The following is a 67,779-nucleotide window of genomic DNA, read 5'->3' as shown; positions in this document are numbered from 1 at the left end:
TCACCAGGTATTGCAGGCCTGTCAGATGGAAGGTACTTGGCTTGGCTTCTGGCCTGAAGAGGCTCCTAAAAGTTCAACCTGGAGATTCCTTATAAAAGGTCCCAGCAAAGCAAACTTAAAAAAAATCCTCATGAACAATCCTTATTCTTGCTGAACTTATGTAAATAATTAGGCCAGAATTGTTAAGACTGGACTTGTTCCACAAATCCATTAGTCTCGATTTGGCTATCTCTGGAAATGGAGGTTTTTTTAAGAGAGAAAAACTGTTTTAACAATGCACCACTAAATGTTAAATTCCAGTTCTGATTGTCTTTGAATATTTATTGTTTGCCTAAATTAGACTTGAGGTAACCTTCAAAAAATTTTTGTTATAGTATTTCATGTGTACACACTCTTCTGTGCTTGTTATTCTGTGGGGATAATATTTGAAGGATGGGTGGTCACCCCTTTTAAAAACTTAGAGGTGGACTACAACTAAACAAAGATTCAGCTCTTATCAAAGTTTCAGACATCATCCCGTGGGTCCGTTACCCCGAAGTTAAGTGGGCCAACTGAGAAGAACCCTCAACCTGGTGAAGTGATCCAGACCCAGTCAACTCACTTAAACTGACCCTCAAAAAAACACTGGCTCCTGAGATCTCCAGCCCTGCTCCAGCTACACCTTAAAAGCTGGCTGGTCTAAGCACTGCAGAAGCTTGAGGAATAACCCCTAAAACTCCCGTAGAGCCCAATCCTGTTATAAACCCTCTCCCTCACCCTGAAAAACTGCCCCCCAGGCCTCTAGCCTGGTCATAAGGTTATTCAAGGATTTGAATAACTAACAAACAGGAGTTGGAAAAGTAAGACCCTACCTCCTCGGGTCAAGCGGATCCTAAAGGAAAAATACCAACCATTGTTTCACTCTCCTACCCTCCTCCTGGTGGACAGTTAAGGATTGGGCAGTTGGGCTCTGGAAGTCCTAAAATGTAACCCATAAATTATAACTTAAAGGTTAACTTGTTTCTCAAGATACTGTTGCAAGATCCCACCCTTTAACTGCAAAGTTCTCGCTTCTGTTCACCTGCTTCACCTCCCCTTCGGACCTATGATTGATCACCTCAAATCTCTTCTGAGACAAAAAACTCTAAAATTGATAGGTTTCTGCCAGATCTTATGGTTGTGTGTCAGAATGTGATTGAATCCCGTAAACTATGATTGGTGACCTCAATGATGACCTTTCTCTGCTTTGCTATGACATATATAACCCCTGAGCTTCAGATTGGCGGCGCTCTCTCCTGAGGACTTGCCAACACTGGGAAGAGTTCCCATTCGGCTGAACTAAAATAAAACCCATTTACCATCTTCGGTCGTGTGTATGGGTTTCACTCTCAGTGACTCCCTTCAGGAGGGGAAGGTCTAACACCTAATTCTTTTCAGTCCCCCATATATTGTGTCATGATCCTCATTCAATCCATAAGCAGTCCGTACTTTGCTATGACTATACAAAATGCTGTTTATTGTTTAGGGCCTTCTCTTTTTTTTTAAATGATTGGCTATACCTAGAGTTTTTTGGAGGGTTAAACAGATTGAAAGGGATCTTAGTAGTCTGAACACATGCTTCTGTCTCCTAGAGAGCCAGTGGTCAGGCCACACGTATGATTTCTGCAGACCTGACCATTCTGATTCCACTTGGCCTTGCTGTCCATCACAGTAACAGTACGCCTCTGGGGCCAAGCATTACTGCTCAGCCTCTGCTGTATCTCGGGCTCCATCTCATCTTTCCTTCTGAAATCAGAAAGTCCATGTCAATCGTAGATTTTTTTTCTCCTGTCTCTGACGTACAGGGTATTTTTCAAAGATGCTGGTGCTGCCTTTACTGATGTGATTTCCAACATTCCCCACTCCTTGGTGATGGTGTGTTTCTCTGAACCTCTCTAGGGAGCATGCTTGGTTGGTGGATGAGCTGTTTGAATATTCTCCCTAAATCTTTGGAGTCCTTACTCCAGATGAAACAAGGAAGTTCTCGGCATTCAGCCTCCTTTATCCTGTAGCACCACTGAGTTCAGATTCAGCTAATCGACTGAGCAAACATTTAGAACCACTCCTAGATTGCCAGAGTTCCACCCCGGCCGGTCCAGGGGTGTCCCGAAGGAGAGGTGGCGTCGGCGCAAAGAATGGCCACAGACAGCTCAGGTGAACCGATCTGGACAGTTTATTGATCTTTCAGCAAGCTTCTGCATGCTTTCTACTCTCTGTATGTTTGTGTCAAGCTATTGTTTTTACTCTCAGAAACTTCTCAGGGAATTGATCCAGGAGAAAACCTTCTGGTTATTTCCCTGCATTACTACCTTTCTACTTTAAAAAATTAACCATTGATCTTACTATTTCTATGTCTGACAAGCTCCAGGGCCGGTTATTTTTTATATTATTATTCCAGTTGTTTGAGCCAAAACTGGTAAGGCAAACTGAAACTGGTAGAGCCTATTCTTGAGAGAAATTGGAGGGTGACTGTTTTCTGGTAACTGCCCCGTGTAACCTACTACAGGGGCATGCTTTCTTCAAAGTGCCCTTAATGATGAACTGATTGCTGAGTTACAGGGAAAGGCCCAGTAAGACAAATTTGAGCTGATTGAATAAGCTGATTGATTAGAAGGAGAGATATCAATAGCTTCGCTTCCAGAGAACCACTTTGCGGTGTTCCCTTGTCAGCCCCCTGGGGCTTTGCCATCAGGTGGGTGATGAAGGTCAGCTCCCAGCACTAGGTGTTTGAACTTCCACCTAGCTGGCAGAACACATGTAAGGGACCACAGATGGATTGGTCTGATCCACAATTATGTTCCTCTCTCCCGGGCGCGACATGCTCAGAGTCCATTCTCACACAGATTCTATAGGTTTTTGTTCATGTAAATGGGTTAAAGCCTTTAGATTATTTTGGCATGTCAGTTTCCCCTTAGGGTTTGACTTGGTAATTGGGGGACCCCTTGAAGAAGTAGGGCGATGGTGGGCATAGGGGTTGGCTTTTGCTTTCCAGCCTTGTACAAGTTTATAACAGAGATCTTTAATTTTAATTTGAGAGAGAGAGAGAACACAAGCAGGGGAAAGGGGGGAGAGAGAGAGAGAGAGAGAGAGAGAGAGAGAGGGTCCCAAGCAAGTTCCATACTTAGCATGGAGCCAGTCATGGGGCTCAATCTCAGGACCACGAAATCACAACCTGGGCTGACATCAAGAGTCAGACGCCTAACTGACTGAGCCACCCAGGTGCCCTGTAACAGGGATATTTAGACAGAAACAGCCTCCTCAGTCTGGGAGAAAAGTGTTCATTATGCTGACAAGGGAGGTTTGACATGTTCTGTCTGCTTGAGGTACTCAGAAATATCTAAATCTTCCCACACATCCTTATTGAAATTCTTAGGATGTGCTCTTTCCAAAACAATTCTTTAACTTTCAAATAAGGGACTATGGATATAAAATTTTTTATCTTAAGTGTATAGCTGAATAAATGAATATATATACTACATGTATATAGACACAGGATATATACAAATAGGGGTGCCTGGGTGGCTCAGTCGGTTGGGCGGTTTGGCTCAGGTCATGATCTCATGGTTTATGGGTTTAAGCCCCACGTCAGGCTCTGTGCTGACAGCTCAGAGCCTGGAACCTGTTTTCGGATTCTGTGTCTCCCTCTCTCTCTGACCCTCCCCTGCTCATGCTCTCTCTCTCTCTCTCAAAAATAAATAATAAAAAAACATCAAAAAAAGAACATATACAAAATATGTGTGTATGTATGTATGCATGAAGATACGTATGTAAAAAGATTAACATACAGGTGTGCTCCACTATCTGAAAGTAGAAAGCGAAGTGTTCCTATGAAAACTTTCGTAAGCCACATGGTGTAAGGCAAAGAAGCAATTACCATTCATTTATATGGGAAATCTTGTGAGCATTCCCAAACCCCCAAAACAACCTTTCTTAGACTTTTCTGATACCTGGGGACCCATCTTGCTAACAGATGCACAGATTAAATAGAAATAAAGCACAGATGCTCCCAGACACAGTTCAGAGCTCTGGCGTCTTGACGCCGAGATGCTGCGTGTGTTCCCAGGGAGGGAGCCTGGAGGGGCTGCTCTGAGTTCTGCCTCTTTAACTACAGCCCCTGCAAAGCAAACACTCACTGCCTTTTTCTGTAAAAGCAAAAATCCTCTTTGGATTTCTTTCGGTTAGCAAAAACAGGTTCTAATGCGGGTCTTTCGAAAAAGCAAAGTAGTGTCAGGTGGACTCTTGAAAAGCAGGTGCTATCTGTACATATGTGTGTGTATGTGTGTGTGTGTGTGTGTGTGTGTTCTGTACTACCATGGCCCAGAACAAGATCGAAGACTTCCAAGACTTTGCCAACACCCCAGAAGGCTCCCCCACACCCCCTGTCAGGCAATAATCCCCTACCAGAGGTAACGATTCTCCCAACTACCATCAGCATAGATTGATTTTGCTTGTTTTTGAGCTTCACGTAAATGGAGTATCATTATTTTGGGTCTCGCCTCTTCTGCTCGACATTACATCTGTGAGGTCCATTCGTTTTTTTGTGTTTCTTTTTGCATTTAGCATTAGTTTGCTTTTTCACTGTTGTGTAGTGTTCCACAGAATAGACATGAATTTATTTATCAGTGCTATGGTTGATGGACTTTGGGAATGTTCCTAGCTTGGACATTACTGTGAAAAAACTTTCTATGAACTGTACGTTTTTTTTTTTTTAAGTAAGCTCTGTGCCCAGTGTAAGGCTAGAACTTACGACCCCAAGATCAAGAGCCACATGCTCCACTGACTGAGCCAGCCAAGCACCCCCAACGTGTCTTTTGGTGGACATATTTCTGGTGGGTCTTTCTCATTTCTGTTGGATATATACTCAGAAGGGGAATTGCTGAGCCACAGGGCAGGTGTATGTTTAGCTTTAGTAAATAAATACTGGCACGGAGTTTCCCAGGTGATCTTACCAATTACACCCCTACCAGAAAGAACAGGAAGTCTCGCTGCTCATCCTCGAAAACACTCGGCCTGTCCGCCCCTTTAATTTTAGCCAGTCTAGGGAGGATTGATAGTATCTTGTGTGCTTTTTAATTTCCATTTCTTTTTTTTAAATGTTTTAAGTGTTTATTTATTTTTGAAAGAGAGAGAGAGAGAGTGACAAGCATGAGCAGGGGAGGAGCAGAGAGAGAGGGAGACACAGAATCTGAAGCAGGCTCTAGGCCCTGAGCTGTCAGCACAGAGCCCGATGTGGGGCTGGAACTCACTGACCGCGAGATCACGACCTGAGCTGAAGTCGGCCGTTCAACCGACAGAGCCACCCAGATGCCCTGGATTTTCATTTCTTTGATGACTAATGGTTTGGAGCGCTTTTCATATGCTTGTTGGTCACTTGGGTGCCTTTCGTGCACGTATGTGCATGTGCGCACACACGCAGGTGTGTGCTTGTGTGAAGCCTGTACGTTTAACCAGCATTGTATATGGCAATTTGCACTCTCAGACTTTTATTTTGATTATTGGCGCCTTCATCTCTTTGGCTCAAGAGAGGAGAGATTCTTTATAGCTCAGTCATAGAAGGCTCTGACTCTCCGGCCATGTCTTGGGCCACAAAAGACGATTCTGAGCTTTTGCCATCTTATTTCTCCAAGTGCTCTGCAGGGGACCAGCCCACTCACCAGAGTCTAAGGGTCTCTGAGTAGGGGGTTGGTGTCGGCGAAATATCTATAAGAAAGAACACAGACAACATGAATGGTGGAAGAGACCACACTTTACTGTGAAATTTGGTGCCTTATATACCATAGGTGATTACATCATTTTTCTAATGATTACATTGTTTGTTACATCCAGAAAAATTATTATTTCCATGGTAGCAAAAACAGAAAATCAAAACAGAAATGAGGCACAATACAGAAGATCAGAAAACATAATTCATCACTCAAAATACATCAGCAGGGGTTTGTTTTATGTACATAGTGATATTATTAACCGAAGCTTATGACAAAGCTATTTTTTCTTAAAGGTTTAAACAATAGTCTGTGAGTAAGTAAGGTGCCCCTAACTAGGGAGGAAGTTTCAATAAGAAAGTCTGCCCATTTACTGAAACCGCAATTACCAAGTGGCATGAATAATAGAAAAACTAACTCCAGTGTCTGATCCATTTAGGTCAAGCAGTCAAGCGCACACATTTTCAAGCAGGGGAAGCAGGGTCCCAAAGGCCATACAGCACTGCGCCCCAGTCTCCCAGGACCTTTGTTCTTTTGTCCGGATCCTCAAATGCGGGGAGGGCCAACCGTTATCCAGGGTAGCGCCTTCCTAGATGAGGCTAGGGACTTTGCGATTACATACGCTCCCCCCGGTGGCTTTGCCGTCACAGTGGAATCACCTATGCAGGCTTTTTGGCTGGAGGGGCCCCAACAGTGCTCTAGTCCCATTAAGAGTTACTCCACCTCCGGGACACCGGGGGGGGGCGGGGGGGGGGGGCGGGGGGGCGGGGCTCCATCAGTTAAGCGACCAACTTCGGCTCAGGTCATGATCTCACAGCTCCTGAGTTCAAGCCCCACATAGGGCTCTGTGCTGACAGCTCAGAGCCTGGAGCCTGCTTTAGATTCTGTGTCTTCCTCTCTGCCCCTCCCCTGTTCATGCTCTGTCTCTCTTAAAAATAAATAAACATTTAAAAAAAGTTACTCCACCTTTCATACTTGTATTCCTCATGCCTTTTGTGCCATTTCACAGCAGGAACTATCTGGTCCAGGCTCAGCAGCAAACGTTTGGTCCCAAGAGCCTGGCTTTCAATGGGAACTTCAAGCCAGTTGACAACAGGTATTAATTTGACTAACAGCTGTTTCACCACCGCACGCCATGGCCACTAGAGTCACTTTTATAAATCTACCTGGTCCCCAGATTGCCTTCAGATCAGCCTGATAGAGCCCGGGTCATACTCTCACATATCCTGGCTGCAAGGGAGTCTAGGAAAGTCCATTTCTTGCTTTCACGTGAGACAGGTGTCCAAAGATGTTGAGCATCCATCAGACATTGATAGACATCCACTACAGGGCCCAAAATTTAGTTTTTAAGACAAAAAAAATGCAAAATCCCTGGTTTAGATGACCTCTGAGACCCTTCTAATGCCAACATTATCATTACCATTAACTAGTTTAAGGCGTTCTTAACCAATGTCATGAAAGCACTAGGCTGTGGGCTGTCCATGCATTAGCTCATCACTCCCCACGGTCCCACTGAGTATATTCTGTTGTTCTGTTGTCTCTTTGTGCCTTGGTTTCATTGCCTGTAAAATGGGGATAATAACTCTAACTGCAACTGGAAAGCTTTGTGTGTATTCAATGGCTAGCTACCTGGCAAGGTAGTGAGTAAGCACTTGATAAATAATGACATGATCTTCACCACCACCACCATCATCGTCTCCATTTGGCACACTAACTCTATGTGTGTAGTCGCTGAGTTATGCTGCCTTATAACTCCTAGGAACAGAGGCTATGAAATCAAAACAGCGGGATTTAGGGGTGCCTGGGTTGCTCTGTCAATTAGGTGTCTGACTTTGGCTCAGGTCATGATCTTGTGGTTTGTGGGTTGTCTGTGCTGACAGCTCAAAGCCTGGAGCCTGCTTCAGATTCTGTGTCTCTCTCTTTCTGTGCACTTGCCCTGCTCACCCTCTATTTCTCTCTCTCTCAAAAAAAAACATTAAAAAACATTTTTTAATAAAATAAAAAGCGGGGTTCAAATTCCTACTTTCTGTATGTTGGTCATTATATGACCTTGGGTAAGTCTACTCGAGTCTCGTTGAATAACATGGGAATAGAAGTCTTCCTCCCCACTTTCTGGTTGCCTACATATCTATTTCTCTCACAACACTAGGGGTTACTTGAGGAAAGAGAGCCAGTTTTACCCATCTTTCTGCTTTTCCAGAGATCATTATAATTTTGGGGTATTGGTGAGTCATTCCAACCATGCCTCAGAGGGACTCAAGATGCAAGTGTTACTGGGTGAGCTGAAGAAGGTGGAGATCAACCTAGTTAAGTGTCCTTGGAGCCAGATGCTGTGTTTATCAAGATGCCTCTTTGATAAATGCTGTACCCATTCCTAGACTAGGAAGCAAGACACGGAACTTAGAGCCCCAGGGGAGACCCAGTAGGGATCCACATTTTGCTGTCTGTAATAGAAGATCTGGGTAGACTTGTATTGGGTCACCATGTGACCTCTAACTCACTGTGTTCCATGTGGTGAAACTCCATGGGCTTTTGTTTCTGCATTAGATAAACCACAGAGTTTAAAAAAAAAAAAAAAGGAAGTCAGAATGGAAATGTTTGACCCAGAAAAGGACAGACTCAAGAACATATTTTTTCAAGGACATATTGATACAAACTTCAGGTCTGAAGGGATTCTGTAGGGCCCGAAATGTAGGACCTATAAGTGGCAGCCAAGAAGAGACAGTTTAACTCTAAAGAAATACCTTGGCATCAGTCAGAGCTGACCAAAAGCAGAGGGGATGAGCCCCCATCCCAGGGGGTATGCAAAAAAAAAATGCAGTGGGATGTCTGTCCATTTTGGAAGTTGAAAAAGGGATTTTTGCCTTGGGAAATAAGGAGGTTGAACCACACATTCTTTCAGGTCTGAGATGCTTTGGTTCAAAGATTCTGGCAATCTAAGAGTCAGTATATTTACCTTGCATGTACTTATTACCATGCCCCCTTTAGGGGTGGGAATCCCAAGTCTTGGAGAAGATAAATCACTTTCTAGGTTTCTGGATTTTATTCATACACAGACTTGAAGGTTTCCAAGGTCTATCTGCTTTACTCAGGGCTGGATGGAAACACATAGACCCAACTCCATAGGCTAGTAATATTTTGCGTCTCTTTAAATGACTATTCTTATAAAGAACACATTTTGGAATATAATTCACCTGCCACACATTTCACCCACAGTATCGTCACTGAGCTGTGCAGCTGTCACCACAATCTAAGATCTGGATGTTTTTGTCATGTATAAAGGAATCCTATGCACACTGAGTCTCTGCCCATTGCATTTGGTGTCATATCTAAAAATCCTTACCTGATCCAAGGTCATGAATATACTTCCATCTTGTCTTCTCAGGGTTTTATAGTTTTTGCTCTTATATTAGGTCTTTGGTCCATTTTGAGCTAATTTTTACATATGGTGTGAGGTAGGGGTCCACCTAATTCTTTCACATGCAGATGTCGAGTCATCCCAGCATTAAATAAACCTTCCTCAAATATTTGCTTAATGTTCATTGGAGGGGGAGGGGATTTTTGTGGAGGGAGGGTAAGTATGGGCCTATTGATGACAGCACCCCCATCTCTCCTGTCCTAAGCCCAAATCTGCAGCCTTTCTTTAGCAAAGCCAAAGTCCACACTCCAGCAGACCCACCCTGTCCTGAAGCCAGGTTGAATTATAAGAAGTGATTCCATGATCATAACCTCACTCCAAGGGATCCACCAAAGTGTGGTTTCCAATCTCATACTGAGGTTTGGTAAGACTCAGTTTTCTTCTCTGGCTTTCTTTCTCTCATCTTGTTTTTTTTGGGGGGGGGGTATTTTGATGCCTTGAATCTGACCCCGATTGAATGATTCCTGTAAGCAGTAGGAAGCATGATTCAAACACCTTCCAGGATGATAGAAAATGTTCCCGACAAAGAAAACTCAGAAAGCAAACCAGTGCAGCTTTGGAGAAAGGGCAGGGCGGGGTATATAGCTGGAAGGACTGGAAATTGGGTAAGGAGCATCCTTCAGGATTGTGTCTGCAGTAGGGAAAGGGAGGCTGGCGAAGGGACGCAATGCCTTTCCATCTCCAAGCACCTGGCTTGGTCTAGATCGAGTCTGGATCAGATAATCTTCTTATTAGAGAGAGTCTCTGGATGCCACACTCTGCCCCTCCACTTTCACTTCTGTAAGACCTCGCTAATACTTGACATGTATCAGCTTCACAGCCTGGGAAATTCCCGTCTCTCTTCTTCTATTGGCTACATTCTTTTCTATCCCTCTGGGTGCCAGGCTGGTTCCCACCTTTGAGTCTTTGCGCTAACTGCCACCTGAGCCTGGAATATTCTCCCCTAGTGTTTAGCCTAGCTGGCACCTGCTTATCCTTGAGGGCTCAGTTAAATATCTCTATCTGTAAGAAGCCTCTGACCACCTGTGCCTATCCTGGGTGTCCTTGCCTCCAGATCTTTTTGTCTCTCCGCCTCTCTGGTTTGTCTCCCAGGGGGTTGGCTTCCAACAGAGGTCAGTCCCTGGGGGTGCTAGCAGGAGACTGGGAGTCCCTGGGACAGTCAGGGAATGAGTCCCCCTCCCCTCTGTCTCCACGGTTCCGGCTTCAAAGAAGTGACTTCATACTCTGGTTTGGGGAACATCCCCTTCGCCCTTCACCCCAACAGCCCAGGCATGGAAATGACTTCCTGCCAGGACCCAACTTGCTTCACTCTTTCCTGTCTGGCCCTCAGCATCCTTCATCAGCCGTGTAGACAATTCTGTGCATTTGATTTTCCTGGTTAGACCCTGACTGATGGCCCTCCCAAGCTAAATCGTACCCCAAATTCTGGTTGAGTTCAAGGGACACAGAGCCCTTCCTCTCAAGCTGCCACTCAGGTGGAAGGATTGGGAGTTCCCTCTTCCCAGGTTCTTTTCTGGTTCTGATGGATTCTGACTCAGTTAGGAGTCTGAGCTTCACCTGTGTGTCTTTCGTTGCAAGCCAGCCTGAGGAAGGTGAGTTACTCTGGCTGTGGGACATAGATGGGTGTCCTCACTGGGCTCCCCTGCTTCGTGGCGATCTGGGCTGCTCAGCTCTGCATAGAGCAAGATGGGGTCAGCCACGTGGACCTGCAGCCCCTAAGGGCAGGGCAAGGTTTCAGCTGTCCCTGCCACAGGCTGACTGTGTCACTATACGTTGAGCAGGTGACTCACTGGAGCCTCTTGTCCACCCTTAATCCAGGTACTGAGCTTGTCTTGGTGCTAAGGTTGCCATCCCTTGGGGATTTCCTGTCTGATGTAGATTTATGCTGCCCTACATGCTGGCTCTGGGTGGAAGCCGCCTCATGAGTTGCTAGAAGACCAAACTTCACATAATACCTGATACTTACTTAGGGCTTAGTAAGGCTTGTTGACCATCTTGGGATTGTCATCAGGATTTCTAGAATGTGCTGGTCCTTGGCTCAGCTCTTTGCAGGTGGCACCTCATGCATCTCATTTAATCCTCATGGCCACCCTGTGGTGCAGACGTGTCTATTACCCCCATGTTGCCGATGATGGAACAGGTTCCGAGGGGTAGGGAGGCCACCTGCCTGAAGTCTAATAGCATGTCAGAAGCTAAGCTGGAAGTCGGTTCTACCTGAATCAATCTGGGGCGGGAGTAGGTGGGAGTCTCTCTCGGACTTTACCATCTTGTTTGGAATTATACAGCAGAAGGCCTCGTCTAGCTCTTTCTCCCCCTCACCCACCATTTTACACGTGGAATTCCTGAGGCCTCTAGAAGTTACAAGATTAGCTCCGTGTCCTCAAATCCAGGCTTTTCCTGTTGCCTCTTCCTAGATTTTTTTAATGTTTATTTTTGAGAGAGAGAGAGACAGAACACGAGCAGGGAGGGACAGAGAGAGAGGGAGACACAGAATCCGAAGCAGGCTCCAGGCTCTGAGCTGACAGCACAGAGCTCGACATGGGGCCTGAACTCAAGGAACCGCGAGATTGTGACCTGAGCTGACATTGGACGCTTAACCAACTGAGCCACCCAGGCACTCCATGACCCTTCCTAGATTTTTAAGGCCCCAGAGCCTAGGGGAGATGAGATCAGGGTGGGGGCATTGGCTCCTGATGGGAGGGGAAAAAGGTGGGGAGGCCTTAAGCAAGAAGAATGTGGGGCAGGGCTGGCCAAGGCTTAGCAATAACTGGCTCCCTGCTGGTCTTCCTTCTTGAAACAGGAAGAGGAGGCTCTGGGTCACAGCACAGAGGTGGGTGTAAGCCTGCAGGAGGCAACAGCTGACATCCCAGAGGTGGGGCAGATCCAAAGTCATGGCTTCAGCCCAAGAGGGTCAGCAGGTGAACCTGCAAGAGCTGGGAAGACCACAGAGGGAGGGTAGGGAGAGGGTGGGGACAGGATGTGCCTGGACACCCGGTGAGAGTGACGTAGACAGCGAAACTTCCAGTGAGACATTTAAAGCTCTGATGGAGAGCAGAGACATGGCCCGAGAAGACATGAGCTCATGTTCTGAGACAGTGGAACCAGCTCGTAACTGAAGCCTGAGGTCCTGATTCTGCTCCTGCTTCACCTCCAGATTTGCTGAGTCATCTGGAGACCTTGGGACCCAAGATTCTCCATCTGTAAAGTAGAGACGGTGGGTGACAGGGTTGCTGGGGTCCCTCAACCCTGATCCTTGCTATGATGTCCACTTCTAACAGGGATCTGACTTCTTCCCCTGGGTCTGCTATGTGGGTGACCTAGGAGGGCTTGTTCTTGAGGCCCTGAGGTTTGGAGGGACAGCCCCTGAGCTCCAGGCTGAGCTCTGATGTTCCTGCAGGGATTTCCCAGAAGCTCAGGACACCGTAGACCCCAGCGCCCTGGGCTGTGCCTGAGGAAGCAGGTCGTGATGGACGCCAGGTGAGTCTGGGTGTGGAGTGGGAGCCGTGGGTACAGTCATAACTGCTGAGTCGGAAGGCTGCCCTCACTTCGGTCTCAGGGATGCGTGGCCAAGAGTGGGTCCTAGGGCTGCTCTAGGGCTCTCAGGTACCAGTCTTATCCCAGCCACCGGGTTCTTGGTGACCTTGGGCAAGTCTCCTCCTTTCTCTGAGCCTCTAGTCCCTGTGTGTACAATGGGGTTGCAGGATGAGATCACCTGTTGGGCCCCAGCTCTGAATCCCATAATCTGAAGATCTTGAACTCCTCGCTTATCCCTCCTGCGCCTCTGTCTTCTCACCTGTGAATGGGGACATGTGTGTGAAGGAGCCTGGGGGAGGATGCCAACCTTCTATTCTGTAGACACAATGTGTGCATCTTGCCTGGGCTTCCACCATGTCTCTGAAGAGACCAGGCCAGTGGCCCATCCTACAGATGGGAAAATCCACCAGGGTGCCCTGGGGCTCTCTATGCCTGAAAGGGAGGGCTGAGGACTGGCTGGCTTGGGAACTCTGGCCCCTGGAACTTGCAGGGAGCTGGGAGAAGGGAGGAGGCCAGGTCCTTAGAGCAAGACCTTTCCAGGATGCCGGGACTGTACCTGGTGGAGGGATCTGTTGGAGGGTCAGGCACGAACAGCCCCCTTGGGAACCCAAAGGAGAGTCAAGGACCTTCTGGAAGCCTGTGGCCAAAGGAGCTCATCATGCTGGAGCCTGGGGAATCTGCCTGGCAGGTCGTCCTAAAGAAGATTCAGGAGCTCTCTGATTCAGTAAGGAGGGAAAGGGAGGGAGGGAGGGTGAGGAGTGGAAGGGAGTGGGGAGCAGAGAGGGGAAGTCACAGTCCCTACTTTGGCGGCCAAGAAATAAGACGTTTGGTTTTGTGGTTTTATAGGTCAGTTTACTAGGATTTACTTCAAGCCCCAGTTCTACTGGGGCAGGGACTAATTTTCTCTGTCCCCTTCTCTCACCTCCCATCACCACGTGGAATTTTATCCAGTGCCAGGCTCCCTAGTTAAAGGTTGGAGCCATTTTGGCCCTGCTTTGATCTACAAAGATTATTGCCCTAATCCCTCCCTATTTAAATTTTTTAAATGTTTATTTAATTTTGAGAAACAGAGAGACAGAGTGTGAGTGGGAGAGGGGCAAAGAGAGAGAGAGAGAGAGAGAGAGAGAGAGACAGACTCTGAAGCAGACTCCAGGCTCTGAGCTGTCAGCACAGAGCCCAATGCGGGACTCGAACTCATGGACTACAAGATCATGACCTGAGCTAAAGTTGGACACTTAACTGACCGAGCCACCCAGGTGCCCACATGTCTCCCTGTTTAAAGTGTTAAAGATCTGGAGTCAGGGAGCGCCTGGGTGGCTCAGTCGGTTAAGTGCCCAACTCTTGGTTTCGGCTCAAGTCATGATCTCTTGGTTCGTGAGATCGGGCTTTGCGCTGACAGTGCAGAGCCTGATTGCGATCCTCTCTACCTCTCTCTCTCTGTTTCTCCCCCACTTCTCTCTCTCTTTCTCTCTCTCTCTCTCTCAAAATAAATAAACTTTAAAAAAAGATCTGGGGTCAATTCCTGTCTTGTACTTGCTGTACGACCTTGAACCAGTGACTTCGTGTTTCTGAGCCCATTTCCCTATCTCTAAAATGGTGATAAGAATAACACTTACCACATAGAGTTACTGTGAAAACGAAGTGAGGTTCGCACTACCCAGCCTCCCTTCCCCCTTTCCCTGCCCTGCCAGGACCAGCGAGACCCCTTCATGGTAGCCAACCTGGGTGTGCTGGCCAGCCGTCATCGCGCCTTCTGCCAGGCCCTGCCGCGGGTCTCGCCCTTCTACGCAGTCAAGTGCAACAACAGCATATGGGTGCTACGTGTCCTGGCCTCCCTGGGCACCGGCTTCGACTGTGCCAGCCAGGTGAGCCTGTGTTCACTGCTGCCGACACAGGCCTGACACCTCCTGGGGGAAAAGGCCAGCTGCTAGGGACGTTGGGCTGGGGACTGCAGCACCTAGAACAGTGGCTGACACTTGTCTTTGAAGGAATAAATGAATGAACTATGGGTGGTTGGCCTTCCACTAGGCCATGTGACCCAGCAGGCAACCAATGAGTGAAGGACCACAGGCTTTGAGTTCATGGGCACAGCCATTTCACCTGAGCCTCAGGTCCTTCCTCTCTACACTGAGACCAACTATGCTTTCCTTAGAGTCTTCTAGAAGCCTAAATAGCATCTATGTGCCCAGGGCAGTTCCAGGTGCAGAGTCAAGGGATTCAGTCAAGGGCAGCCCTTTGTGCGCATGTCCAAGGTTCCTGTCCCCCAAGAGTGGGGAGGGGGGGGCAGCAAGACAGCTGCTGACTCTGTCACCCATGCCAGCTGGAGCTGGAGCAGGTGTTGGGCCTGGGCGTGGCCCCTTCACGCATCATCTATGCCAACCCCTGCAAGCCTGTCTCCCACATCCAGTATGCTGCCCGCCACGGGGTGCAGCTCCTGACCTTCGACAGTGAGGAGGAGTTGACCAAGGTGGCCCAGCACTACCCTGGGGCCAGGTGAGAGCAGCGGGGGCGGGGGGCGGGGGGAGGGTGCAAGCAGGTGGTGACAGGCAGAGCAAGCAAGTATCTGCTGGCTTGGGGCCCCTGCCTGGGAAGCTGGGCCTCTGCCACCAGATGAAGGTGGTCCCATGGGGTGACTTGGGAGACAGGCTCAAGCAGCAAAGTAGAATATGAGTCAGCAGGGCCCATGCCTTCTCTAGTACACACTGGTGCCAAAACAACATTGCTTACGTCTGCCTAGACACCGGGCAGGTTTTAGGAGGTGTAGGGTCAGGGGACTTCATGGAAAAAGCACTCACATCAGGATCAGGGAGACCTGGGCTCACGTTTCAGATGCCTTTGCACATGCTGTGTGGTCTTGGGAAAGTTAGCTAACATTTCTGATCCTGTACCACGAAGACCTACAGAACGTGTATTTATCATTTCTTGCTTTTTCTTGCCTCAGCAAAAGTCTATAAGTGGTATTTTAGTTCCTTAGGACTCGTGGTTGGACAGTCCAAAGGAACTACGCAGGGGCGGGTGGGGAAGTGGAGAGAGATTGGGGAGGGGGGGTGATAAACCATCCAGGCCTCGGGGCTCATGTGTCTAGCACCCTTCACATCTTTCACCCCCCCTGCCAGGCTGGTCCTCCGGCTGTGGACCCAGGACAGTGAAAGCGTCTTTCCCCTGAGCGCCAAGTTCGGGGCAAGCCTGGAGGCGTGTGAATGCCTGCTCAAGTCTGCCAGGGACCTGGGGTTGACTGTGGTCGGAACCAGGTGAGAACGCTGGCTTCCGCTGCGTGGGAAGCACACTGTCCATCTCCGGCCTCTGGTCCGCCCCGGGTCCCCCGGGCCTCAAGATGCTCCCTTTGTCCTCAGCAAAGGGGCGGGATGTTGTCTGGGACTCGGGCGGGGCAAACAAGGCCTTCGCCTTGGATGCAAGATTTAAGGGGATGCCAGAACACTTAGTACTCTAGATAAATAACATTTTCATACAACATTTTTTTAAATGTAAAAATTCACGATGAGGAAAATATCAGATTTTAAATTTAAACTTAAAATGTCTGTATTTTATTTGTTGTGCCTGTTTTGCACCAAGTTTGCTTTTAAAAAATACCACAGGGCGCCTGGGTGGCCAGGTCGGTTAAGTGTCCGACTTTGGCTCAGGTCATGATCTCATGGTTTGTGAGTTTGAGTCCCACGTGGGGCTCTGTGCTGACAGCTCAGAGCCTAGAGCCTGCTATGGAATCTGTGTGTGTGTGTGTGTCTCTCTCTCTGCCCCTCTCCCACTCATGCTCTGTCTGTCTCTCTCTCTCTCTCAAAAATGAGTAAACATTTAAAAAATTGAGAAGAAATTGATAAGAAGACCACATTAAATGTCATTTATCTTGATGGCTTAGTGTTTTGGCCTTAAATTTTGCCCCCAAGGAAAGAGCCTTGCCCCCCTCACCCTACCTGGCCTTGGTTGGTCTCCCAGCCTACCCTGCTTCTGGGTGCCCTGTGATTTGGGGTTCTGTTAACAGAGGGGAGCCCTGCAACGGGGACACTGGGAGGCAGCAGCGAAGAGAAGCGACTCCAGGGCTGTCACATGCAATGCGTGTGTCTTGGGGACACGCACATGTATGTCCGAGGTTGCATGTTTCTGTGGGCCGGTGTGGTCACTCATGTGCTGGTGTGTGTACCCTGTTGGTGTTTCTGACTGTCTCTTCTTTTTTTTTTTTTTTAATGTTTATTTTTGAGTGAGAGAGACAGAGCTCAAGCAGGGGAGGGGCAGAGAGGGAGGCAGACTCTGGGCTCTGAGCCATCAGCACAGAACCCGATGCAGGGCTCCAACGCACGATCCATGAGATCATGACCCGAGCTCAGCCGGCCGAGCCGCCCAAGTGCCCCTCACTGCCCCTCACTTACTGACCCTGTGTTGGCATGCATGTTTCTCCATGTGTCATGTGACGCGTGTGCAGCTTCCACGTGGGCTCGAACTGCCAGACACCGCACAGCTTCATGCAGGCCGTCGCTGACTGCCGGCGTGTATTTGAGATGGGCCGCGCATTCGGGCATGACATGAGCCTCCTGGACATCGGAGGGGGCTTCCCCGGAGCGGAAGGCTGTGAGCCTCAGTTTGAGGAGGTCAGAGAGGAGGATGAGAGGGAACTCGGGCTGGGCCTGGGGGACAGTGTGTGTGTGTGTGTGTGTGTGTGTGTGTGTGTGTGTGTGTGTGTGTATGTGCAGGGGGAGTTCTTGGAACCGAGTCACCTGCATGCACGTAGCTGGGATTTGTCTTTGTTGACGAAGCCATGACCATATGTGCCTGGTGTGTGTGCACATACAAGCACGTGGGTGTTGGCTCTATATATTTCTTTAGACGTGTTAGTTCCCATCCCTGGTTAAGCTGCAGTTGGGTAGAACTTCGCTGTCTTCCGATCCAGGAAACATTTTTGCTGACCATGTATTGATTGCAGTGGCTCCAAATTCAGACAGAGTGCTAGAGCCTATGCACTTGCTGTGTGTCCTTGGACAAGTCACCTCCCCTCTCTGGGCCACCGTTTCTGTTTCCTCGCTGGTAAAGTGGGGATAATAACACTTCCCACGGTGCTGTTACGGGAAGGAAGGGGAATGATGCAGGTAAAGCTCCCACATGGGGGCCGGTCAAATTAGGGTCTCGCTGTCCCTGTAGATGGCGAGAGTGATCAGTGCTGCCCTGGCCCAGGACTTCCCTGAGGGGAGTGGTGTTGAGATCATCGCGGAGCCTGGACGATTCTACACGGCGTCTGTCTGCATGGCCGCTGTCAACATCATTGCCAAGAAGGCTGTGCTGGAGGCCGGTGGGTGGGCCAGCACTGGGTGGAGAGGGCACTGTCCAGGTGTTCCCAGGCCCCGGGGAAGAGGAGGGGCAGAGGGCCTGGGATCTACCCCTCGTGCCTAAAGGGTATAGGAATGAGCCTGTTAATATCACTGGTGAGTCGTTCTCAAAGAGGCTGGGAGGTAGAGAACCAAGACCAAGTCTCTATTCTTCCTGAGCAGCCAGTGAATATAAATGTGGAGGCAAATATATATAAATATAAATTATGGAGGCAAAGTCACAGGCTACAGCTCATGAGGTCACAGACCCCTGTGCTGCTGCTGTGAGTCTGAAACTCTTCAAGCGAGTTCTTTCTAAGAGGTGCAGACTCCTATAACGAAAAAATACACCGAGGAAAGACAAATTCTTGTTTATTTATGTACTTCTGAGAGAGAGAGAGGGAGTGAGCAAGTAGGGGAGGAACAGAGAGGGGGCGAGAGAGTCCCAAGCAGGCTCCGACACAGGGCTCGAACCCACAAACCATGAGCTCATGACCTAAGCCCAAATCAAGAGTCTGAGGCTTGATCGACTGAGTTGCCCAGGCGCCCCTGGTGAGTAAAGACAAACTCTTACAACAAATACAGGAAGGTGATATTGTCGCTGTCATGGCCTGAAGGTTAAGGGTGACATCTCTTCGGGTAACAGGAAATCTTTTGGCAATTGAGATGGACCACCACGGGAGAGTTATTTGATTGTTATTTTTGTAGCAGGAGTCGGGTGGGGTGGCTGTTCTCACAAAGTGAGCTAACCAGAAACTCAATTTCACAATAAGATAGAGAATACGAATAGATCTCCCCCGGTCTTTATTCTGTGGCTTTGTAATAATTGCCATATAAGTATTTATAAATCCCTTTAATCTCCTCCCTTATCCTTGTGACCTAGGACTGGCCCACACCCTTCTAATCCCGAGGCACTTCGGACAACTGATCTCACTTTCTCACAAAGTGTCTCGTGAAAGAATATTGTGATAGGCAGCACGCCATCTGAGCCATCGTTTAACAAAAGTCCAAGTAATAAGTGTGTAGGGCTTATTACTTTTATTTCCACAATAATGAGAGCTGCTGATTATATCTATTATATACGAAATCCATCATTTGTCTCATTTCTGCTCAACAATCCTGTGGGGGTGGTTGTGGGTCATTCCCATGTTGCAGGTGAAAACACTGAGGCTCAGGGAGGAAGTGATTTATGCACTCAGCACAGCTAGTGGTGCTGCGGGGCCCAGGTCGGCCTGGTGCGCTTGTATCTGCGCCACATGCCAAGCAGAGCTGAGTTCTTGGCCTCACAGATGTCATGACTATGTGGCTTAGGGACAACTGAAGCTGCAGTCGTGGGAGACAGGATCAGTGACAGCAGGGAAGAGTGGGGAGGGGATGGGGTGACTGACACCAGGGAGAAGATGGTGGGGAGAAGACACGGAAGGGGAAAACCAATCTTCAGAAAGATGTGGGCATCTAAGTGGTAGCTGGAGTGCCCCAAATGTTAACAGGGATCACACAGGGTGCCTGGGGGGCTCAGTCAGTTAAGCAACGGACTCTTGATTTTGGTTCACATCATGATCTCATGGTTCGTGAGTTCAAGCCCGCATTGGATTCTGCGCTGACAGTGTGGAGCCCGCTTGGGATTCTCTTTCTCTCTCTCTTCCCCCACTCCTTGCTATCTCAAAATAAATTATAAATTTTTTTAAAAAGCAGGGAGAGTGTACGATCCTGAGTTTAGATTCAAGAAAGCAATATTCTGCGGAAAGACTTAAGTGGCTGAGAAGAAACTCACTTGCTAGTAGGTCATGCCTGATGGACCTGGGGCCATGGGTGACCTCAGCTCAGTAGGCACACAGTGTGACGGAGCTCTGAGAAATGGGGGGCCCGGAGCCCAGAAGACAGGCCCCTGCCTTGCACGGGCTCAAGAGGACCCCTGCAGCAGAGAACAGGAGTCACCCAGCGCGGGGCAGCGGATCAGGGCCCCTCCCAAGGGTGCTGCGCTCAGGTGTTGTGGGTTGATGCAGAGACCGGCCATGCACACAACCGTCCTGCCCTTTCCCCGCTCCCAGGAGGCCGCCGGAAACTGCTGTACTTTCTCAACGATGGCCACTACGGCATTTTTCGAATCTTCCTCCGGGAGCCTCTTCCCAGGATGCCCATTGTGGTGAAGGTAAAGGTGTGGCTTTGGCACTCCTGGATGCTAAGGTCACTAAGTCCGGCCCCCAGTCCTGAGAGGCAATGGGTCCTTGTAGCTGGGGGGGAGGAGGTAAAGGAGTTCAGACTGTGGTTTGCAGACCATCATTCCACGTGCATATACAAGGATGCACACGGGGATGCCTGTGTGCATTTGCATGTGTGATTCTGTATGGGCGTGTCCCTTTGTGTGGGCACTGATTTGCGCTTGTGCAGGGCGGCGGGTTGTAAGTGCGTGAGTCTGGGCAGGTGCGTGTGCATATCTGTCTGCATCTTTCTACATGCACACGCTTGTGTTTCCAGAATCCTTGAACGTTGGTGGTGCAGGAGGCTTAAGAAGGAGAGATTCTCATGCTTTGCTCCCCATGAGGTCACCTGAGAAACTTTAAAAGACCCCAGTGCCCAGGCGATGCCCTAGGCTGCTGAAATCAGAGACCCTGGTGTTGGTCCTTTGTTAAAACTCCCCAGGTGATCCCAACGATTATTGAATAAAATCTTCCTATTTTATAGGGGTAAACCAACTCCCATCTGTGCCTGCATCTGTGGACTGGCAGAGCCAGTCGCTAGCGCACAAACTCCACGGAGGTGGGGGTGGTCATTATGGGTGGCACCTTGTGTCCTTGCTGATGCCATCCTGCTCGGGCCCTGGGGGCATGCCCTGCCAGCCCAGGGAGCAGGCTGAGGGATCCGAGTGGGGCTCTTCCTTCTCTGAGTCCCTGCCCTTTGCTCCCTGCAGGAGTTTTGCTCAGAGCCGCCCCTCTTCCCCTGTACCCTGTACGGTCCCACGTGCGATGCCTTTGACAAGCTCTTCCAAGAGGAGGTGCAGCTGCCCGAGTTGGACGTCGGTGACTGGCTTGTCTTCCCCTCCATGGGCGCTTATACATCCGCCATGAGCTCCACCTTCAACGGCTTCCTGCCCGCCTCTACCTGCTATGCCATGGAGCACGAGCTCAGGTGTCTGGAGGGAGAAAAAGGGACAGGCCACCTAGGGGATCTCAGCAGGGGCTGAGCTTGGCAAGGGGGGCTTGTGGCTAAGCTGTGGGGCCCTAGGCCCAGGAAATGCCCTCCTCCCCGCAGCTGGCCCCAGCAAAGCCCAACTGGTCTGACTGATCTTTGACACTGACCTCTGCCTTTGGCATTGACCCTGTCACAGCCTCCCCCCAGGGTAAGTCGAAGGCAGTCCGGCTGGGTGGCCGGACAGCTCTGACGTGGACACGCCTTTGAGGGCAGGATCAGGCAGCCCGATGGGCCCCAGCTGACCCTCAGCCCCATGGTCAGGGCCACCCTCTGCTCCGTTTGTGACTGCTCCTTGGTTTCCTTCCCTAACAGCTTCCGGTTCCCTCACAGCCTCTGCCCCAGGGTCCCCTCTCTGCCCACCCTAGGGCTCACCCCCTGAGGTGCAGAGGGGGCTTTAGAACCTTCCTTTACTGGCACAATCTTTCCACAGGAGCCTGCTGGGGACGGCACCTTAGGCTGGGAGGTGGCGCGGACGTGCTCCAGACACTGGTACCCTCATGTGGGGACACGTGGGCTGGGGAGGTGGGGATCCCATGGTTGGGGAGACCAGAAGATTGGATGTTTCTGAATTGATGAGGCAACTTTCAAGTTCAAAATGGTTTATCTCTCGAAGTGGACCTGATGTCTAGGCTCGCTCCTCAGGCAGCCACTCCCGCCCTCCCTGCCCCTTACACCCCATCCCACTCCCAGACCCTGGTCCTGGGGTGGGAGCTGAGAACCCTCACCTTTACAACAAGTGGCCCCGGAGGCTACGTCGTGATGGGAGGCAGCCTGCACTGACCGGTACCTTGAGATCTTTCCTGCTTCCGTTCATTCAGTTAGCAAGCCCTGTGCTGTTCCAGAAAGGTCTGCAGCAGCTAGAAGCACCCACTCCACTGGCTTTGGAGTGCTCAGAAGGGCCTGCAGTGAAGCCAGGCTCTTCCACAATGGAGCTTGTTGGCAGTGCCTCAGTTTCCCCATCTGTGCAGAGAGGCTAATATTAGTATCCCTCCTCCAGGGTTGTTGAGAGGAGGAAGTCGAATGATGCAAATCCTCAAGCCAGGTCAGTTCATGCCCACGGCCCTGCCTCTAGCTGCCCGTGGTCTGGGCATCCTCAGGGAGCATGCATAGTGGGTCTGACCACCAGCTAGGGGGCTGGCCAGCTGAGTGCCTCCAACCTGGCCTCAGCTTCAGAAACCCCAGGTTGGGAGGTTGGACGGACAAGGTAGGAATACAGCCAGGTACAAAACAGGGTGGACGCTGCCGTGTGCTCTCCAGGCATGCCAAAGCTTTAAAAACAGGATCTGGGGGAGTTCTGAGCTCAAAAGAAAAGGAGTCTTGCAGGGAAGGAGGTTGGCAGAGGTGAGCGTGGGGACACGCAAGGATGACCGGCCACATTCCTTCAGCAAGTGAAGGCCCGGAGGCCAAAGCCACCCACCTCCTCTGTCCTGTGTCCCTTTTAAGCTTCTGCTGATGAGACGTTCTCCACTGCCCGGCCCCTGCAGTGGTCCTCCCGTCCTCCAGAGTGAGCCCCACGAGCCTTGTTGTCACCTCCTCGGCTCAGCCAACACCAGAGAAATCTCCCAGCGGCCCTGGACTAAAGAGGATCGTCCCCCAGATTTGTGAGCAGGGGCAGGCTCCAGACACTGCCCTAGGAAGCCACAGGGCTCTGACGGCCTTCAGCCAGCCTGTTCCCGATTCATCTCCTCTGGGTGCCTGAAAATTGGTGGAGGGAACATCCACCCCAACCCCCTCAGAGGTTTCTGGAAGCACAAACATGAGTGGGCTTTAGGGGAATCATAAAGTTTTATGCAGATGCAAGAAATGTTGGTGTGTTTTGCGTTTTGCCCTTGTGTTTTAACCTGGTGGTTAGCTATCCGTTCATCTATCCATCCACTGATCCATCTTTCCATCCATCTACCCACCCATCTACCCATCTATCCATCCACTCAGCAGAAATCTGAGGGCCTAGTGTGTACCGAGCAGCGTTCTGGGTGCAGGTAACACACAAGGAGAAGATGGGCAAGAACCCACCTCACGGAGCGTGCCTTCCCATTGGGAAAAGAGGCAGCAAACGCAGATATATAAATACATCACAACATACAGTGGACACAATAAACACTGCGAGGAAAAATAAAGCAGAGCCAGAGGATAGTGAGTGAGGGAAGATGTGCTATTTTAGGTGAAAGGACAGGGAGAGGCCAGCGTGAGGGGTGGTGTGGGAGCAGAGATCCAAGGGCAGCGAGCAAGGGGCCGTGTGGTACCTGGGTCAGAAGAGTCCCAGGCATTTCAAACTGCAAGTTCAAGACCAGGGAGAGCTGAGAGCTCAGCTTTGACGAGTCAAGTTGGAGAGGTCTGTTCAACCTCAAGATGGAGTCACACACGAGTATCTGGTTTCAGGACCAGGGCTCAGGACAGAGGATGCAAACACGGGTGGCGAAGGCTCTGGGTGAACTTGACATCCCTGGGGCCACCCAGGCCAACCAGGAAGTGAGCATAGAAGACACAAGGCACACACTTGTGCCCAGATACTGCCCAGAGGTGTGTGAGGGGGATTGGGAAGGGAGGTCACTGGTGCTCTTTACCAGAGGCTTTCTGGGGGAGAGAATAGGAAGGTGGTGGAGGTGAGGTGCAGAGAGGACGGGGGTGAAGGGTAGGGGTAGGGGTGGGGGCACCGATTCCAGGGAGTTGTGTTGGACCGGGCTGCAGAGCATGGAAGGGTGGTTGGAAGAAGGGTACATCCCATCAGGCTTAAGATGAGAGATACTATAGCTTGTTTGTAGGATTATGAGGATGCCAGCTGGGAGGGACAATAACTAAGATGCCGAAGAGAGGAGACAGTCACCCACACGGAACCTCAGGTGGGTGGCTGGGAGGGTGAGCAGGGGGTGAGACTCCGGTGCCCTGGGCGGGAGCTCAGACAGCGCATCCCAGCTAACAGAAGGCAGGGCACATGGGGGTCCGCGGGAGAAAGTGGGTTCTCTTCTGATTGCTTCTCTTTTCTCAGTAAAAAACTAGGTTCTGGCTGGGGATGGGGCGGGGCAGGGAAGAGGTCTTTGTGTTTGGAGGAGAGGGGCAGACATGGAGAAGTCAAAAGAGTGGGAGAGTGAATGGGCCAGTGAAAAGGGGCCCGATTGCCAGCGGGGGCCCACAGAGGTTTGTGGGGGTTGATCTAGAGTGAGGCCGGCCATTCGGTGTGTTTTGTCTTTGTCCAGGACCTGCCGCGTGGGTGCAGGTGCACATGAGGTCTCTGCGGTCCCCTGCAGTCCTCAAAGCCCTTTTGCGACCCCACATGCTGCCCTCCATAGACATATCTGCTGGAGACTCATTCACAAGGACCCCACCTCGTCCGCCCTCCCCCTCCCACTCCCACTTCAGAGAAGCAAACGGACCTGAGCACCTCGTGTTAAGCGGCAGCGCTGGGATTCGAAATCACATCCAGGGTCGATGTTCTTCCTTCAGGGCAGCAGGGGCGTGCACGCTGTTTCAGAAAGTCATGCGTCCCAGATGGTGGGGGAAAAAACCAAAAACAACAACAACAACAACAAACACCAAAAATACCAACCTAGGCAGTTGGGGGATGTGCCTCAGGTGTCCTGTGCCCAAGGCTTTGTCCCGTTCAATTGTAGTGACTTGCTGCCACCCGCTGGCTACTCTTGGCATTGCATCCAGACGGACCGTGCTCAGGATTTGCTTAGCCCCCTAAGATAGTTCACCTCAGGGACCCAACAACGCCTTGTTGAAAGGGTTAGATGGGGGTTCTGACTTCCTGCTTTGACACGTGAGAAAATGGAAGCCAAGAGAAGTGTCTTTAAAATTCCATCTGGACTTCTGGACTTCATTCGCTCAGGTGTTCATTCATTCAGTAAGCATTGATGAATACCTGTACCAGATACAATTTTAGACACTGGGATTCCGCAGGAAACAGGGCAGGAGACAGCACTGCTCTCTTGGAGCTGCCCTTTGGGAGCTGGGGAGAGGGGGACAGAGAGTAAACAAGTAAAATGGGTGCTGTGGAGAAATTGAAAGAGAGAGTGGCTGGAGAGGGCGGTCGGGAGATAACATTTGAGGAGAGATCTGAGAAGGTTGGGAAAGACACTCCAGGAAGAGAGAGCAGCAGTGCAAAGGCCCTGCGGCTCTGCAAGATTGGGGCCAGGTTCCAGACTCAGCGGAGCCCAGTGACGCCCCAGCCCATGGCCGTCAGTGGAGAAGTGCAACGGCCAGAGCAGAACGTGGTCAGGAGGGTCATGCCATTGACCTGCTCTCAGGGAATCCGCAGCCTCCCATCCTCCATCCTCCAGGCTCCTCCTCTCTTGGCTTGTGTGACACCAACCTCCAATGGCAGGAAAAGCTAGGATTATTCTCCTGTTATGATTCAGGCTTAACATTCAAGCTCAGGTTGTTTCTGGTTTGGAGGAACTCACTGACTTGTCAAAAGATAGAGCAGGAAATGCTGAAATGTGGAGTCAAAGGTCAAGGTTGACCCTTCTGGGACCTAGGACAGGAGCACACAGGAGAGAGCTGGAAGAGATGTGTTTCGCCTTGTTTGTGGCTGTCACCGAGTTGTGTGTGTGTGTTTGTGACCGTCTGCGGCCAGTGGCGAACCACCTTGCAAATGTGCGAAATGGTGTTTAGAATGAATATTTATGAGTTTGTATACCTTGTATGAGTATGCCTTCTTCAAATTCTGTGAGTGGTGTTCCAAGAAATAAGAAATTTTGGAAGCAAAGTAAGTCCCAAAAGTGCCAATTTCGACATGTTAACTCGAATACTGCCCAGTCACGTTAGCTGACGTTTCCCAGTGTTTGAATATGTGCTATAGGCTATTGTTCTTTGTAAAGCAAAATATTTCATCATTAAGAAAAAGGAAAGTTGGGGGCGCCTGGGTGGCTCAGTCGGTTAAGCGTCCGGCTTCAGTTCAGGTCATGATCTCACGGTTCGTGGGTTCAAGCCCCGCATCGGGCTCTGTGCTGACAGCTAGCTCAGAGCCTGGAGCCTGCTTCGGATTCTGTGTCTCCCTCTCTCTCTGACCCTCCCCTGCTCACGCTGTCTCTCTCTGTCTCTCAAAAATAAATTTAAAAAAATAAAAATAAATAAAAACAAATAAAGCTTGTTATTTCTTAAATTAACAAAAAAGGAGAGTTGTATGAAGCCATGGGTACCCTAGTGCCCAGCTTAAATGTTTGGACACACGCCATTCAACCAGCCTCAGTGCCACATGAAATAAACGTCTCCACTTCTGAAGTACCAGAAAAACAAAGTTCAAAGGCAATTAATGCTTATGTGTTCTAAATTTTCATTTTACTTTTAAATAGTAAACATTCATGATATCATCATTCCATCTTAAAAATAATTTCTATTTGGCATTTGCTTTGAGTTAAGGTTCTGCTTTTTATTGTATTGTATTGTTTTAGACATTTTTTAATGTTTACTTTGAGAGAGAGAGCATGTGACTTGGGGGAGAGGCCGAGAGAGAGGGGAGAGAGAGAGAATGTCCATGCTGACAACATGGAGCCTGATGAAGGGCTTGATCTCATGAACCAAAATCAAGAGTTGGATGCTTAATGGACTGAGCCACCCCAGCGCCCTGAGCTCTTTTTTTTTTTTAATGAAATCTACATTCTTCTTCTTTTTTTTTAATGTTTATTTATTTATTTTTTAAGAGAGAGAGAACTAGAGAAGGAGGGGCAGAGAGTAAGAGAGAGGGTCCTGAGCAGGCTCCACACTGTCAGCTCAGAGCTGGATCCCATGAACCGTGAGATCATGACCTGAACCGAAATCGAGAGTCAGATGCCTAACCAGGTAGGACCACCCAGGTGCTCCAAAGATTGCCTTTTTAATGTGATTTGTTACCAAATGTTTACATAAGGTAGAGATCATTTTTACATTTTATTGAAATATATCATCTTGTCATAGTATATGGTCTCATTATAGTAATACACTATGCATTTATTATTATAATTTTTAAAACAGAAAACCTCTGAAATGTTTGTTATAACCTTCTTCCAGAAAGATGTTCATGGCTTATTATTATTATGGCCGATCATTATTTTTTTCAAAACACATAAAGTGTTGGGAAAAACATGACATACGTAAGATTTCAGGAATTTCAGAAGCTTTCTTGGGGTTCTGATATCTCGTACCCAAATCCCAAAGAATCGTATCTGTTGGGGATTTGGAAATGGTTTTTGAAGCTCTTAACACCTCTCGACTCTGTCGCAAAGCCACTGCTCCAATTGCCAGAGCTTTGTCATTTCCCTGCCCTTGTGTGAGTCAGCCCCCAGGCTCCTCCAACTCCCCCTCCACAGTCCTTGGAAGGATGTTTCTAAAGTGAAAATGGACTGTCATTCCTCTGTGAAATCCTCCCCTGGATCCCCGCACCTTCACTAGCATTTCTCAAAATGCATCTGCGGATGACTACGTAAAAACATCTGGGAGTTTCTTAAATGTGGCAGTTTGGGGACCTCCTTCAGGCACACAGAATCAGAACTTCTGGAAGCTGAGGGAATCTCTGCACATTTATCACATCTTCTGGATGGCTTTTTATTTATGGTTACACACAACACAAATGTAGGAAGCCACATAAAACAAATGAACGGATTAATGAACCCTGATAAACCGAACACCTGTTGGAAGGCTAAACCTTGTCACTCACCCCAGACACTGTCCGCACGCCCCCTCCAATCATCTCCCCTCGACGGTCCCTCTGCCCAGGGCAGCCACCATCATGACCTTTGTTAGAATGTTCTTAAATTTCAAATTGAATGTCTCTCGTTGATATAGGGCTATTTCTGTTCTCTATTTCTTTCTGCGTTAGTTTTGCTAAATTGTGTATTTGGAAGAATTTGTCCATTTTATCTCAGCTGTTGAGTCTATTGACATGAAGTAGTTCTAATTCCTTATTATCTTTTTATGTGTAGAATTTGGAGTGATATTCCTTTTTGCATCCTGATATTGGTAATATTTGCGATTTTCTCTTTTCATTCCTGCTAGCAGAATGAAGAACCAGCTTTTTAAAAATATTGATTTATTTAAGTAGTCTCTACACACAACATGGGGCTCAAATCATGTGCCCAAGATCAAGAATTGCATGCTTTATGGATTGAGCCAACCAGGCACCCCAAAGAACCAACTTTGACTCTTTATTGGTCTATATTACCTGTTTTCCATTTTTTATCATTTTTCTCAACTTACTCTGGGTTTAATTTTCTCTCCTTTTTTAGCCTTTTCATTGATTTTCACCTTTCTTTTCTAATATGAGCATTTAAGCCTATAAATTTCCTTGTAGACACTGCTTTAGCTGTGTCCCATACGTGTTTATGTATTTTGTCTTTTTGTCCTTATTATCATTCAATTCCACATTTTCTCTAACTTCTCTTCCTATTTCTTCTTTAATGTATGGGTTATTTAGCTGTCTATTGTTTAATCTCCAAATGTTTGGTGATTTTTAAAAGTATCTCTCTTTCATAGTTTTCTAGTTTGAATGAATTTTTAAATTTTTTTTATGTTTTTATTTATTTTTGAGAGACAGAGAGAGACAGTATGAGCAGGGGAGGGTCAGAGAGAGAGGGAGACACGGAATCTGGAACAGGCTTCAGGCTCTGAGCTGTTAGCACAGAGCCCGACGCGGGGCTCGAACCCGTGAGCCGTGAGATCATGACCTGAGCCGAAGTCAGACGCTCAACCAATTTAGCCACCCAGGCACCCCTAGTTTTAATGAATTTTGATCAGAAACATCATCTTTATGATTTCAATCCTTTGAAATTTGTTGAGACTTATTGTGGATGATCCAGAGTAGGGTTGTTTTTGGCAAATCATTCATATGAACTTGAAAATCATGTGTATTCTGCACGTATATTCAGTATGTGTCAATTGAATTTAGTTGGTTAGCCACTTTATTTAAATCTTCTATGTCCTTACTAAATTTTGTTTGACTTTCTGAGAAAAGTATGTTAAAATTTTCACTTGTGCTGGTGCATTTGTCTATTTCTCCTTTTGGTTTTTCTGTGTTAGTTGATTTATGCATTTTTAAATTTTGATTTATGTATTGTTAAGGTGTTTCATTTTGTGCATACAAATTTAGGACTGTTACATTTTCCTGTTAAATTGAACTTTCGCCATCATAAAATATCCCTTTTCATTGCTAGTAATCTTTCTTGTCTTCAGCCTATTTTATATGACACCATATAGTGACACTAGCTTTTTATAATTAAATTAAGGGGTGGCTCAGTTCGTTAAGTGTTCTACTCCTGGTTTTGGCTCAGGTCACGATCTCACAGTTTGTGGGTTTACCCCCATGTCAGGCTCTGGGCTGACACTGTGAAACCTGCTTGGAATTCTCTCTCTCCCTCTCTCTCTGCCCTCCCCCTGCTTATTCTCTCTCTTGCCCTCTCTCTCAAAATAAATAAATAAAATTAAGAATTTTTTAAAAAATAGATTATATTACAATTTAAATGGTGTATCTTTGGGGACACCTAGGTGACTCGGTTCATTAGGCTTCTGACTCTCGATTTTGACGCAGGTCATGATCTCACAGTTTCCTGAGTTCGAGCCCCACTTCAGGCTCTGGGCTCTTAGCTTGGAGATTCTTTTTTTTTTTAATGTTTTATTTTTTATTTGTGATACAGAGAGAGACCGAGCATGAGAGGGGGAGGGGCAGAGAGAGAAGGAGACACAGAACCGGAAGCAGGCTCCAGGCTCTGAGCTAGCTGTCAGCACAGAGCCTGGAACGGGGCTCGAACCCACAAAAGTGAGATCTGACCTGAGCCGAAGTCGGAGGCTTACCCGACTGAGCCACCCAGGTGCCCAGCTTGGAGATTCTTGAGAGTCTCCCTCTCTCTCTGCCCCTCCCCTGCTTCAACTCTCTGTCTCTAAATAAAAAATAAACTTAAAATAAAAATTTTAAGGCATATCTTTTTTCATCATTTTGTTTCACCTTTCTATGTTTATATTTAAGTATGTTTCTTATAAATGAAATACAATTCTGCTTTTGAAAAATCAATTCTTTTTTAAAGATATATATTTTATTTAATGTTTATTTATTTTTTAGAGAGAGAGAGAGAGCTGGGGAGGGGCAGAGACAGTGGGAGACAGAGGATCCAAAGCAGGCTCCGTGCAGAGCCCAATGCGGGGCCCAAACTCACAAACCATAAGATCATGACCTGGGCTGAAGTCAGTCTCTTAACTGACTGAGCCACCCACGCACCCCTGAAAAATCAGTTCTAATGATATCTGTCTTTTAGTCACCTTGTTTAAACTGTGCACATATAATATAATTACTGACAGTTGGATTTAGGTCTACTATTTGTTTCTATCGCATCTGCTCTTTGTTCATCTATTTCTCCATTACTTTCTTTTTTGGGGGTAATTAATTCATTTTTATTATTCCATTCTTTCCTTTTATTAGAGTCTAGTTATACATTTTTGCAAAATGCTTTTGGTGTTTACTCTAGAGATTTAAAAATGCATCTTTGGCCTATTCCGATATGTTTCATTCAGTTCAGGCTGCCCTAAAACATACCATAAACTAGTGGGTTAAACAACAGAAATTCCCTTCTCACAGTGCTGGGGGCCGGGAACCAAGATCGGGGCACCGGCATGTTTGGGTTCCGGGAGAGCCCTGGCTCGCGGATGGCCGTCTTCTTGCTGTGTTCCTGTTCGCTCTGCTGCCACCTGTCTTCTTACAAGGACACTGATTACATCAAGAGAACTCTACCGTTGCCACTGGTTACTTCCCAAAGCCCCCCTCCCCCCACGTCAGGTATCATCCCTCGGGGGATTCGAGTTTCAACACATGAATGGAGGGGGAAGACAAGCATTTAGTGCGTACCACAGAGTTACAGACTTCTTACAGTAGTAAATCAATACATTAACCACTGTTTTAAATTGTTAAAGAAACAGAATGGTTCAACTCAATTTACAGCCTTCTACCCTTTGTGCTATTGTTGTGTATTTCACTTCTACACGTGGTATCAACCCTGTAAGATATTCATATTATTGTTTTAGAGCCAATTGTTTTTGTTTCATTTTGTTTTATTTTATTTTATTTATTTTGAGAGAGAGAAAGAGAGCTCAAGCAGGAGAGGGGCAGAGAGTGAGGGAGAGACAGAATCCCAAGCAAGCTCTGAACCAGCAGTGCGGAGCCTGAGGGGGACTCAAACTCACAGACCATGAGCTGAGATCAAGAGTCGGATGCTTAACTGACTGAGCCACTCAGGTACCCCTGTAACCAATTATTTTAGGTTTACCCACATATTTGTGGTTTCTTTTTTTTTTAGTTTTTGTTTTGTATTGTTGCGTTTTAAATTTTTATCTTTTTATTTTGAGGGAGAAAGAGAGAGAGAAAGCACACATGGGGAAGGGGCAGAGAGAAGGAGAGAGAGAATCTTAAGCAGCTTCTATGGCCAGCACTCTGTCTCATAACCCTGAGATCATGACCTTGGCTGAAATCTAGAGTTGGAGCCACCCAGGTGCTCCCTGCCTTTCTGTCTGGTTTTTCCTGTGTTTCAGCTTGGTGAACTGTCTTCAAGTTCACTAATGCCATCTTTTGTCTTGCTTTACTCTGTCTTCTGTTAAACATATTTAATAAGTTTTTAATTTCAGGGTTGTATTTCTCTGTGTTAAAATATTTTATTATTTTGGGGGCACCTGGGTGGCTCAATCAGTTGGGCGTCTGACTTCAGCTCAGGTCATGATCTCACAGTCTGTAGGTTCGAGCCCCGTGTCAGGCGCTGTGCTGACAGCTCAGAGCCTGGAGCCTGCTTCAGATTCTGTGTCTCCCTCTCTCTCTGCCCCTCCCCCACTCACTCTCTGTCTCTCAAATAAAATAAAGACAGAAAACTTAAAGAAAAAGACTTTATTATTTTTAAAAGTATCTTCCACTTCTTTATTGACAATCTCTATTTTTTATCCACTTTGCCAACCTTTTCTTTTATGCTCTTTAACATATTGTCAAAGATATTTTATTTTATTAAAAAAATTTTAATGTTTATTTACTTTTGAGAGACCGAGCGAGACAGACTGTGAATGGGCAAGAGGCAGTGAGAGGGAGACACAGAATCCGAAGCAGATTCCAGACTCCAAGCTGTCAGCACAGCGCCGGACGTGGGGCTCAAACCCATGAACTATGAGATCATGACCTGAGCTGCAGTCAGGCGCTCAACCGACTGAGCCACCCAGGTGCCCCTATCAGACATATTTTAAAGTTCTTGTCTACTAACTCTAATATGTGGATCATTGTGGTTCTGACACTACCGTCTATTTTTTTTTCTTAATTACTAGTCATGCTTTCTGTTATTTTGTATGTTTAGTAATGTCCAACCCATGACATTGTTCAAATTATAAATTATCCCAATACAATGAGGGTGCGGTGACATCTTACAGTGGTCTTTATTTGCATTTCTCTGATTACTAGTGAGGTTGAGTACTTTTTCATATTTATTGGCTGTTTGGATTTCATCTTTTGTAAAGTGCCTGTTTAGGTATTTTAATCATCGCTTGATTAGGTTGTATTTTTCTTATTGATTTGTAGGTGTATATCAATTAATGTATATTCCTGATGAGTTGATTCATTTATCATTGTACAGTTGTCTTCTTTACTCCCAATAGTTCTCGTCTTAAAGTTCACTTTGTCTGATATTAATAAATATATGTTTTTCATCAGTAGACCTCACCCAGAGGAGACTGCTGCTTCCTCCGCCTCATTTGGAAATCATACTGTAGTCATTGTTTTACTGGTTATTTCACAGGTTGTACGCTGCACACTTCACTTGTTCATGTCTAGAATCGACACAATTACTCCAAGACAATACAAAAAGCTCACAATAATTTGATTATATTTACCCACTTCCTGACCTATTTATCATTTTGTCATGTATTTAATTCTATAATGTTTCCTGTTTTAAATGTCACAAGGGGTGCCAGGGTGGCTCAGTCACTTAAGCCTCTGACTCTTGATTTCTGCTCAGATCATGATCTCATGGTTGGTGAGTTTTAGTCCCGCGCTCTCAGTGCAAGACCTGCTTGGGGTTCTCTCTCCCTTTTTCTCTCTACCCCTCACCTGGGCTTTCTCTGCCTCTTCTCTCTCTCTCTCAAAATAAATAAACATTTAAAAGAAGTTAAACATTTAAAAATAAAAAAACAAATATCACAAGACATTATCATTGTTTTATACGGTCATGGTTCATTTTCATTGCCCACATACTTGCCATTTCATTACTGTTCATTCTTTCTAGCATTTTTTAAATCTTGTATTTGGGTTCTTTTTCTTTCTACCTGATGTCTGCCTGTGGAATAGGTTTTCAGTTTCTCTTTGTCCGAAAATGTCTTAATTGCTCTTAATTGTTCTTTGTCTGAACAATTTGTCTCTTTGTCTGAAAATGTCTTAATTGTTCTTAAAGGATTTTTCTCTGGGTATGGAATTCTAAGCTGGCTCTGTTTTTTTTTTTTTTTAACATATTGAAGATAAGCCCTCTGCTGTCTTCTCTCTTCCACGGTTGCTCTTGAGAAGTCAACTCTCAGTCTGCCTCGGTCCTTTAAAGATAATCTATCTTTTTTTTTCCCTGGCAATTTTTTAGATTTTATCTTTATCTTTGGTATTCTGCTATTTTACCATAATATATTAGGTGTAAAAATGATTTTGAATTAATCGACGTTTTTAGATAAGTTTTATAGCAAAATTAAATGAAAGATACAAAGACTTTTCCCACATTTTCCCTTCCTTCTGCTGCCAGACACAGCCTTCGCCACCATCAACATCCTCCTTGGGTGCAGAGCATTTGTTACAATGAATCAACACTGACACACGATTAACAACCCAAGTCCCTAGTTTATATTGGGGCTCACTCTGTATTCTCCATTCTATGGGTTTCAACAAATGTATAATGACATGCATTCGACATGATAGTGTTGTACAAAACAATTTCGCTGCCCTAAAAATCCCGTGTTCTGCCTATCCATCTTTTCCAGCGACCACTGATAATTTTACTGTTTTTATGGTCTTGCCTTTGCAGAACGTCATATATTTGGAACAATACAGTATACAGCCTTTCCAGGTGTATATTTTTAAAAATGTATCCTGCTTGGGATTTGCTGGGCTTTTTGAATCTTACACCAAGTCCTATGCTCTCTGTTCCCTGGCAGCACTCTTATTGAGACTTGGTTTCTCCATATGTAAGAAGTCAAGCCACACGGCCGCTGAGGGCCTAGAGGATTCAGACGTTCTCAGACCAGAATTTCATGGTTTCCCAAACCTCTGAGATGCCCCTCAACTTCCTTCTCATCCCTCATTCCCAGATTTCCCTCTGCCTCCACCGGACCCCTGAGGCCCATCAATGAGAATTCCCAGATCTGCCGCAAGGGGGCAGCGGTGTGCAGAGATTGCTCAGGTTCTGAGATGCAGGCTGAGCAAAGGGCTCCTTTCTTCTTGGAGGTCTTTGCCTCTCACTTTGGGAGTAACGGGAAAATGATTTAGCCTGGGATTCAAAGACCCAGGTCCCTTCTGCTTCATTTCATTTATCAAACTCTGGCTGATGCACCGTGATAAGTCATACCCTGTCCTTACCCTTGAGGATCTCTTGATTCACTAAAGCTGGCTCTGCAGCCCAGACTTCAGGCTGATTTTCCCATCTCTCTGTCTTTGCTCTCTCAGTGCTCGCCCCCACCCCCATTGCTGCCATTACATTTTCCGTCCTTCTTAAGGCTCAGGTCAGAGACCAGGTCCTCCCTGGAGCATCCTGCATACTCCCGTCAGAATCCCCCTCCTCCTCCCCTGTGTCCTTAGCCTTGTCCTGTATCTGAATTCTGTTCAGGCAATGTGCTTGTCTCACTCTCCAGACTAGAAGCTCTTTGGGAGAGGCAGGGTCCCCCTTAACTCTGGTGTCCTGGACCCACCTTAGGACACAGTGAATGCTGGAGGGAGGCAAGTGAGAAGCTCTGGCAGCTGGGATTTCTGGCAGAGCTGAAGGACTCGGGCAGCGCCCAGCACTGGCAGGTCCCTTCTCTCTCTACCTCAATCCCCAAGCCCTTTGGGCTCCAGCTTTGTACTCGCTGCTGCGGAAATGACAAGAGAACCTTCCAGTTCCAGGAACCAATGGATTAAAAATGAAACCATAAAAGCACCAGAAGAAAATATAGGAGGGTTTCATGATTGACTTTACAGTTAGAAAGACCTTCTGACTCAAAACCAAAAGCCATACTGAAAAAGAAATATAAATGGCTTTGAGGTTTTTGAAGAAATCCTCAGCCTTATTCATAAGAAGATAACCACAAATTTAAAAAGGTTCCTTTTATCACCTGTTAAATTGGCAGAAACCCAAAAGTTGGATAGCATTTTTTTATGTTTATTTTTGAGATGGGGGAAGGAGTAAGGAGAGGAAGACAGGGCCTGAAGCAGGCTAGCACTGACCCCAGAGAGCCCAATACGGGCCTTGACCTCACAATGTGAGATCATAACCTGAGCCGAAGTAGGTTGCTTAACTGACTTAGCCTCCCAGGTGCCCCCTACTTCATGCTTTTTAAATATATTTTTGAACCTAGAAAATATATTAATGAATGAAAAAATCAAATAAAATGAATTGCGTTTTTTAAAATTTTTTAACGTTTATTTATTTTTGAGAGACAGAACATGAGCATGAGCAGGGAAGGAGCAGAGAGAGAGAGAGAGACACAGACTCGGAAGCAGGCTCCAGGCTCTGACCTGTTAGCACGGAGCCTGACATGGGGCTCGAACTCACAAACTGTGAGATCATGACCTGAGCGGAAGTCAGATGCTTACCCGACTGAGCCACCCAGGTGCCCCAAATCTAACTGTTCTAAAATGAAATTTTTTAAATGAGTTCTTTCTGGGCCTGAGCCTACTCCCTTGCACCCATAAGCTGATTCTGGGGAATGTCATCTATGGAACCTTTGACCTCTGGCATTTCTTCCTCATTCTCTCTTGTGCCTCAGGAGAACTAGAGACAAGAATTCAAATAGCTCTGTGTGAGCAAGCCATCTCTCTGGGACTCCGTTTTCCTGTCTGCAAAAGGCGGATAATAGCTCGGAGCACTGGCAGGTGGTGCAATCAAGTCCAGTGACCAGCCTTAGAAGGGACCAGCCCACAGCAGGCACTCTGGCCTCCGTGCTGGCTGGAATGTAGGCAGGACCCCTCCCTACAAAGGTAGCTCATCAAGCATACACTAGATGAACAAGAAACGATAGCACCCTTCGCTTCCCACCCACACACTGGGTGACGATGGCCAGATTCCTCCCCATCGCTGTGAGATTCCTCAGGATCCCGGAGCAAGACACCTCATTTCCAGAGAGGAATGGACTGAATGAGCTCTCCCTTTCGTGAGAGTGGGGAGCCCTCGGGGACCAGGAAGGGCTCCCTCTCATCTCAGAAGTGGGTTAATGAGGCCCACATGGATTGGTGCACTTCAGAGGTAGAGCCAGGGCTGCTACTGAAGGCCCCTGAGCCCCACTCAGGCCCTTAACCTGCATGACCGCCTCTACCCAGGGATATGTGTGTCTGAGCAGCCATGTGGTGACATGAGGGACACTCTCCCTGGCCTCTCCTTATCTTCTCTGCTGAAGGGTTGACGCCCATCCAGCCTTGAGTTTAGACTCCAACTCCCCTGCTGGCCGCCACAACCCGCCATCTTCCCCCACCAGCGGGGAGGCATAGGCTGACAGGCCGTATTACTGGTGATCCCTGGAGAGAATGTCCCTGGGGGTAGGGGTGGAGCCAGTGGGGGGGCTAGGGACTTCCTATGAGCTGGGGCACTTGTGGGCACTGGTGGGAGCACTGGAATGACCACTAACTTTTGGTGTCTCCCCTGAAACTCTCTGACCTCCCTCATCTGATCCTGCTGGTCCCTGACCGTCCGACCTTGCAAGCTTTTCTTTCCCTCCCAGCACCAGAGAGAGAGGGGTCTTGAGTTCTGGCAACCCCCTGGGCTTCAGCTGCACTTATTGTCCCTGCATTTCATGAGATCCCTCAGGATCCTGGAGCAAGATCTCCGTCTCTTGTCTAATTAGCATGAGGTAGCTTCCTGCTATTTGAACCTTGACCTATGTAATGTGTTCCTTTCAGGAGATGTTGACTGTTTCCGACTGGAAAGCATGTTGCCTTGGCCCACCTTAGGCGTGGACTGAACTTCCATGGCCTTCTGCCCGCATGTCATTGCTCAACCCTGGGAGACGCGGGGGGCTGTTCTTGTCCGAGCTGATGCATACAGTGGGCATGTGCCGGTTCCAGACTGCTCTCATCCTGGGTGACGGATTTCATCCGGCTCTAGTTCGGGTCCACCCAAGAGGTTCAAGAGGGTGTTAGTTCGTTTCATCTCATTTTAACAGGTTTGACTTACTTCATGTCAGTTTAAGCACATGTGTGTCTCCTTGGCTATTTCTAAGCTCATTTACAGCTGTTTTGATTTGGATTAGTTTAAGGATAGCAGACACTCATCCTGGAGAAACTGAGGCATGGAGCATTTAAGACACCGGCCCCAGGTTTCATGGTTATTGAGAGGCAGAGCCAGGACCTGAACACGTTCCTTCTGGCTACTGAGTCTGTGTTCTGAACCTCCGTGTTGGGCTCGAGCACCGCAGACGAGCGTGTGGAACACTTCTAGAGGAGTCGATCTGATCTGAGCTAGTTTGTTCTGTTTTTGCAGCATGAGCTGCTTTGTCCTGGCTTGACTGACAAACGTCCAGAATGTGGCTTGTTGTAATTGACACATGGACCTCAGACTTCGTCGATCCCGGGGTTAGAAGCCCACTGTACTGGTTGGTGCTCTAGGGCTCCTGTCCCAAACCGCCACAAATTTCCCTGCTTAAAGCAACAGAAATTTATTTTCCTACAGTTCTGGAGGCTGGGATATCAAAACCAAGGGCACTCTCCCGCTGGAGGCTGCAGGGGAGAAGCTGTTTCTGGCCTCCTCCAGCTTCTGAGGGCTTCAGGAGCTCCTGCTTCACTCCGGGCTCGGCGTCCGTGGTCATGCTGCCTCCCTCCTCGTCCATCTGTGTCCCCTCTGTGTCTCTTACACAAGGGACACTGGCCAGTGGATTTAGGGCCCACCGATTATCAGGGATGATCTCATCTCAAGATAATTACATCTGCAAGGACTCTTTTTCCAAATAAAGTAACAGTCATAGATTCCAGGGATTGGGACATGGACAGATCTTTTTCAGGGCCTCCGCTCACCCCATTATGACCGCTAAGGTCACATCAAGTATTTCCCCTTAGGGACCCAGCTCTGAAAAGTGACTCTTCGTGTTCACCCAGCTGTTGGGGTTTCTGCTTAGGGATGAAAGGGCAGAGTGTAAAATGTGCTGGCAGACATAGGATTCTCTCGTGCTTTTCAAGACCCATTTAACAATATTCCCGGGTGGGAAGATCAGGACTTCCCAGAAACATCAAGTAAAGTGTGGAAATGTCTCTGTAAATTGGCATTCAAAGATAGTACTAGCTTTCTAAGATGTTTGCTGGGGATCTCCCTGAGTTTACCACGCCTGTGGGAGCCTTCTTTAGTGACAGCGGTCCCCTACTGAAGGAGGGCGGATAATTAAGACGTGAACCCCAAATACCCCAGGACTCCCGGCCCAGGTTTGCAAGAAGCTAGCAATTTAGATACGGAAGAAGTTGGAGTGATGGTGTCCTTACTCAGCAAATAGACTTTGCTAAGAAACAACACCCAGGGCCTTTTGTATTCCAGCGGCCCCAACACCAGTGGTGCAGAAATATGACACCAAAGAGGAAGCCATGTTTCTCCGTTCTGCATTTTCCCACTTGCACTGACAGCTAAGAACTATAAACACTGGCAGGTACGAGGGTCAACTTAGCCCTTGAACAAATCTGGCATCTGCAGAGGCGTGTGTCCAGGCTTTCGGGGCTTGGGCTTGAGGTCCTGTTCTGCTGCTAACAGCTGGTGTGATCTTGGGCAAGCCAGAAAGTCTTTCTGAGTCTTGACTTTCCCATCTGTAAATTTTTTTTAAATTTTTAAATGTTTTATTTATTTTTGATACAGAGCATGAGAGGGGGAGGGGCAGAGAGAGAAGGAGACAGACCCAGAAGCAGGCTCCAGGCTCTGAGCTAGCTGTCAGCATAGCCCGACGCGGGGCTAGAACCCACGAACGTGAGATCTGACCTGAGCCGAAGTCGGAAGCTTAACCAACAGAGCCACCCAGGTGTCCCCTCCATCTGTAAATTGAGAGAACTGGCTCACCTGGAGAAAGCCTTATGCTTGGCACAGGTGTATGACAGAGAACAGACTGGTGGGCCAGAGCCATCACAAGTTCATGGTCACCAACTCCAAATAGCTACTCCACACTGCTGGAAATCCTACTCTCTTTCTCCAGGGACCTTGATTGTGATAACTGTGTCACACCTAATCCTTGATCCTACATCCCCTCCTCTGTGTCGGTCTCACTTTGGTGGTGATTGGCTCTCTTTAGAAAAATAGAAACTGTCAGAGGAGGTGCTCTGGTCTTTGCTAATTCCACAAACCCATCTCCTCCTCTCTTCCGCCTCTGGGGTCATTGCCCAGGCTCCTCTCAAAGCCAGCGGACTTCCTGTGCTCTGGGTCCCCTCTCCTCTTACTTTATCAAGGACTTTGCTCCTAGATAATTCCCTCTCTCTGTATCAGCAGGTCCTCCCCTCCCAGCGGTCACTGCTGGCAGCGTGGTGACACAGTTCTGTGTCTCCCATAGTTGGACAAAACCCCCCCTCGACCCTCCTTATGTCCTTCCAGCCAACACCCCGGTTCCCTGCTTCCCTTTGCACTAAAACTTTCTGAAAAGTTGCCTACAGTGGTTCTTTCCCATTCGCCGGCTCCCGTTTGCTGTCTCACCCATTGCAATCCTGCTTCCAGCCTCTCTCTTCCACGAAGACTGCTCTCAGCAAGATCGCCTCAATTTTCCTGTTCCCAGAGCCAGGGGACATTCCTCTGTGCTCAGCTTACTCTACCTGCGGGTGACATTCTGTACAGGTCAACTCTCCCGCCATCTTGAAACCTTGTCTCCTATTGGCTGCCTCACCTCTCAGACCTGGCTTCCCTCCTTCCTCCCTGGCCACGCCTGCTCAGTCTACTGTACCGTTTCCTCCTCTCCAACTTCTAATATGGGAAGGTCCCCAGGCCCAGTCCCCTCCCTCTTTTCCAGTCTGAGCTGGAAACCAGCACAGGTCACATGATAGTCTCTAGGTCCAAATATCCCTGAGGCTGGCCGGACTCCAGACAGGGGAACAGTCTCCGTCTCTCAGCCTAGAAGCAGAGCATTTGTGGCCGCCTTCTAGGAACCCAGGAGTCCTGCTCGATTTCTCCCATCTCCCGCCCCTCCCATCTGCTCCTTTAGCAAGTCCTGTCAACCCCACCTCCAAAGTAAGTCTCGAATAGGTCCCTCTCTTATCTCCACGGCCCCCAGCCTCGTTCAAGCCCCAGCACCGCTAGCCTGGGTCCCATTGTTGCCTCCTACCTGGCCCCTTGGATCCCACTCCTGCCTTGTGGTCAGCTGTTCTCACCAGAGTGGCCAGAGGGAGCCTCTACTCGTGCGCCTCCCATTATCTCACTCCCACATTTATATCTCTTCAGCGGTCAGAGGACAATTCAGGAGACTTACTCCATCCTGACCGTCCCTCCTGGCCTTATCTTGTCCCTCCGCCTCACTCAGTCACTGCAGTGTGGCCGCTCTGGGCTTCTGCTTCCCAAACAAACCAACCTGTGCCAGAGAGAAAGGCTATTGCTGGCACACATCGGCTCCTTGGAACACCCTCCCAGGCTCCAGAAATGCTGGCTTCGTCCGGCCCTGCTGGAAGAGGGTCCCCAAGACCCCTCTTGGCCACTGGCACCCCAGGTTCCCATGCTATGTGCCTATCTAGAGAGCACCCCCCTCTGTGGGGTGACTTACGGGTATGTTTGTTTGCCTGTTTATTTGTCCATCCTCCCATTAGACTGAAGATTTCACCCTCAATCTTGCCTGCCACGCGCTCCAGCGTGCTGCGACAATGCACTCTCCGCCCGTCACAGCCCCAAAAAGCAGTGCTTTTCATCACATAATCCATCAGGCCCCAGGAAGCCCGACATGTCACGACCTAAGCCGCCATGCACAGCATGAGGCTTCGCTTCGGTGTACCAGGTATCACTGCTCCAAGCTCTGGATGTGTGCAGCTGACCACGATGGGTCACAAAGGACCCCCGGCCCTAGTTAGAGGGTCTCAGATGAGCCCCCAGGCCTCAAGGAGTGGGTCCTTTGCCCCAGACCTGGGTCTGGTAGAACACAATGGACCTCTGTCTTCTCGGGAGGTTCAGCTCAGCCTCCAGAGGAGAATAACCCATTCTAAGCACCCGGAGCAGCTGCAGGGTGGTGGCTTGGTGGGGGGGTGGGGGGGATGGGAAGAGGCCTGGGCCTCTGCCCTGCTGTGTGAGTTTAGGCATGTCACTGTCGCTTTTTATTCACACCTCCTTTTGTAGAAAGGGAAGAGCATGAAAAGGCCTCTAAGGGGCATTTGGGTCCAGATGAGAAAAAGGCGGCATCCGCCAGGGTCACAGGTGAGGGAGGACAGAGTTGCCACCAAGCCAAGTGGCCTGCTTCCTCGAAGAACTCAGAGAGTAAGTCCTGCTGTGACTCTCACCTGTTGCTCTGGCCCAGGCCCTTGGACCAGAATAAGATGGACAGTGAGTCCCCAGAAAGGAGGGGGGCCATGGAAAAGGAACACGAGGCTGGAGCCCCCACCTTAGCCCTGCCCTTTTCCTCTTCTCTTTGGCCCAGGAACCCAAGGAGTCACGGGATTCCATTTGGGCTGGGCTTAGTGCCAACATCAGTGATGACAAGGGACATCCTCACCCCTCCCCAAGCCCAGGTCTGGGCCTGGCATCTTCCCTTGCTCGTTGCTCCCACTTCCTATGCACAGACAGACAGGCAAGGACAGGCAGCTAGCCAAACCTCTCAAACAGACACAAACAGACACCTACATATACACAGACACTTAGCGAGACAGACACCTAGGAGATAGGCAGGCACAGACAATGACAGTCACACAGTTATATATACAGATGCGCAAGCCAACAAGCACACAGACACTGGCAAAGAATACACTGGCAGACAGACAGCCACACACATGACCGGCACGAAGGCCACATCCAGACAGACACACAGGCACACAGCACACTGGTGACAGAGAGATTAGCGGACGTGGAGACACACTCAAGCAGAACACCCGACGGACACACACGCGCGGGGGAGGGGGGTTACAGGGGAGTGATTCAGGGCAAAAGGCAAGCTAGGTACCCCAGGACCACACCCCAGCCCCAGAGCCAAACCGAACCTGATCCACAAAAATAAGCACTCCAGGTAGGAGCTCTTCTGAAGGCCGCCTCCATTCCTTGCCCCAAGGATTTGACTTTCCCCAGGGGTCCTCCTTGCAATCAGGTGAATGGAGGTTAGATGTGACAAGGAACTTCCCACCTAGGAGTGTGTTGAGACCTGTGGAGGGTGACTAAGGGTGACTGGAAGGAAAGGGGTGAGGTGGTAATGGGTAGGGAGCCTACATTCTGGCCGTGTGACATCGGGCAGGTCTTCTTCTGAGCCTCAGTTTCCCACTAGGCTTTGTCCTCCCAGGCCAGCTCCTGGTGTGCCGTGCTAGGGCTGGGCACACCCCACACCGCCCAGCAACAGGGTGACTCCCTGCCCAGTGCTTCCTGGCAGGGGGTAACCCAGTCACAGATGGTCCTTGTCCTGGAGCTGGCCAGCTGAGGACATCCTCAGGCTAGGGGAGGGGTGTGGAGTGGTCAGAGAGAGGGCAAAGGGAATCCCCATGCCTGACGTTCCCCTTCGGGGGGCTGATGTGAGGTACAGGTCTGGGGACTGAGAATCTGTCCAGCCACAGCCTTTCATCTTTCCTGCAGTTAGAGTCCCCTGGCCTGGACCCAACTGGTTGGCAGATGGGATTGCGCAATGGAGAGGTAAAAGGTGACAGCGGGCATGGCGGGACAGAAGCCCCATTGTTTGGGGCCCAGGCCAGCCCGGGCAAAGGAAGGGTTTATGCCCCCGGCAGGAAGGGGGGCTCCGCGGGAGGCACCAGCTGCCAGGGCTCTTGCCCTTGGGCCCTGGAGGGGGACAGGTGCCAAGCAGGATGCCCTGGGGGTTGATAGAGGGGGCTGTGGTTGGCAGCCTGGGGAAGGCAGACCCAAAGAAGAGTGGGGAAGGGAGGCGGCCCCCCCCCACCCCCCTGGGAAGGATGAGCCTCCAAGGCCTCTAGAGCAGGGTCCTCCACCATCCTCCTCCGGATTCCAATCATTCCTGGGATCGGAGGCGGCTTGGGGCGGTCCCAAGCCTGGGGGCCAAGGGGCATGCAGGACTGTTTTTAATACTGAAGGGTGGCAGGGGTCTTAGAGACTTTTGCTGTCCACACCTTCCCCATCATTCCCCAAACTTAGGTCCAAAACTCGGAGCTCCACGGCCGGCTTATCTCCCCTTCTTCGCTAGAGCCCCTCAGCCCTGCGGTGCGGCCCATTGGGAAGTCTTTACAGGTGTCACACCACAATCCTTTCTGCTTCTGTCGGAGTTCCGCCCCCTAAGGGAAGGAACCGGGCTGCCGTCGGAGACCCAGCGAGGACGATCACGTGCTCAGTGTCACTCTCACAGGTCCCGAGTTACGCGGCTACAACTCCAGGTGCTGGCTAGCCGCCACCCCTCCCACGGCCGGGGGGCGGTGCCGCGGGCGGGGCGGTGCAAAAAAGCTGTCCCGCCCCGCACTCCTCCCTTGACTTTTAGCGTCCGGAGGTGGCAGGAGCCGGGAGGCGGAGGCGCGCGTGGGGCAGCCCGGGCACAGCCCGTCACCAGGTAGGGACGCTCCCCTGCGCAGGGGGCAGGGAGGTGTGGGGTGTATTCAGAAGGAAGGAACAGAGAGGAGGGGGCAGGCGGAGGGACCGCCAGAGATAGCAGAGAGGGAGAGTGGAGGAGGGCACGGGGACACAGAGGAACACCAGCCCTGGGTACCGGAATCAGGAATGGAGGTTGAAAGTGGGGCAGAGGGACCCTGGTGAGGAGAGGCGACCTCAGTCCGAGCTGTGGGTGTTGAGCCAGGGGCACCCAGAATGCCTCAACCCCCACCTCCCGTCCTTGAAGGTCCCCGGGGCAGGCCAGGGAGGGGCTCCATTTCTTGCCCAGTCCTCTTCCCGGGGACGCAGGAATCAGGGTCTCCGACCCTGCCGAGCCCCCTTGGACTCACAGCCCCAGGAAGCTGAGAGAGCAGTCCCTGGGGTGTCAGGGAGTCTCTGCCGTCCCCCACCTCTGACCCCTGACATCTGCCCTCCCTGGGCCCAGGAGGCACCATGTGGCGATGCCCACTGGGGCTGCTGCTGTTGCTGCTGCTGGCCGGCGAGTTGACCCTGGGTGCCCGGCGGGGTCGTGGGCGCCGGGAGCTAGCACCGGGTCTGCACCTTCGGGGCATCCGGGATGCGGGCGGCCGGTACTGCCAGGGGCAGGACCTCTGCTGCCGGGGCCGTGCCGACGACTGCGCCCTGCCCTACCTGGGCGCTACCTGCTACTGTGACCTCTTCTGCAACCGCACCGTCTCCGACTGCTGTCCTGACTTCTGGGACTTCTGCCTCGGCGTGCCGCCCCCCTTCCCCCTCATCCAAGGTGGGCACCAGACGGCCAGGAGGGTGGGTCGATTTGTCAACTCCGGACTCAGCAAGGCTCAGGAGCAAGGCGGATGCACTGACGTTTCCAGGGGAGGCTTTGTAGAATGTGGGAGACTCCCCCGCCCACTGTCTGCGCCTCTGGGAAGCCCCGCTCTGGTCTAACTATCGAAACTGAAAGAGATCCTGGGTCGGTGGGATTCTAAGCTGGCACAGGGGAAAGGCAGCTTCCTGCCTGCCCTTTCTCCCAGTCCTGTGTCCCTGCCAGGCGTGGAAGGTGCCGGCCCGCCTGCTGACTCACCCGCAGGCTGATAAAGCCCTCGGGGGTTGGTCTGGCTCATCTCCACCATTCCTCTGCTTTTGCTCAGGATTCCCTACCCTAAGATGACTGGTCACACCTGGGAGGTGGGGCGAATCTCTTCCTTCCTTCAGCCCTGTCACCATCCTTTCCTATGCCCTTGCCCCTTTCCCATAGGAGAATCGCTTGAATCCCTTCCCACAGTTCTGTGGGCCTGGGGGCGGGGGGTGAGACGGAATACCTAGGGTGTCACATCCCAAAGTGCTGTGTTATCTTAGGGGAGTCACTTACCTTCTCTGGGCCTCGGTTTCCCCATGCCCCTCCCACTCCCCAAGTTTCAACTCGTGTAAATGGTAAAGGATCTAAGGAATGTTGTGGCTGGCATCCAAGTGAAGCAAGAGGGATCCGAGTTGGGGTCACTGAAGAACTTCCCAGGTGGCAGGTGCTATATCACCCTGCAAGAGACAACTTAGGAAGTTATAGTTTGACTTTAGTTTCAGTGAGGGCTGGGAGGGGTGTGTGTGTGTGTGTGTGAAGACTCCCAACACCTGACTTCTGAGGACCTGGCCGTCTGAGCCCATAGTCTCTGGCCTTGATTCCGCTCCTCTCCTCCTCTCCCCCCCCCCCACAGGATGCACCCATGGGAGTCGCATCTATCCAGTCTTAGGAAGCTACTGGGAAAACTGTAACCGTTGGTGAGTATTTGGGGCTTGGAGGGGGCTTGCCTTGTGGACTTTGTGGCCTACAGACTTGGTTCAAACCCGATCCTTGTCACTCACTTGCTGGGGACAAGTCGTTTCCCTTCTCTGAGCCTCAGTTTCTTCATCTGAAACATGGGAATTTTTTCACATGGACCCTGGCCACTTATAAAACAACGTTCTAACAGCATTCCCTGGGAGTGGCCAGCCATGGGTGCCTGGCCCCAGGCGTGGCCCCTGAGCTGGGAGTGCTTTCCCATCCCTCCTGGCTCGGGCTGGGCTCTGCCCCTCCCAGGCTTTCTCCGTGTAGGGGAGAATCTGGAGAAGGGGGCGACAGGAAGGAAACCTGTGAGTGCAGCATCCGCTGCCCTGGACTGGACGAGGGTCAGGGATGACGGTCAGGGACTACGGCTGAGCTGGAGGCCAGCCAACCTGCGGGGGCGGGGGGGGGGGAGCCCTTCCCGGGAATGTGCCCCCTCCCCCTCCCTGCGGTTCCAGCAGGAGGATGAAGGGTCAGGGGTGCTCCCCTACTCGAACCTCGAACCTGAGGCCTGAGGTGGGAAATAAAGAGGGGTTGGGTAGGAAGCCTTGAACCTTAATGGAAATAATGGGGACCCTGTGGCTTTGAGGAGGCCGCCCTGCACCCACTCCACCCCATGTCCTCTTTGCCTGGGACTGAGAGGCCCCAGGGAGGAGGAAACATTTTGGAATGCATTACGCATAAGCTGTTTCCATTGCCTCACTGGTGTGAGGGGTGCTGGGTCACAGGGGAGAGGGGACAAATAGGGTTCAGCGTGTGTCTTCACAAGAGAATGTGTGTGTGTGTGTGTGTGTGTGGTGTGAGTATGTGTGAACTGGACGCTTGTGTTCAGGAAGAGTGAGCATGCCTGCTCCTGGTAGGATGTCTCTGGACATTGATGGGTTAAGCTCTTTCCCACTCTTATCCCTGGCCACCCTGGGCCCCTCTGGAATGCTGGGGCCTGCTGCCACCAGCCCAGTCTAGACCTGCTTGAGCAGCCCTGAGGGCAAAGGGGGAGGTGGCAGGAAAGGACTGACCAGCCTGCTGTCCCCCTCACTGCACTGGGTGGCCCTCTTCCCCGTGCTTGACACCTGAGTGAGGGTGCGGGGCGGTGTCTGCTGGCCTTCTAGGCTGTGGAGCCCTCGAGGAATGCTTGGAGAGTCAGAGAAGGAAGGGAAGCCTAAGAGAGCTGCCTCCTACGCAGCCTCCTCCCTCCCTTCCCAAAAGTGCTCCCGCCCACTCCTGGGCCGAGGAGCCCAGCCATACTGGGTTTGTTCCCCTTGAGGCTCCTTAAAAGGCAACAGGGGAAGGATGCAGTTTAGCGTCTTGTAACAGCAGAGTTATGAGCTTGTAAAAGCATCGTAGCGTTCATAGAATGGCTGATCTGTCGAAAGACCTACTGTGTGCCAGGCACTGTGCTGGCCAGGGAGGTGCAGCCAGATGTGGTAGACAGTCCTTGAGCTTGGACCAGAGCCTCTGGTCTAATAATGAAGGAGCCCACACACACAAAAATGCGTATTACAGCCTGTGACGTGGGAGGCCAGGAGGTGGGACAGACCTCACTGTGGGGACAGACATCCGGAGGAGGTGCCAGCCACGTCCATGGGTCTCATAAGCTGTGCTGAGGGTTTGTATTTTGTTCTCAGTGCTGGGAGAAGCCACTTAGAGGCACACAGTCTGACTTATGTCATTCAGAGATCTCTCTGGCTTCAGAGGGGGTAGGTGTGTGTGGGGGGGGAGTGTAGAGAGGCAGGGGGCCTGGGTAGGAAGGCATGGCCATGCATGGCCCAGGGGACAGGTGATAAGGGACAGGAGGAGGGTGATGGCCATGGAGGGAGGGGTGAATTCAGAGCCTTCCACCATGTGTCATCCCAAGACCTGCTAATGGCGGGCACGGGAAACAGGGGTACGCCATGGACCATGCAAGTTCTGGTTTGAACACCTGGGTGAATAAGGTGCCATTTCCTGAGCTGCTGATGGTAGGGGAGGAGCAGCTTTCAGGGAAGGCAGTGCGGGTTTTTAAGGTTGAGATACACTCAGAGGAGATGTGAGGAGGCCAGGCAGCTGGGAATCTGAAACTCCAGAGAGAGGGAGAGTCTGGGGCTCCTGGCATGAGAACCAGAGTCGCTGGTAATGATTCTTGAGCACCTACGATGGGCCAGGCCCTGTGCTAAATGCTCTACAGGCCTTACAAACCCCTGCCGTTAAGCTCTGGAAGGAAGGACTATTCATTTCCTCGTTTTATGGACAAGAACATCAAGGGAGCAAGGTCACCTGAGGTCACATGACTAGTCAGTGAGGTTGGAACCCAGGACTTGAATTTCAGGACCCGTGCTCTTAGCCACCTCTCTACATCCAACAAATATTTATTGGGGGCCTACCACGTGTTAGGTTTTGGTTTCTAGGCTCTGAAGATAACCCACAATCCCTCCTCTCCAGGACCTGAGTGTTTATGAGGAAGCAGGTGTAAGCTGTACACATAAGTCAGTATATAGCGTGTCGGATAGTGACGACGTGCTCAGGAGAAAGTAAAACACAGCAGTGGGATAGGAAGGCGACCATGGCAGGTGGCATCTGAATGGAGACTTGGAAGAAATGATAGTGAACTCTGGGGATGTGGGGAACAGAGCAGCTCAAAGGTCCTGGGGCAGGAGCACGACAGCCGGTGGACCAGCCTGTGCACCAGGACCAGCTCCTGGCTGGAGCTTCAGAAGCCAGGACCCAGAAGAGGGGGTGACAGAGGGGACAAGAGGACAGATCACGCAGGGCTCTGTTAACACGGCAAGGACTCTGGCTCTTATTCTGTGACATCAAGCCAAGGGAGGGTTTGGGGCAGGGGGATGGCATGATATGACTTGGGTTGCATGGGGTCATCTGACAGCTGTGTTAAAAATATGCTGAAGTGGGGGTGCAGGGCAGACCCGGGGAGAATAGTGGGGCAGCTGCAGCAGAATCCAGGGGAAAGGTGATTGGCTGCAGAAGAGAATGACATGTGGTGTGGATCCTGAATGTGTTTTGAAGGCAAAGCCAACATGATTTGCCAATGGATCAAATTAGCACAGGAGGGCAGAAGGCAAGAGTGACCCAGGCTCTTGGCCTGAGGTCCAGGAAGAATAGAGTGGACATTTTCCACAGACTGCGGGGAGAGCACGCATGGGAGTGGGGGACCAGAAATTCAGGTGGGGATGTGTTCGGTTTGAGCGGCCGTTGGACACTTCCATGGTGAGATTGTGTAGCACCAAGATTCTTGGGTCTGGAGTCTCAGGAGAGATTCAGGCAGCAGATATGAACCTGCAAACTGTAGACTTGAGGTTGACATCTGGATCCGCCAGGCTGAATGGGATCCTCTGGGGATCTTCCCGTAACTGAACCTGAGGCCCATGTTGACTTCTGATGCCCCCTCCCTTCAGAGGATGCCCAGCTCCCCCCTCACCTCTTCGTTTCTGCTCCTCTAGCACCTGCCAGGCGCAAGGGCAGTGGGAGTGTGACCAGGAGGCATGCCTCGTGGACCAAGACATGATCAACGCCATCAACCAGGGCAACTACGGGTGAGAGGCCCTGGCAATCCGCCCAGTGAGCACAGATGCACCACAATTTCATTCATGTGCACACTTGGCCAGTATGCACCTCTCCCACCCATATGCACGGACCTGTAGGGCCCTCTGCCTTGGTGGGTCTGTGACTCCCATCCCTTCTCTTTCAGATGGCGGGCTGGGAACCACAGTGCCTTCTGGGGCATGACCCTGGATGAAGGCATTCGCTACCGCCTGGGCACCATCCGCCCTTCTTCCTCTGTCACCAATATGAATGAGATTCACGTAAGGCCATCCTTGCCCACCTTCCTGCCATCTCCCCATGGCCTGGGACCCTGGGACCCCTGACACCCTGTGTCTTGTTCCTCCAAGGGCCGGGGCCTAGACCCCTTCAATACGCGGTGTGTCCCTGGACACATCCCTCCCCTTCTCTGGGTCTGCGGTTCCCGCCCCCAACAAGACGTGCTGCACAGAGAACCGATGCTCAGATTCTGAGTTTTGTGGTCCCAGCACGAGCCCCTCCGTGGCCTGTGCAGCCTGGGAAAAATGCTACTCCTCCCAGTACAGCTGGGTCAGGGCCCAGGGGCCAGGAGGTCACCTTGGTATTTTCGGAAGGGAGGGACAGATTGTCCTCTGGCTCTGGCTAGAGAGCAGGAATTCTCGGAAACAAATGCCGACTCAGTGGAACCCCGAGGGAGGAGGGGGCTTTTCCCCCCCTTCCAGTGGGACCCCCCCCCGCTTCATGGGCAGAAATGGGAACCAGACCCAAAACAATCAAAGGGTGAGGAAGGGAAACGGCAGCAGGACAGGGCTGGGGACGTGTCGCAGGATCTGTCCATCACGGCAGGCAGGAAGGAGGCAGTTCTTGGACAGAGCGCCCCTCCCTGCAGGGGCACGGCAGCTCAAGGCTGGGGCGACCAGCCCCTGCCCCTGTCCTTACTCCCCTGGGCCTCTGCTATTTTCTGCCTCCTGCTGTTTGCTTTGGCAGCCTGCCTGGTCACAGGACCTTACTGCTTCTTCCCTCCCCTGCCCTTTAGGGCCAGAAGCCCAAGGTCCTGGTGGGAAGAAGGAAGTGTTAGATCTGAAGGTGCAGAGGAAGAATAGGGGGGATGGGGTGTTGAGAATGAAAAGTGGGTGACCCTGGCCTGGCCACTTCCCTGCTGGCCTCCCTCATCTGGAGAACAGGACTGGCCGCCCCCACCTGACACTGAGAAGGCACCAGATGGTGCCCCTTGAGTCGATGTGGAGATTGCAGGAGTCCCTGGGCTGCCGGAATGCTTACGATCAAACTGCTGAAGGCCCTGGACTCTTGGTGGCCCTTCAATGCCAACGGGCCCCCGAAGGGTAGAGTGGGGCAGAGGAGGAGGCAGACGGAGTGACTTTTGCTTTGCAGACAGTGCTGGGCCCAGGGGAGGTGCTGCCCATAGCGTTCGAGGCCTCTGAGAAGTGGCCCAACCTGATCCACGAGCCCCTTGACCAGGGCAACTGCGCAGGCTCCTGGGCCTTCTCCACCGCAGGTATGGCCAAGGGCGGGGGCTGGGGCAGCAGAAAAGCAGGGCCAAGGCCTGAGCCCCCTGACGGCCCTTCTGCCTCCCTCCCCACCAGCAGTGGCATCCGATCGTGTCTCCATCCATTCCTTGGGGCATATGACACCTGTCCTGTCGCCCCAGAACCTGCTGTCTTGTAACACCCACAACCAGCAGGGCTGCCGTGGTGGACATCTCGATGGTGCCTGGTGGTTCCTTCGACGTCGAGGGTGAGCGGCAGAGGGGGTCAGCGGGGAGGAGGATGCCAAGCCGGGGCCTCGGGGGGGCAACCTGCGGGAGGGGCCGGGCCACGCGAATCAAGTTCACCTCTCCTCACTCCTCCCTGCTCCTCCTCCAGGGTTGTGTCTGACCCCTGCTACCCATTCGTGGGCAGTGAGCGGCCCGAGGCTGGCCCCGCCCCCCGCTGTATGATGCACAGCCGGGCCATGGGTCGGGGCAAGCGCCAGGCCACTGCCCGCTGCCCCAGCAGCCATGTCCATGCCAATGACATCTACCAGGTCACTCCTGCCTACCGCCTCGGCTCCAGCGTAAGTTCACGCTTGGTTGAAAGGGCAGAGGCAGGAAGGCTGGCGGCCGGAGGCTGGAGTCTCCCCTCTGATCGACACTCTTCTCTCCACTCCCAACCCTCCAGGAGAAGGAGATCATGAAGGAGCTGATGGAGAATGGCCCTGTCCAAGGTAAATGCCCCTTGTCCTGCCCCGATTCCAGAAGCTTGTGCCTGCATGAGACTGGGTGGGGCACAGCAGCACAAGTGGCCTGTACAGCATTGCGCAGCAAGTCCACTGGGGCTGGGAGTCAGGGGGACCTTGTCTCCTCCCCACAGTCAGCACCCTGGGGGTGGGGGTGGGGCACTTAGAATCTAGGTATGGGCCTGGGCACGCCTCTCCAGACTGGGGCATCTCCGGATCTGTGCTGATGGGCTGACCCGGACCTACTTGGACCTCTGCCCACAGCTCTCATGGAGGTGCACGAGGACTTCTTCCTGTACCAGGGTGGCATCTACAGCCACACCCCCGTGAGCCTTGGGAGGCCAGAGCGATACCGCAGGCATGGGACCCACTCAGTCAAGATCACAGGGTGAGGGGCTTGGGGGAGGGGGACAGAGAGGGTAGGAGGATGCAGGGCTTGCACTTGGGGTTCTGAGCCTGCCGTGAGTCCATACCACCTCTCTGCAATGCTCCATTTTGAAGAGGAGGAAACCCTGAGACAGAAAGAGAGGATAGATTTGCCTCAGGTTACCCCGAGAGTTGGAGCCTTATAAGGTTTTCTAGGAACTGTTCCTCCCTGACACACTGAGAAAATAGCTCCAGTGTAAGGATTCAAGGGTTGCCCAATCTCTCCCCCATCTCGGCACCCACCCCAGCTCAGCCTGACTCACGGACTCCCTCCCCGGGGCTTCAGTTCCCCACCTGAGATACTCACAGATGTTCAAGTCACTGATTTCAACCATCCAACCAATGAAATGTACATTGCAGGGGCAGTTTGGGGGCTCGAGGTACCCCAACCTTGTGGTCCCTGGTACCCAACCATGCCTGGTTCCCCAAGTGAGGAGAGAGGAAAGGCAGATGTGTGATGTTGTGAGGTCCCAGAGACCTGGTCCCCAAGATGTGGGGTCTTGGAGGAGGCGGCCCCAAGTTCTCCCCGTTTCTGCTCACCCCTCCGATTATCCCTTTGGTGCCCAACCCCACATGGGCGTGGATTCACAGACTTTGAAACGTGAGACTGAGGGAAGCAGAGAGAGGGTTAGAGCCCTGCCCAAGTCTGGAAAGGTAAGGCCTCTGGGGTTGGAGCCTCACATAGCAGGTGCAATCAGCCCCCTTCGCCCTCCTTGACTCTGCCCCGCCCTCCGCAGGTGGGGAGAGGAGACGCTGCCAGATGGAAGAACGCTCAAATACTGGGTGAGTCCCTGCACTCGCTGCCTCCTCCGCCCTCCACCCTCCTTCGCGCCCCCCACTGTCCCTGCCCCTCTCACCACCGGGCCTCCTCATTCCCAGACGGCGGCCAACTCGTGGGGCCCAGCCTGGGGCGAAAGGGGCCACTTCCGAATCGTGCGCGGCGCCAACGAGTGCGACATCGAGAGCTTCGTGCTAGGCGTCTGGGGGCGCGTGGGCATGGAGGACATGGCGCACCGCTGAGGCCCTGGCACTGCGCCGGGCTGGCCGGCGGAAGAGCCCCTGGGGGGCGGCACTGCCCACCCCGTCCCGCCCGACGGAGCCGAGGGAGCCGTAGGGGCGCAGGCGGGCGCCTGGGGTCTAATCTCCCCCGCGCAGGTTCCGCTGACGCAGCGCCCGGCCTGGGAGCCGCGGGCAGGCGAGGCTGGTGGAGCCCCCAGACCTCCCAGTGGGGACTGGGCAGGGCCTGGCCCGGGAGGAGCGGGCCTGCAGATCCCAGGCCCCTGGCCCCCCCCCCCCCCGCTCAAGACCACTGAAGCCAGGACACCCCCCAAGTCTCCAGCCCCACTACTCTATCCCACCCCACCCCTGTACTCTTGTTCTCCAAAGATATTTATTTTTTTTGTCACTGTTTTAAAAATAAAAAGAGTACTGATAACTGTAGTACCTTGGAACTTTGGGGAGTGCAAAGCCAGGTGGGAGATGGTGTGGCATGCAGTTAGACAGCAGGAAGGACTGCCTGAGGCCTTGCTGGTCTGCAGGGGTGGGTAGACTGAAATCTTAGCTTCCATTCGGCCCTAATTGTCAGTGGTCCTGGGCACTAACCTACTTGGAGGTGGGGCATGGGTGGCCTGGCCTCTGGCCCTCAGAGAGACATGGGCCCGTGGGAACCACCTTTCAGACGCTGAGTCAGCGCTGCCTGGTGGGGGGGGGGGAGCCCGACCCACCAATCAGCAACACTGGCGCCAGTGCCCAGCAGGCAAGGGGGGCACAGCCCCACAGAGGCTGGAGCCTCTGTCTCTGTAGATCAGCCTCTCCAAGCCACCCAGGCGAAGGCCCCCTGCCCCCCCCTCCCTCCTCCCCCTTCCCCTGGGCCATGGAGGACCTGCCTCTCTGAGCCCTCTCCCTACCCCATCTCCCCCAGGATCCCAGTGCCAGCAAAATATACCAGGTCCTCAGCCCGTATTTCAAGGCCAAGGGGACCCACTCCACCAGCCTCCTCACCAAAGCTGCTTCACCCACACCCTAGGCTATTCCAGAGTCCTCACTGCCCCTCGATGTCCCACACATACGCAGAACCATCAAGAGTGTTCACATGCTGTTCCCCAGTCTAGATGCCCTTCCATTCCACCCACCTCTGGTCTCTCTGCTGTTTCAAAGCCAACTCTAGGGTTCCCTCCTTGGGATGGTACCGGAGGGGGCTGCCGAATATTGTGCAAAGGACCCATGCTTTCCCAAATCGCCCAACCCCACCCAGAGTGGCCTAGACACCTCCCCGCTGGGCTCATCTACACCCTGCCGTTTCACCCAGTGTGTTCTGGGTGTCTGCCTACCTCCTCTGTTACATGCTGGGAGTTCCTTGAGAGCAGGGACTGGGGCGGGTTCATCAGGGGTCCTGGCATCCACAACCATACCGTGGTATAAGGTGGTATTATAGTCTGTGGAATGGTGGAGTGAAGACGCCCTGTTCTTCCCTGTCCACTTGGCTCCCAAGATCCCTCCCCGAGCCGTTCCCTCTGGGCGCTGGTGTCCCTTCCTTTCCAGGAGCCCTGGGGGACTGCGCCCTGGGGAGGGGGCTCCCCGAGGCTGCAATCATCCTCGCCCCACCCCCAACCGCAGCCGACCGGGAGGCAGGGGGAGCCAGAAAGGGGACAGGGGGAGGTCCTCGTCGGGCCGGGAGCCCCTCAGGGCTGGCCACGTCCCGGCTTCACCTGAAAGGAATGCGGGGCTCCCGATAAGCGGCTGCCTTTGTCTCATTTCCTGTTTGCCAGGACGTCCCGAGCCGGCTCCCCTGGGCGGCCCGCCCGTCCGCAAGGAGCCAAATCCGCCGCCCCCCACCCCCACCCCCGGGACAACGGCGGGAGGGGAGTCCGAGCCGGGCCAGAGGGGGTGCCCGCCCACCACCGCCCCGCTGGAAAAACCCCCGACCAGCGCGCGGCGCAGCCGAGCGAAGCTGGAATTTTCTGCAAGGACCTTTGGCGGAAGCTGAGTGGGGTGGGGAAGGGAGGGGAACAGGGGCGCGGCCGCGTCTCGAGGCTCTGGCTGTGCCAATACTGCGGAGGGAGGGGCGGGGCGCGATCCTCCGACACACGGGGGTCGGCCCAGCCCTTCCTTAGTTCTGTCCTCAGCCAGGGAGCCCCAAGCCCTCCTAGGAGAGGATGCAGGGGAGGGAGGGTGCTGGGGAGGGCTGAGCGAGTGCCTCAGTTGTCTCCATCAGCCAGGGTACCCGCCCTTGGGTAGTTCGTGAAGAAATCCTGGTATTTCACTCCCTTGCCATGTGTCCTGAGCTAGTCCTTGTCTCTCTCTGGGCCAAGGGCTTGGGTCTTTAGACCTTGGCCAGGGCCAAGGCAGACCTGGGTTTGAACCCCTGCCCTGTTGGTTACACTGGCCATGCATAATCTTGCTGTCTCAGAGCCTCTGTTTTTCACTTTAATGGGGATGATAGTACTCATCTCCTGGTGGTGTTGGGAAGATTACTGGAAACAAAGCCTGCCAAGGACTTAGCACAATGCTTGGGACTTACTAAAGGCTCAACAAATGGTAACAGCTATAATCATTTTAAGGGCATTGGACATGATAATGCAGAGACTTTTCATAATGAGCTAAGGTAAGCACTTACTGAGTGCTTAACCACAGCTTTCTGGCAGATAGTTGCTCTGAATGCCTTATGTATATGATCTCATTTAATACTGAAAACAAACTCCTATTTCCTTATCTTGCAGACACAGAACAGAACACAGAAGAGTCTGAAAGTTGGTTGATGCAGGATTCAAACCCAGGAGGTCTGAATCCTCATACTAATCAGCTTTGCATTAGCAATAGTGGGTGATCAGTAGTGACAGTCCAGAGTCCCTTCCCAGTCCTTGCCTTGCTTAGGAAACTCGTATTCATGCTTAAAAACCCAGCTCAAATGTTCCTTTCCTGGCCTCCATCTTCTAGTCCACCAGGGACTTCAGCGTATGTCTTTGGCCCAGAGGGAGTTTCTGTTGACAATCTTTACTCCTACACAGGGATGAGGCAGGAATGTTTGACTTCTTCTTTCTTTCTTTCTTTTTTCTTAGTCCTATCCTTTCCTATCCACCGAATGTTCTGCTTGGGCATTCATCCTAGTTCCCTGTGGGGCTCTGTGGGGTCCCAAGGCACCTGACTCTAGTCTCCCCGGAGCTGCTGAGTTATATTGCTTCACGAGTACTGATGCCTCACATCTTCCTGGTGTTTTGCCAAATCCCCATCCTTGCCTGGTGCCCATTAAGGGAAAGGAATCCAGGCTCAGTGAGCCCACAGCAGGCCAGGCCTCGGGTTGGGTGCTCAACATGCTTTAGTTCATTTGAAACTAACACATCCCTGTGAGAAAGTATCGTTTTCGAAATCAGTGCCAGCCAGAGCGGTGACGCTGAGAATCCAAGGGAGAGGCGAACTTCTAGATTGTGAGCAGAGCTGCTGGGCATAAGCACAGCCAGAACCACGGGCCCAAATACTACGGGGACTAATGTCTGTCCCTCTCTCCCCTCTGCCTTTCTCTCTACAGACTAACTGCTGTGAGGAAGGACGCGTGGCCAGTGACAGCTTCTGAGCCTTTCAGCCCACAGCCATTTTCTCAGTTCGGAGTCAAAACGAGACTGATGGAACAGGGAAGGCTTTCGATTGGCCTGGCTGTAGTCAGGTGTCCACCGGTGGGCCACTCACCTATGGCCAAGGGATAGGATCATAGGCGTGGAGACAGTCCTGGCTGAAACAGCGTTTGGAGTAGAAGAGATCCCCAAAAAAGGAGAGGGGTACTGTCCCAGGGCAAGGGAGCAAAGTTGAGAGGATGGTAGAACAATGCCCACGGCAGCTAGGGGCCGCTGGTACTCCTATTTGACAGACAAGGAAGTCGAGGCTGGGGGGTGGGGTGACTTATCAGGCCACAGAGCTGATGCGTGGTGGGGCTGGATGCAGACCACTCTGTCTTCAGGTGAATTTGTGGGTCAAGCTAGAGAAATCCCCTTTGCAGATCAAAGATCGAGGGATGCTTCCCTCTAGCTTTTCCCCCGTGACTCCCTGCTGAGCCCTGGGGGGGGTCCACCCCCTTCATGAAAGTTCTGTGGTTCTGACAGCAACCTGCAAGGTGGCCTCTCCCCAAGGTGAAGCAAGGCTGAGTCTGAGCAGCCCTTCAAGGGCAGGCAGCATCCTGTCCCTTATTCCAAGGGGTGCAGCAGGGTCTGCATCTCAATGTGACAAGATCTATGCCAGTTCATAGATCAGAGAGACAGGTACAAGTGAGCCTTACTGGACACATGCGCTATAGGTAAGGACAGTTATTACCCCCATTTGACGGGGAGCAAACGGAGGCGGGGGGGGGGGGCGGGGGAGGGCGAGTGAAGTGTCTTGCCCAAGGACACATTACTAGGAAGTGGTAGAGAACTTCAATGTCAGGCTCCAAAGCCTGGGCTTTCCTTACCTTTTGTCCTTGTGCACATGCAGCCACCCTTTATCTCGTACCCACGCAGGTTCTATGGCCTCCGACTCTGCACGGATGAATGGGACCTGAAGTTTGGGGCTCACTGAAGCTGGTGGTCACAGTCACTGGAGGGAAAGGAAGTCAGGTGGGTGGGTTATGAGCACTCAAGATGGCTTGGCTTGGGGCTGCAAGGAGCTGTCACAGCCTGCAGAGTAGGAGCAAATCACTGCTCAGTATGGAAAGTCAAGTTCAAAAGCCTTCTTCTCGGGGGCAGCTGGGTGACTCAGTCAGAGGCAGCTCTGGTCATGATCTCATGGTTTGTGAGTCTGAGCCCCACATCAAGGTCTCTGCTGTCAGCTTCAGATCCTCTGTCCCCCTATCTCTCTGCCGCTCCCTGCTTGCTTTCTCTGAAAAAGGAACATCTTTTTAAAAAATTGAAAGCCTCCTCCTCTGAGAAGCCTTCCTGACTATAGGCTTCTGAAGAACAGGGCTGTGCCTTGCCCTCTGTGCTCTTGGCATTGCCCCAACCTCTACTGGACACAGAAGAGACACCGGAGCTGTTTGTTGGGAGAGTGGAGGAATGACTGAATGAATGGACGGACACTGGCAGGGTCCAGACGCCTGGTCACCCTTGGCAACAGAGCCCCCTGGTGGCTGAATCCGCACCTTGCCCTGCCGCAGCCCAGAGAGATCAGGAAGGGATCCAAGCTGACTAGCAGAACTGAGTAGCTGCTGTGTTTGATATATATACATCCTCTCATAGCTGCGCTGTGAGGCTGGAGACTGGATAAAGAAAAAAGGGGCAGAACTGGGAATGGATCTCAGTCTGTTGGCCTTCAGAGCCTGGTGATTGCTGTGGCCCCCACGCTGCCCCTCTCACCCAGATGTTGTGCCCCAGCCTAGTCGCAAGAGGCTTTGGCTTTGAGTTTTCCCTCACCTGTGGCATTCTCCCCTCCTGCCTCCACTCAGGCTGCCCTGTCTCCCCAGACCACACACACACCTCCCTTGGAAAGCCTCTAACTCTGAGCCGGACAGATCCAGGCTCAAATTCCAGCCCCACCACCCCAGACTCCCTGAAGCTCACGTCCCATGCTGAACCTCAGTTTCCCAGGCTGTACAATGGGAACAGGGATCTTTGTGAGATCTAAATTGAGAACTTCTCTAAGAATGAGGAAATTAGGTAAACAAGTTGGGCCCACTGAGAGGCGACAGAAGAAATTGGTATGTAATGAGTCAGAGCAGAGATGTCCAAAGTCATCTTAAAGGGCCAGGCTAGTGTGGTCCTGCAGAAGCTGACAGGCATTAGGAGAAAGTGTTGACCCACCTAAAGGAATAAAGCATCCTCAGACAAAGGTGAGTCCCCATGACCCCAAGGTACTGAGCTTGGCCAAGGAGAGACTGTTGATTGAACCAGTGGCCAAGCTGAGCATGTGTTGAAATGGACAAGGTGGGTGTTACTGCTGGGCTTTGAGTACTCCCTGTCCCCATGGCACTATGATGCTCTGGAGACCTGGAGTCTGTGGCTGTCTTAGCCTGCGTCTCAGTCTCCATTGTCTTTGAGACGGCAGATGGAAGAGTGAAGCAGGAGTGTGCGAACAGGGAGTGATGGGACTCATGTCCAGCACAGGTTAGGAAGTGCGCACTAGCCTGAAGGCATTCAGAATCAATGACTTAAGCACGGGATACCAGCCTGCATCACTCAGCGTCCCAACCGGAAACAAAGGGCATATTTTGACTAGGGGAATTAGGGCAGTATTTATTTTTAAAAGTACTAATGACAAAGCAGGGCATTGGGGAGTCAAGAGAGAGAGTGCAAGAGCCTGGGGCAACAGCAAAGCTCTCATTCCTAAGCCTGCAGGGTCAAAGCGAGGGGGAGGTGACCAGGGATGGAAAGGGCTTCTAGAGCAGAGACCTCAGACAGAAGGAGCTGGAGAATAAACACCTCCACCGGACCCACAGGCTCTCTTCCCTCCATCTCATCTCCTGCTGGGCTCCCCATTTACCAACCCCCTCAAGATCCTCCTTCCCTCCCCCCCCCATGGTCTTTGAAATGAACAAAAAATACACTTCTCTCTTATTTAAAGCACTGTTTTTAGAGTCTTCGTAACATTGGTCCAGTCCTAACCAATTCGATTGTAAAAGAAAACATGTGCCAGGAAGTTAGAATAATCGTGAATTTATATGTATCGAGAACTTATATTATTTTGGTGAAACGCATAAAGCAAATCTGGCAGGATTGGAACTAGAAAGCCATGTATCTATAGACAAAGTGGGAAATGGTTTTAATTAAACTGTCAGAAAACCAATGGCTCAAGAGGCAAAGCATTAGTGAGGATACAGAAGTTTGAAGAATGTAATTAAGGAGCTTCATCTACTGGGTAAACATAAACTTCTTTGGGGCTCCTGAGTGGCTCAGTTGGTTAAGTGTCTGATTTTGGCTCAGGTAATGATCTCACAACTCAGGGGTTCGAGACCCACATCGGGCTCTGTGCTGACAGCTCAGAGCCTGGAGTTCACTTCAGATTCTGTGTCTCCCCCTCTCTCTGTCCCTTCCCTGCTCATGCTCTGTCACTCCCTGTTTCTCAATAATAAATAAATGCTAAAAAAATGTTTTTAAACATAAACTTCTTTTACAGCCCCCCCCCCCCCCCCCCGCCGCAGAATACCCATTGTTTTCAAGCTCATGGAACATTTTTAAAAATATTGCATATGGGGTATCAAGAAAGTCTACAATTGTTTTCAGAGAATCAATATCACTGCCAAGTTCTCTAACCCCAATATACTAAAATCAGAAACCAACAATAAAAGGTTGGCCAAAAAATCCAATATGCTTTGAAAGTTAGAAACGCATTTCTGAGTGAGTCAGGAGGTAAGGAGAACACTATCATGGAAATGACAAGATATTTAAAACTAAGTCACAAGAAAGCTCATGTGGAACTTGAAGGAAAAATTCTAGCCTGAAATGCATTTATTAAAAACAGGAAGGATTGGCAACAATGAATTAAGTGTCTGACTTGAGACTAGGAAAAGGCCATCAGAAAACGCAAAGAGAGCAGAATAAAGGAAATAATAAAGCAGGAAGGAACGCTATGGAAACCAACAGAAACTTGAAGTCTTTTAAAGAGACTTAGTAAGTTCTTTTAAAAAGCTTCAATGAAATAAATTCTTTGCACAAACTACAACAAAACGGATAGGACGCGAGATGCAATCAAGCTTTTAAAAAATCGCGTAAAACCGTGGAGAGTTCTGACAAGATGTCAAATTAAGATAATAGAAGAAACACAGGAAATAAACCCAGGAAAAAGAAGTAGCTTGCAAGAAGTGGAAAGTAGGAAAATGATTAAGCGTGGGAAATTCAAATAAGCATGGACTTTATAAGAAAAGGTTATTTCTATAAACTATTATTTTTAATGTTATTTTGAGAGAGACAGAGACAGAGCACAAGCAGGTTAGGGGCAGAAAGAGAAGGAAGCACAGAATCTGAGGAAGGTTCCAGGCTCTGAGCTGTCAGCACAGAACCTGACGTGGGGCTCAAATCCACAGACCACAGACCATGAAATCATGACCTGAGCCGAAGTCAGACACTCAACCGACTGAACCACCTCCTGGCGCCCCATAAGAAAAGTTTTACAGGGGTGCCGGGGTGGCTCAGTCAGGTGAGTATCCAACTCTTGATTTCGGCTCAGGTCATGGTCCCAGAGTCATGGGATTGAGCCCCAAATCAGGCTCTGCACTGAGCGGGGAGCCTGCTTAAGATTCTCTCTCTCCCTCTGCCCCTCTCTCCTACTCTCTTACATGCACTCTCTCTCAAATAAAATTTTAAAAAAATCAAAATTTTGCAGACATTTGGGGAATAAAATAAAGAATGTAAGACCAAAAAAAAAAAAAAAAAACAAACAACACTGGGAACAATCAAATTATAGGCAGGAAGCTATGATCAGAGTTGAAAAGTATTCTAACTAAGGTCCTTGATTGTTCTAGAAAAGGACATTGGTTAACTTTAGACTTTGTTAAGTTGAAGCGTGCATGTAAAAAATTTAAGGATGACTAATCAAAGAACAGAAATAGAATGTATTCTAAACCCACAGAGAGGAAACAAAAGGAATGAAGACAGTCCAATCTGTTCACCTCTGGGCAGGAAATGACACATAAAAGAAGCAAAGGAAAAGCTTGGTGTGGCCCGCCAGTTTCCAAGATGGCCCCAGTGATCCCGGCCTCCTGGGACCCACACCCAAGTGAAGGCCCCCCCCACAATGTGTGGGCAGGACTTTGTGACTTGTTCCCGTGCCGTAGAATATGGTAGAGGCGATGGTGTGTCACTTGCACGCAGGGTTGGCTGTCTGGGCCTAAAATCCACGTAAAAGGGAGCTGTCCTCAGAAGGCCTCCGTGCTTGGTTTAGTGCTCTGCTCTCACTGACTTGAAATTCCTACTAATGTTTTAATAAGGGGCCACCCCAAATTATGTAGCCAGTTTTGCTTCCAAGGTCAAGTTATCAGTAGGGTTGCCAGATAAAATTCATGAAGTCCAATTTAATTTTTGAATAAGCAATGAGTAAGTATTTAGTATAAATATGGCCTGTGCAAATATTGAACTATTACCTGAAATTTAAATTTAACTGGGCATCCTGTATTTTTATTGGCTAAATCTGGCAACTCAATTAGAAAAAACCCACGGCTTTCATTCTGTTGCTGTCTCCATGCGCTGTCTGTCTTTTTCGGATCATTCACTCTAGGAAAGCCGTTTCACGAGCATGGAGAAATTCCTGTGGCGAGGAACGGAAGCTTCCCGTCCTTAGCCATGGGAATGAACTTGGAAGCAGATCCTCAACAGACCCTTCGGATGGCTGTAGCCCTGGCTGACAGCTTGCAACCTCCCAGGTAGCCTGAGCCAGGATCGCGTAGATATGAAGTTCCCAGATTCCCGACCCTAAGAAATTAGGTGAGATAATAAATGTTTGTTGTTGTGAAATGTCTGTTTGGGGGTCGTTTGTTACGTAGTAACAGCTAACTATTGATAATACATGTGGTAAATGGAAAACACAAAAGAGGATTTAGAAATAACATTTGGGGGCACCACAAGTGGCTCAGTCAGTGAAGTGACTGACTTTGGCTCAGGTCATGATCTCACGGCTCGGCTCATGAGTTCAGCTGTGCTGACAGCTCAGATTCTGGAGCCTGCTTTGGATTTTGTGTCTCCTTCTCTCTCTGTCCCTCCTCTGCTCATGCGCTGTCTCTCAAAAACAAATAATAAACATTAAAAAAAATTAGAAATAACATTCTAAATGCTGATAATCACAAAAAATGTAAATGGACTGGTTTCACAGTTGCTAATTATCATAGTGAAAGAAAACACATAATCTAGCTAAAACAAAGCTACAGAAATATTGAAAGCAAAAATATGAAAAAAGACAACCCAGGGCATAACAGACACTGCCCATGGTCTGAGCAACGGTATGCCCCAAACCTTTTGCACTTTGCTACTGAATTCCCCATTTTTTTTTCCCCAGGGAGGAGGCAGAGATCTGTTGGTCTAGGAGGAGAGTCTGTCCACTGGCCTCAGTTTACTTCTTGTGATGTCGAAATACCAGCTACAAAGGATGAATCGCAATCTGGGCTAAGCCAGTCATGGAACCTCATTTCTCTTGGTCAGTGATTAAGGAAAAGATGCTTACGTGCCCCCTGTTCTGGAAACTGGGATGGACAGGGAAATCTGGAGGCATTTCTTTCCTTTTCCCTTCTCCTGCCTGGCCCACAGACACGAGGCCTCAAAGTGCTGCAGGCTTCTTGCAATCTTGATGACAAACGTGAGCACAAAGGCCTGCAGGCTACTGCTAATGTAAAGGAAACAGAGAGAGCCTGGGTACCTGGTGGCCTCAGGGAGCAGCGAAGATAATGCCGACAATGGCCTGACTTTGGAATTTTTGTTACTTAAAGGAAACATATCTCAGTTTGCTTTGGTCACTATTGTTGAGTTTTGTGACTTGCAGCCAGAATCATTTTATTTAATGTATATTTTTGAGAGAGAGAAAGAGAGAGTGTGCAAATGAGCATGGGGGGGTGGGGCGGGAGGGACAGAGAGAGAGAGGAAGGCACAGAATCTGAAGCAGGCTCCAGGCTCTGAACTGTCATCACACAGCCCGATGCCGGGCTCAAACCCATGAACTTCGAGATCATGACCTGAGCTGAAGTCAGACACTTAATCGACTGAGCCATCACGCACCCCAAAAAATGGGTGGCCAAACTTGGTCCACAAACCATAGTCTGATGACCACTGATAGAAAGTAAAACTTGAGATAATTTCAAAGAAAGATGGATGAATCCCTAATCCTCCTGAGAATCTTATCTTTCCTTTCTCCATAGTTACCAAATCAAGTGGCCAGAAGATTAGTAAATATGTAGAATATTTGAATAACACAATTAAGAAGCTTGGGCAGAAAAATCGGCATTCTTTTCATGCAGGATGAGAACATTTATTAAAATTGTTCCCATACTAGGTCATGAAAGAAGTGTTCCCACAAAGTGAACTGATATCTCATAGGCCATTTCCTATGGCCACAATCCACTAAAATGAGACAACTATAACAAAAAGGTAAACTTAACGTTTGAAAATTAAAATCAAACCTCCAAAGACTTAATGGGACAAAGAAAAAATACAAATTATAAGAACTGGCTGATGATGAAAGTAAGACATTTTGAAATTTAAGTACAGCTAAAACAAGCCTTGGGGGGCTGTGTATCCTTGTAAATGCCTGTATTAAAGATTGCACCTTGGGGCGCCTGGGTGGTGTAGTCGGTGAAGCGTCTGACTCTTCATTTTGGCTCAAGTCATGATCCCAGAACCATGGGATCCAGCTCTGCGTTGGGCTCCATGCTGAGTATGAAGCATGCTTTAGATTCTCAATCTCTCTCTCTCTCTCTCTCTCTCTCTCTCTCTCTCTCTCTCTCTCCCTCTGCCCCTCATGCTTTTTCTCTTTCTTTCTCTCAAAAAAAAAAAAAAAGATTGCACCTTAATAAAGATTTCCCATTGGTGCCAGAGCATTCGAGTTAGGACACCAGAAAGAGAGAGCATAATAATGTCTCCCCACCTCCCCCCGGGGCACCTGGGTGGCTCAAGTGACTGAAATCAGTTCAGTCAGAATCTCACAGGTCCTTGGTTCGAGCCCCACCTCAGGCTCTGTACTGACAGCTCAGAGCCTGAAAATCTGTGTCTCCCTCTCTCTCTCTGACCGTTCCCCTGTTCACACTCGTCTGTCTCTCTCTCAAAAATAAATAAACATTAAAAAAATAACAATGTCTCCCCCCAATAGCAAGAAATAATAAAGATAGCAAAAAAATCAATGTTGACAGAAAGCAAAGATCCAGCACAGATGATCGATAAAGCAAATGACTAACAAAATAGGTACATTTGTAGCGAGAGTGATTAAGAAAAAAGAAAGAAAGGCCAAATGAATAAGGAAAAGAGGGAGTTAACTAGAGAAAGATTTTTGTTAACCGTAAGAAACAACTTTGTGCAAATAAATCGGAAAATGAAGGTGCAGTGGGTGAGTGTCTTTCAAAGACAACTTATCAAGACTGACGTAAGAGACGGAAATGAGAAATAAACATAACCGGTTCTCCAGACTGTTCTCTTCAATCTTCCTGGATCTGTAGTGACCACATCCTTTTCCTTCTTCATATTTACTTTTTGGTGCCTTTCCTTTTCAGACGCAAATCAGCCTCAGAGGTTTGAGTATTTTCTTAATCTTTTCAAAGAACTCTCCTTTGGCTTCATTAATCCTCTTTGTTGTATCTTTGTTTTCTATTTTGTTAATTTTTGCTCTCATCTTCATTATTTTTTTTCCATCCTGCTTTCACGGGGTTTATTTTCTGGTTCTTTTCTATTTTCTAAACGTGAGAGAAAGATACAGAATTTTTCAGCATCCCTGCCATCATCCCGGAGGAAATGTAGAAGTATTCTACTTCTGTCCTTGTACATTAATTTTGTCTGTTTTTACGTTTCACGCAAATAGACTTATGGAGTATTTCCTTGTTCTGGCTTCTTACTCTCAACATTCATTCTGCGAGTTTTCTCGTGTCACCTGTCACAGTCGTGGTGTGTACGTGCTTATGTCTGATGTGTTTTGGATGTAGTATCTCACTGTCTGAATCTACTACACTTAGGGATCCGTTCACCTGTTGACGAGCATTTGGGCCGTCTCCAGAAGTGTGCTTTTAAATTTCCAAACCTGTGGGAATTATTTCTCGTTATCAATTCCTAAATGCATTTTGGTCAGAGAATAACAGTGTGTGTGATTGGTGTGAGACATGCTGTGTGGTCGGGAATGCGCTCAGTGTTTGTTAAATGTTCTACGTGTGGGGTGCCTGGGTGGCTCTGTCGGTTAAGCGTCCGGCTTCGGCTCAGGTCATGATCTCACGGTTCATGGGTTAGAGTCCCGCATCGGGCTCTGTGCTGACAGCTAGCTCAGAGCCTGGAACCTGCTTTGGATTCTGTGTCCACCCCCTCTCTCTGACCCTTCCCTGCTCAAGCTGTCTCTCTGTTGCTCAAAAATAAATTAAAAAACATTTTTAAATATTTTTTTAAAATGTTCCACATGTGCTTGGGAAGACTAAGTCTTGGTGTTGGACTCTCTTTATGTCGGTGAGCTGGGCTTGTTCAGGGTAAGGTTCAAATCTTCCATATTTTTCGTCATTTCTTTCATATTAGAAATGGCAGTCGACACTAAAGAGAGGTGTTTGAAACTCTCCCACTTAACCCTGCATTGCCGATTTATTATTATTACTAACATATTTATCTTGTCTCTACATTTTACCTTTTGCTTTCTGTTTGTCTCACCTTTGCTTTGCTTTTCATTCTCCTTCCTTGCCTTTTTATTTATTTTTTATTTTTGTTTTATTTTTTAAAAAAATGTTTACTTATTTTTGAGAGAGAGGGAGAGAGCAGGGGAGGGGGCAGAGAGAGAGGGAGAATCCCAAGCAGGCTTATGGCTTGAACCCATGAACCGTGAGATCATGACCTGAGCTGAAATGAAGAGTCAAACACTTAACAGACTGAGCCACCCAGGTGCCCCCCTCCTTGCTTCTAAAAGTAGACTGAGTTTCTGTTTTCTTATTCCACTTTTTCTGACCACTGGTTTGGAAGTCACTGACCCTGTTCCTATCCTTAGAGTGGATCTCTTAAAATCTTTTACCTTGCACCTTATATATCTTAACACGGCTTATATCTGATATCCCGACCCTCCTGCCAAGCAGCACCATCACCTCGGGACACTAACCCCAATGCCTGTCCCTTCCACCTGCCCCCGACTTGCATTTCAGTCTGTCATTTTCTCAGCATACAAATTTGCCTTCTTTCTCAATATTATCATATGACGTGTCTTTAGACTTACCTACATGCCTATCATTGGTATTTCCTCAACACTCCTTCAACTCAGACTTGTCTTCTTTGATCATTGTTTTGCTTTCCAAGGTACATACTTGGAAGTTCTTTTAATGTAGGTCTGTTGGTGATTTTAAAAACATTTTTGAGGGGGACAACTGGGTGGCTCAGCCAGTTAAGTGTCCGACTTTGGCTCAGGTCATGATCTCGCGATCCATGGGTTCGAGCCCCATGTCAGGCTCTGTGCCAACTGCTCAGAGCCTGGAGCCTGCTTCAGATTCTGTGTCTCCCTCTTTCTCTGCCCCTTCCCTGTTCGTACTCTGTCTCTCTCTCTCTCTCTCAAAATAAACATGAAAATTATTTATTTATTTTTTTATTTTGATACAATGGTATCTGGGAGCTGGGGAGGGTGGTGAACCTGAAAGCATTGGAGCGCACTTGCAGGAGGGTCGGCGCAGGAATCTCAGGCTCAGTTTCCCAGCCTGCTCCCGGCCCCATCAGCACTGCTGACTGTGGGGCTGAGTGGGTGTCTCCCTTAGGTAACACCTACTCTAACTGTGTACCCCCCAGAGCGCTGGGCTCAGCTCACAGTTTTGTCTCCTCAGAGATTTTTTTTTCCTCCAGATCTGATTCTTTGGGATTAGGAGGCCTTTCAGAGACCTAGTCCACCAGTCTGCATTTCCATGCAAGCTTTCATGATTTTGCTTCTATCATCCATGTCCACGAACCGTTGATAGTATCGGTTTGGGCAGAGTTTGGACAAATAGGCTAACGTGTCACCAAGTTAGCATGAGGTTTTCACCGTGTGGGATGGAACCAGAGTGAGAAGAGAGCAGGGATGGGCCCTGAGCCTTGTCCCGGGCCTCATAAATGTTAGGGGCAGCCTGTCGATCAGTCCGTGTCTCTCTAGTGCATTCATCTTAACCGTCTACTTTGCAGCTCTAGCAAGACTGACTTGTACATTAATTAGTCTGTTGTTTTGAATT

General features: G+C 50.1%; 2 protein-coding genes and 1 long non-coding RNA gene across 3 annotated transcripts in view; all 3 read left to right on the top strand.

Annotated features, from left to right (window-relative positions):
- The first annotated feature begins 13,213 nt into the window (after positions 1-13,213).
- LOC115297731 (antizyme inhibitor 2-like) lies at positions 13,214-21,956 on the top strand. Its single transcript, XM_029945860.1, has 10 exons — positions 13,214-13,396; positions 14,364-14,537; positions 14,993-15,165; positions 15,789-15,923; positions 17,108-17,273; positions 17,821-17,968; positions 20,036-20,136; positions 20,896-21,113; positions 21,390-21,432; positions 21,867-21,956. The coding sequence occupies exons 1-10, from the start codon at positions 13,214-13,216 to the stop codon at positions 21,954-21,956; spliced, it is 1,431 nt and encodes a 476-aa protein (XP_029801720.1).
- A 21,920-nt stretch (positions 21,957-43,876) lies between these two features.
- Positions 43,877-53,407, top strand: TINAGL1 (tubulointerstitial nephritis antigen like 1). Its single transcript, XM_029949522.1, has 12 exons — positions 43,877-43,970; positions 44,454-44,771; positions 45,700-45,763; positions 49,241-49,333; positions 49,489-49,603; positions 50,712-50,835; positions 50,924-51,074; positions 51,203-51,392; positions 51,497-51,542; positions 51,819-51,942; positions 52,718-52,763; positions 52,860-53,407. Exons 2-12 carry the CDS (start codon positions 44,462-44,464, stop codon positions 52,998-53,000), a joined length of 1,404 nt encoding a protein of 467 aa, XP_029805382.1. The 5' UTR covers positions 43,877-43,970; positions 44,454-44,461; the 3' UTR covers positions 53,001-53,407.
- A 7,972-nt stretch (positions 53,408-61,379) lies between these two features.
- LOC115298772 overlaps positions 61,380-67,779 on the top strand; it is a 12,853-nt gene continuing 6,453 nt past the window's right edge. The window contains exons 1-2 of the long non-coding RNA XR_003911853.1: positions 61,380-62,356; positions 62,925-63,062. This is a non-coding gene — a long non-coding RNA (uncharacterized LOC115298772). The remainder of the gene's footprint in view (positions 62,357-62,924; positions 63,063-67,779) is intronic.

The sequence above is a fragment of the Suricata suricatta genome, chromosome 8, assembly GCF_006229205.1.
Source record: "Suricata suricatta isolate VVHF042 chromosome 8, meerkat_22Aug2017_6uvM2_HiC, whole genome shotgun sequence".
NCBI lineage: Eukaryota > Metazoa > Chordata > Mammalia > Carnivora > Herpestidae > Suricata > Suricata suricatta.
This window is presented reverse-complemented; position numbering and strand designations above follow the sequence as displayed.

Coding starts and splice junctions, on each gene's coding strand:
- TINAGL1 (XM_029949522.1), top strand. CDS start 44,462: ATGTGGCGATGCCCACTGGGGCTGCTGCTGTTGCTGCTGCTGGCCGGC. Junction 45,764..49,240: donor TGGGAAAACTGTAACCGTTG/GTGAGTATTTGG, acceptor CTGCTCCTCTAG/CACCTGCCAGGCGCAAGGGC. Junction 50,836..50,923: donor CTGGGCCTTCTCCACCGCAG/GTATGGCCAAGG, acceptor CCTCCCCACCAG/CAGTGGCATCCGATCGTGTC.
- LOC115297731 (XM_029945860.1), top strand. CDS start 13,214: ATGCCGGGACTGTACCTGGTGGAGGGATCTGTTGGAGGGTCAGGCACG. Junction 13,397..14,363: donor TTCAGGAGCTCTCTGATTCA/GTAAGGAGGGAA, acceptor CTGCCCTGCCAG/GACCAGCGAGACCCCTTCAT. Junction 17,969..20,035: donor GAAGGCTGTGCTGGAGGCCG/GTGGGTGGGCCA, acceptor CCCCGCTCCCAG/GAGGCCGCCGGAAACTGCTG.